The following is a 72,089-nucleotide window of genomic DNA, read 5'->3' as shown; positions in this document are numbered from 1 at the left end:
TACGGTGGCCACCGTAGCTTACGGCGCTGACCTACGTAAATGTGTAACTTCCACCTTTTAATGCGGATTTATGATGCCCTTTCAAGTCCAATCATTCCCATTCGGTTACATACACTTTGGAGACGAATTTTGGGTGTTCTGGAGAGCTTGAAACAATTTCTAAACATCTTGTTAGTGTTTTTAATTCCTATGAACATTGATATGTATGTGATGATGATTGTCCAAGTCATGGATGGCTAAACTCTTTATGGTCATCTTTAGTTGAAGGTTTGTAGAGACAATTGTGCTTGATTTCATATTTCTAGAATGGTAAATTGAATTTATGTTTTATTTATCATGGTGTGTTCTTATTTGCTTGTAAATTGTTAATGCTTATGATTATTCTATTTTGAAACCATACGTTCTTGGTGCCGTTGGCAATCGAGATATCATGGGTAGAACTAGGATCGGGTAAGGGTCAATTGGTCATCGGGTAACAACCTCACGTTCTAGGAATCTGAGTACTTAGTTCCCTTTCATCACAACAAGTAATTGCACATGAACTATGTCTATGTAGTTCTTTCTAGTGAATGATAGCACAAATGTTGAAGCAAACCGGAAACTAAAGATGGTCATTTGTCTCCAAATTGTTTACAAACTCAACTTTCATTTCACAAATTACTTAGTATTTTTAGTTTTAAAAATCAACCAATCAAACCCACTCTTGAATTTATTTTTCTTTCAATTTAGTTACTTTAGTGAAGTTAGACATACATCGAGATAGCACATTTTCCACAAACTCCCTGTGTTCGATACCCACTTGCCACTATCTATTTAGTTGTTATTGGGATTAAATTTGATTGTGACCACGACAGCACGTCAAATTTTGGCGCCGTTGCCGGGGAGTAGTGCGCAACGTGTGTTATCTTGTGTATTAGTTTAAAAAAAAAATAAAAAAAAACCAAAAAGATTTCTTTTTTGTTCATGATTTACACTTGGTAGTTGAGTTGTGTTGTGCAGGATGACAGGGCATTACACAAATTTCAGCTTATTTATGTGTAGATTGTGCGGGGGTCCACGACATCCATGTATTGGTTGCCACGAGGCTCACTACAGGAGGGCACATGGAAAACCGGTGTCTTATGTTTCACAGCTTCCACCTCCATCATACGTTGACGATTATGAATCAGAAATGGAGGATGACTATTATTCATATGGATACGATCGGGACGAGGAAGTTTATTATGAGGCAAGGATGGATAGTCTATGTTTTTGTTGCGGTCGCGATCACACTTATGATTATGATGTGTGCACAGTGTATTCAGAAAACCCAAAGTATTGGAATAAAAAGATGATGGAAGCGCGCATCTATAGACCGTATCAGGGATATCGACAATATCATCCCGAAGAATATTCTGAGCCCAAGGGTGTTTATGATTATGAGACCGAGGAGGAGAAAGAGCTTGCTGTATTGGAAGTAACTTTGTCCAAACTCGAGCAATATTTAGCAACACCCAACCTGTCCGATGAAGACCGAATCAGCTGCTTAGTTTCTAAGTGTAATACTTTAAAATTGAAGATAGAGATAGAAGAACGCCTCTCACCATTACCTGACGATATTAGAGATTATTCTCACATGAAGGAGGAGGTTGTGGAGGATAATACCACACTAATGAGTCCTTTATCTAATGAAGAGTCACTTGTAGATCAGATGATGTGTGCAGATTATGAGGTAGAGCAGGCTGATGAGATGGATATGTGTACCGAAACTCTTCCCATATCAATGATTCAAATTAACAAGTGTGGGGAAGAGGTTTCGAGGAATAAGATGAGAAAGCTGAAACTACCAGACATTAAGGTATATGTCATGAAGTGGACTAGCAAAGCCCGCAGGAGCAGCTTTAACATGCCAAATATACTGACAAATCTATGGAGATGGCATGTAAATTTCCGGGCATTTGTTGGAAATGCTGCGGGTAAGTGTGCATTAAGACCACCATAACGCATATCAGGTATGGTCTGGCTGAAGACCTTTAAACTTAGCGCTCTCGGGAGGCAGCCCGAGGATGTAGAGTATTGTATTTGTGTTTTTTTTGTTTTGTTTTGCTTTGTTTGGTTTTGTTTTGGTGTTGTGTTTGTGTGTTGGCAGGTTATTACGTTTCAACTCTCGCGGATGCAATGATTCAAGTGTGGGGATGTTTGGCAACATCCCTGTTGAGATATCGGCGAATCTAAGAGATGTCTTTGAACCGGTTCGATTACCGCAGCTGCATCACTACCAACACTGCTGATTTACTAATCAGGTCGTGTCTTGTTCTCATCTTGTGCAACTTTGTATATATTCATGTTTAAGTTTATGGTTGGGCGGTTGGGTGGTGTTTTGATGTGTTTGTTTGATGGGTTGTGAAAGTTGGTGGTGTTTTAGTAAGCAAAATATTTATATATATAGAATAAAAAAACAAAAAGAAATTTGGGGTTTGAGAGTATTAGCGAAAGCTAATGTTTTTGGGTAAAAGTGATCTTCCCCTCAAAACCATACATTGGGACAATGTATCCCAAGTGTGGGGATGGGGGAAATTTTTGAGAAATTCAAAAATTTTTGTGAAGCCAAGCGAAAATTGTCAAAATTTGAAAACTTGATGTTGTTCCACTTGACACACCGATACCCATTCCTAGTCTTTTCTTGGTGAGAATTTGAGCCACATATGATTATTATAGATAGTTCCTTGTTTTGAGTGGCGGTGTGTGTATTGTGTTAATAGAACTTGTGTGTGAATACTTGTTAAATCCTAGAGTTAGCATGCTTTTGGAAATGATAGGGGACTTTTAGGAAGCCTCGTCTAGATGTGTGAAGAGTGCAGGATTGGTGGGTTGGACCTCATACTTTATATATATGAGCTTGGTATTGTAAGGGGTGGGGGTTTGGTCTTTAGAAAGCCATGTTTGAGCCTTATACCATTCGGTTGTGACCCAAACCTACTTCCTACAAAACTTTACCTATTGAGACGACCCGGTTTAGGAATTTAGTTTGTGATTGTTGATGTTCTTGTATATATTGTTGAGTTTTATGTGTTATGAAAAAAATGAAAAAAAAGACAGAAAAAAAAAAAGAAAGAGAAAAATATGAGAAAAATACAAAAAAAAAGAAGTATTTAATTGCAATAGTAGTTGAGAATGTTGAGAAGTTGTGTATATAGTTGATGTTTGCTCTGTTTAGTAGTAGAAATAAAAACCGGGTCAAATCAATTAGCTCTTGCATAGATATCCCACCATTTTCCTACCTTTACACATAGCCCCATTATAACCCGTAAGTCTTTTTTGATTCATAAGCATGCTAGGTATTTGATAGGAGGAAACTTGATTTGTATACAAGCTTATTGTCGCACAATCACACACTTGCATTGAGCGTGTTAGCATAATGTTGCTAATATTACTTGTCACCGAGAGTTGTTGTGAGGGGTGTGTCTTGTGGTATGATAAAAAGTTAGTAAAAGGACGGTACATTTTAGCTTGGTTTGCATGTTGATCGCTTGTGGTTTTGAAATGGTTAGTGAATGAGTTGCTTGGGACAAGCAACGGGTAAGTGTGGGGATGTGACGGGTGGTCCGTAGGACAACCCATAAGTGCCTTAAAAAGATTAAAATCCCATGCTTTACACGTTTAATTGTTTGAACTTGGTAACTACTAGTTGTTCGGACGTGCAGGTGCAAATGGAACTTAAAATGGAAGGAACACGGAGAACAAATGAAAAAAATCAATTTTTGGAATTGAAGAATTAAGAGGATAGCATGATAGAGGACGAAATTACGAGAACGTAGGCGAAAATGGTGAAGAAAACGGAGTTGAAACGAAAAAGTTATGCTGAAAACAAGTTTTCAGGCTGAAGCCTGCCGTAAGCTACGGCCATTGGCGTAGCTTACGGCGCTCACTGGCACTTTTTGTCACCGTATGACAGTTTAAAGCCACCGTAAGCCATTCCAAGCCACCGTAAGCTACGGTGGCCACCGTAGCTTACGGCGCTGACCTACGTAAATGTGTAACTTCCACCTTTTAATGCGGATTTATGATGCCCTTTCAAGTCCAATCATTCCCATTCGGTTACATACACTTTGGAGACGAATTTTGGGTGTTCTGGAGAGCTTGAAACAATTTCTAAACATCTTGTTAGTGTTTTTAATTCCTATGAACATTGATATGTATGTGATGATGATTGTCCAAGTCATGGATGGCTAAACTCTTTATGGTCATCTTTAGTTGAAGGTTTGTAGAGACAATTGTGCTTGATTTCATATTTCTAGAATGGTAAATTGAATTTATGTTTTATTTATCATGGTGTGTTCTTATTTGCTTGTAAATTGTTAATGCTTATGATTATTCTATTTTGAAACCATACGTTCTTGGTGCCGTTGGCAATCGAGATATCATGGGTAGAACTAGGATCGGGTAAGGGTCAATTGGTCATCGGGTAACAACCTCACGTTCTAGGAATCTGAGTACTTAGTTCCCTTTCATCACAACAAGTAATTGCACATGAACTATGTCTATGTAGTTCTTTCTAGTGAATGATAGCACAAATGTTGAAGCAAACCGGAAACTAAAGATGGTCATTTGTCTCCAAATTGTTTACAAACTCAACTTTCATTTCACAAATTACTTAGTATTTTTAGTTTTAAAAATCAACCAATCAAACCCACTCTTGAATTTATTTTTCTTTCAATTTAGTTACTTTAGTGAAGTTAGACATACATCGAGATAGCACATTTTCCACAAACTCCCTGTGTTCGATACCCACTTGCCACTATCTATTTAGTTGTTATTGGGATTAAATTTGATTGTGACCACGACATCACATCAACGTGCCTATAACGGAACCATAACGGAATGCAAAAGAAAGGATCGAGAAGAAACAAGAAATTGTGGGGAAAGGGGCAAGCACAGTCATGTCCCCCTTAAGCACGGTCGTGCCTATCTGCTCATATATCAGAACAGTGAATTTTAAGCACTTCAATGCATCGTTTGGGCATGGCATACCTATTCCACCCCTGATGTAAAGCTTCATGAAGATTCTTATGTGTGACAAAAATGAAAGAGACAAAAGGAGACAAGAGTACACACAAGGACCATGCTTTGTCTCCCAAGGACAAGACCTTCTAGAATACCTTGGCCTCTAAACCAAAATTTCACTATAAATAGAGGCATTGGGTTTACCAATTCTCCTCAACCCTTCATTCCCTAGAATCCTAGAATTATTCACCCTAAAGGAGGCTCTCATGCCCCAAACTCACCCCTTGGAGTTTAGGGATCACGCCACAAAATTGTAATAAATAAGTTTGAGAGAGAGAGGGAGAGAGAGGACTTGTAATCAACAACCCTTCTTCAAGTTGTTTAATCCTACCATACTTGACCCATTATGATTTACTCAATAATCATTGTATATGGACAAGCTATGGCCCTTATATGCTAAATCTTGTGTTGCTCGGGTTGTAGATGAAACTCGGTATGAAATAAATGTTTAATCTTTGGCAAAGAGGTGTATTGTGTCTTTAATAATACCTTCTACTCTTCTTCTTTCGTAGTGAGCTTGTGATTGTTTTAGTCTTTGATCTTGTGGGAGTTCTTGATAACAAAGGAGGTGAAGCTTATTAGTACACTCATGGTGTGTGACAACCCATATACTAATAAGGGAAATCCTGTGATACCCTAGGAAACGCACAACACAACTAGTTTCTCCGGTGACTATGTGCTAAATTTCGGGACGAAATTTCTTTCAACTTGGGGATGATGTGACAACCCGTATTCTCGAGGTAAAAACCATTAGTTTCGCTTTTATAAATCAATTTTTTCTTCTATACTTATCTTATTCGACGAATCAAATATCTATAATATACCTAATTAATTTATAGTGTACAAACGTGTAGTCGAAACCAAATCCATATTGTGTTGTACCGAACCGAACCGTTTGAACCGGAGCACATGTCTCACTTGTCAATTCAACCCACTCGCGTAACTCGAAACTTTTGAGGCCCGAACCTTAACGTGAATATTATACATCTATGTTAGTTGGTTAATTATAAATCTTTCTTAGTTATTTAATGTTAAAATAAATTAAAAAAAAATAAATAATAACAACAATTTCAATACCAATACACATCGATGGAAGTCTGCCATTTTTCTTGCAGCCCATAACCTCCACTCCTTTATGTTTGTTTTCTTTGTGTGGTCATCGGCCCAAAACCCAAACAGCCCCCAACATGATTTGATACACTACGTATTGTTATTATAACATACATCATACACATCAAACCCAAACCCTAACTCCCTCCCTCTCATCTCGACGTGCAGCAACAACAGACCCCCAGTCACGATCCACCTAGCTCGAGTTCGATCTCTCTCTCGCATCCCTCTCTCTCTTACGGGTAGTGTTTCGGTTATTTACGATTTTTGTTTATTGCACTACTTGGTTACGTTTCTTTTGATTGTTATGATACTTGCAAGAAGATGATAATGATTGGTTTAATGTTATAGGATATTGTTTGCGGGTCTAGATCGGGATAGTTCTTGATGTTTTCTTTTATGTATTATGATGATGTTCACAGATTGTTTACAAGATAATAAGAGGGGTCGATGAATTGTTTATAGGGTAACTGTTAGCATAATGATCATCATAATAATTGGTTAGGAATTATGTAGATTGCATGATAATAAGATTTTGTGGGGAATAAGATTCACGGGTATGGTGAGATGATATGAATGGAATTGATTTATAATGATAAATTGTTGTTGATGTGCTTCACGATTATGTGCATATGAATAAAAGAATATGTTGGAGATTATGTTGATTATGTTAAGTTGGCTGCATGATAATCTCGGGTCGGTATACCTGATAAGTTTAGCGAGTTATAGTAACAAACTGGACATAAATAATCGGAAACCTGCTGTGATTAATCTCGTAACTGAACGGGTTTGCTGATGGTGTGTTTACGGGTGCCGGGTAACGAAAACGGTAAGTTGTCAAGCGTTTACAGCCAACTTCGGGTGGCTGTAACAGGGTCATATTTTAATGAAATCTGGATTTTCTTGAGTCTATAACGTGTTATTTCGAAATACGCTTCTAATGGCGCTGGAATCATGATTTTTGGACATCGTTTACTATTTTAAACATATTATTTCGTTTCAGCAATTAAAGCTGTGTTTTTCTGCAGAAAACGCAGCTCACGTTTCATATCATAACTTGGTATGTGTTTACTATTTTGACTTGAAATCTTTACTGTAGATGCTCTTAAGTGTCCGAGCAAACCTCCAACTGGAATTTCGTCAATCGGACTTACGATGAATTTTAAATGAATTTTTCCGTGGACTGCAGTCAGAAAGTGACGAATCTGATTGCAGCCCGGTAAATGCATTTTATAAAATAATTGGTGATGAATTGGATCCCGAGGTTTTGACACAATAATATTTGGATCGTTTAACACATTCTTTAATTTTTTGGGAATTTTGTTGTACACGAACTATTCCGGATAGCAATCCGAAAACTGCCGAAAATGCACTGTATTGCTGAATTTTATTGAATTGTATTTTGAACCTTTTGTGACACTTGTATCGTCGCTAAACTATGTTGTGATAATTAGCATTGTATGATTAAATGTGCTACGTGCTAGATACGTGTAGGAACTTTGTGCCCTATTTGAAACCACTAATGGACTAACTGGTAATTGTACTAGGACGTGATTGACCGACCTTGACTGTTAGCTATTTTTAAGAGTCAAACCGAGCAACCAAAGGTGAGTTCATACTCTTTCCAAGGCATGGGATTCCCAAGGGTTGGGAATGGGTAAATGAACTAAACGGTAGTTACGACCATCCTCCGTGGGTAGGACACCAAGAATACACACTGGACCAAACCTCTATCATGAAGTCCCTCATTTATATCGACTTAATCGTCGAGGCCTATGGCGAGCGGGTCATTAGTTAATAGCGCTATTAGGTTTAACAAACCTCACACCGTGTCGTTCGAACGGGCGTGTACTAATGGACTATGGGCAAAGGGTCAATGCTGATAGACATTGACTTAGGGCACCTCTTACATTTTCGTAGCAGTCAATACACACGGTCTGGTAACACATGGGAGGCCCCCACTAATCTTCGCAAACATGTCTGGGAGAGCGCGATACAAACAAATACAATACATAGTTTACAAAACGAACATATGATTTACGAAACGAATACTATAACCAACAACCAACTGTGAACTCGCTCAACTTTGTTGTTGACTCTCTGTTACATGCCTTGCAGGTCGTTAGGTACTCATGGAGCTTGCACAGGGAGGCGCGGTCGTTGTGGGACATGGCAGTGTGTGCCATGCTAAAAACATTACTCTACTTCGTACTTAATACTTACATTGGGTTTTACAATTATGCTTACGCTAAACACTTAACTATGTTTTGATTTGAAACACCTTTCAAATTGTATGGTCGAATTTTACTTATTACTTGTTATGTTCAATATGATTGGTGGCTAGATTCTGGTCAGTCACGCCTCCAAGCGGTGGTACTCCGCGTGCGGATTTTGGGGGTGTGACAAATCCGATCTTGGAGAAGTAGTTGAGCCATGTGACACCTCGAAAATTCACGTCCTATAATGTATAGACACGTGTCAAATGTGTAAACGCGTGGAAGGAATATTATAGAAGGACTAAAGTTGACAAACATGGAAAGTATGAGAATATACGTATTCCAGGTGTCAACTGTGAATAAATGTAATGTACATTAACCCTACACGATGCTCATACCTTCAAACGAATAAATCATGGATCATACGAAGCTAAAAGTGAGGGATTTCAAACTACAGGGGTTAAATGTGTCAACATGTTTAAAGATATACCTCTGAGTGACCTTTTGGCAAGCCCGAAGCTTTGTAAATGCTAATTATGCCCACTAGAATACACGCTTAAAATTTCATAACGTTTCGTTATCGTATGAGAAAGATATGACCTAATTCGTATGCGAAGGGTTAAAGTGTTAATGTTGAAAGTTAAGGCTTTTCGGGTTAATCGGAAGTGTACGAGGACTTGGCAAAGTGGGTATAAGTCCTAAAGCCTATATGGGTATAGTATAAGGGGTCAAAATGCAAGTTAAAAACCTAGTTACCCTTTCAAATTAACCGAAGGTCAGCTGCAAAACAAAAGAAATCGAAATTCAGAATTTAAGCAGCCCAGGCGGCCCGCTTTGTCTTGGGTTAAATCGGACGCGGGCCGCGTCCCAGGCCCAGATACAGAATACGGGGACAGGCCCCTGTATACGCACAGAAACGACCTTTAAACGCATTTGCAACATGCTGGGCGACCCCTAACTGTGCTAGAGCACTAGGGACATGTGTTGAATGGTTGTGGTTGATCATAGAGCTAGATGTCAACATGTTATGGTGAGTTAATTCACTATATAAGGACATGTTATGCAACAATCATTCTCACACCTTCATCTGCATAATTTGATCATTCCTGGAGCTCTCAAACAGGGCCATCTGATCTCATCTCGTGCATAGGACTCTTGTAAGTCTGCTAGTTCTTGTTTAGTTGAGTTTAGCTTGTTTAAATAGCTAAAAGTCAAACCGTCGTAATTACGGTTTGACTTCGAGATTAGTCAATAATGGCTCAGTCTTATCTCGATTTAAAAGCACCATTAGGTAGGTAACCATATGGGTATTAAACCCTTATAGGGGCACTTACTGATTTCAGACATAACTAGGTCAATTGTCGAGTCAAGCGTTGACCGAAAAAGTCAACAGTTATGCAAATTACGATTTTATGCACGATTAGCAATACGTGATGCGTGTAACCTGTTTTTAAACTTAATATAACTTGGTAATAAGTGTACGGACATGTCTAAACTCGTCAGACTCGACAACTCTCAGTTTTAAACCGGTTCGGAACCGAAAGTCACGAAACTATGACTTTTACGTTGACTTCAGTTCTGACCCGAGTTAGATGGAATTAGAAATTCCTTAATGCTTCATTAGGGTTGGGTTACATGATGGTATAAGCCTCTGTACTTGTTTTGTTGATTACCCAATTAATATGCATGTTTCCGTTAATCGCTCATATGTTGACCATTATGCCCTTACCACCTTAAAAACGTGATCTATGAAAATGTAAAAGTGTAGAAACCTTAAATACTGATATATAAACTTGTATGCAAAGTTTGATATCAGTTTGACTTGTAGATTAAGAGTTATGCTCATTATCGCAAAACTAATGCTTTATGTTAATAAAACGGCGTAATTAGCGTATAGCCTAGTTAAGCCTACTTTTTGGTATCAAACTTAATACCCACTGATATAATATTTCAGGTAACAGCCGGGGGCGCTCCGTATACGCTGATCTCAGAGGCACCACCTGCTATGATCCCCGCTGGAGCTCTGCGCCTATCTCGATTTCTGCTAGGGGTGTCTGAGAACTTGGTAAATTTCTCAATGGTAATCGCTGATGGTGAAGAAGGTTATAGGCATGCGAACATGCGCTATAACACAGACCAAGAAACATGGACTATGACAGTAGATCCAAATCCAACAGCTGCTAACAATGTCAGTCCAGTGTTTTACACTAGGTTCCAAATCATGCCTAACTAGGGTGGTTGCCATTGACTTTTATTCATTCAGTAGTGTTTGCATCTTCTAGTGTTTTTTACACTAGACAAAATAACTTTGTTCTTATCGTTTGTGAAAACTTGAAAGTACATGGTTGCTTAATATTCTATGTTTACTGATGAGGGTCTGATATGGCCATTTTATAGTTCATTTGTTGGTATATTTTAGTAGGGGAGGTTTTCGAGAACAAGAGAGATTGGTTCGATAAAGTCGATGGATTTCTTTTGTTAAAAAACAGGTATATGTTTAATGTGTAAAAATTGGGCTCAAAGAAAAGTTGAACCAAAATGACAGTTGCTTTAAAACAGGTTCCTTCAGATATTCTATCTGTAAAAACTATATATATTTGATGATTTACCATCTCAGATATAAAAAATTCTACTAATACTTTGCACCTCCAGAATCAGTTACAAATTACAATACATCTATATAACTATATAAATGAAGGATTTATGACTGAATAAACATAATAGAAACCACATCCAGATATGCCAAGTGAAGAAAACAAACCAAAAGAATGTACTACAGTAAGATCAAACCTTAAGATTTGTGCTAACAGCAAGCAACCATGTGCTTTGAAACAGCCTGTGGCCTGAAAACAGCGTATAAAAATGACCATGTTATATGAGAGAATAAGAAGAAACGGTATGGAATGGAATGGAACGTAATATATTATTTAGCATGAACGTAATGTCAGATTTCAGGGAACATGCTTTTTAGATGCAAAATCATGAAAATGAAAGTCGGTATAAATATGTTCACACAAGCAAGAAGCTAGTTATTTATTTTCACACCGGAGTCTCACAACTAAGTAACTAACCAATAAAAGTGTAGGTAGTTCCTTTAATGTTCAACTTTGCTCACTAAGACACCCACGAATGAAGAGAAATATAACCGCTCTTTTCACCTTTTCTATCCCTAATGTTCATATACGCTGCTTCATCATAGTGGGGTTGTATACACCTCTCTAAAAGGGATCACATTCTGTAATGCACGGAATATGACGGTCAACATAGAAGATCCCAATTCTTACTTGTGAGTTGGGTTTTAAAAAGCGCGCCTAGGCGCAAGCTTTGGCGCCTTAGGTAGCCCGAGGCGCGCTTTTTACAAAAAGCCCCAAAAAGAAGCGCTTTTTTTTTTTGGTATCGTCCTCTTTACCCCCATAAAATAAAAAAGCACACAATATGTATGTATACTTACAAGCGAAGCTGCCGTCCTCCTGCTAATTTACTAGCCTCTGGATCTGCAAGTTCCCAATTTCTTTTAATAATAAGCATTTTTTATTCAATTAAGCCCACGAATATAAGAGATTTGGTTAATATCTGATAAAAATGTTGAGTTACGAAAGCTAACCTGTTTGAAGAGCAGTGTGCACGAACAATGGGCCAAGAAAGCTTCCACCAATAGCAATTACATTTGGTCAATGCTTTCCAAGTACATACAAGAAAATTAAGACCTGAATCAGCTATTATCCTAAACAATTTCAAAAAAACACAAGCCACTCCATGAGTGTTACACCTTAATAAATTAAAAATCATAGCTTTACTTACATGCTCCCCATTTATTACCTGGAGGTTGTGTATTCGCATTCTGACGAAAGAAAGTGTCGAAAAACAGGTGGCGGTGGGTGGAGGATCAGGCCTTCGTGTCCAAAATCATAATACAATTTAATATTAGTTTCATGTTTTACATAACCCGGATCCGGGTCGTTAATCTTATATATGAAATGGTAAATAACATTTTTATGATGTACAGATACTTCAATTAATTTCATATATAACCTTATAAACTTGAAAATTTTCATATATACCTAATAAAAACTAAAAATATCATATCTGCCCTTACAAAACTAAACATATCATATATACCCAATTTATTAAAAACAATCTAATAAACTAGTTTTATACCCGTCCGGTGGACGGGTAGTTTAATGTCATAATGACTAACTACTTTTTTATAGATTAAAAAAACATTAAATGTTTAAAATAAAAAAAAAAAGACAATATGTGTGGAATGTGCATCAGAAGGGTTCATACCCATAAGAGTAGGTTGAAGCTCTTGTCTAAGCCACTTATTGTTCATGCATCTGCACATTTATTGTAGTCTCTCCTTATGTTAGCAACAACGAAACACGGTGTATTTCAAGATGTTTATTCTTGTGACATTGCCCTCCACCTTCCAGGGCCCCGATTCACAGTCAGTCCCAAGAAGAACCTTTGTAGCCTCCACCAAATCAATTTCGACCCGTATAGAACTGCCAACAAAAACTTTTCCATTACAAATGCGTAATACTGCCACATAGCAGGCCTCTCTAAACTTGGACACAGTCACGCATATCAATTGGTCTAGAGAATACTAACGAATTGGTGGCCCGATAGGTTCCAAGAACTGGCCCAAACTATTCTTTTGTGAGTCTCTTGCCTGGTTAAAAGCTGGTAAGTGGTAATCATGTTTGGGGCAAAGGACATGTGCCTTTAACTTAGAGCATTCACAATGGAGTTCTTATATTTATGTGAGTGGGATAATTATATTATAAGGAAAGAAGTTCTTACTGCCATTTTCTAGGTACCTATATAAGTTAATAATAGCAAAGTGTGTAATAACTCGACCCTAAATAAGTAGATAATCGATATCAAGATAATTTCATCCAAACACTATAAAGTGATTATTACAAACTAACAGTCTGTTTAATAACACACATCCAAACACCCCTCCCTAATCATGTGGTCCAAACATGTCTTATAGTAAAGATGCAAATTATCACCATCATGCAAGGACAATAAAAAAAGATAAAAGAAAAAACCTGATCCTTGAATCCTCTTGGAAGAATTTCATCAGCTTCATCCAACACAAACATCTAGATGTAATCAGCACGTAGCGACTGCCTCCTAAGCATGTCAAAAACACGCCCATGTGTACCAACAACAACGTGGACCCCAGTTGAGAGGATGCATTGGTCCTCACGGACACAAGTCCCACCCACACAAGCATGAACCTTCACATCAAGAGGGTCACCAAGAGCCCGCATAACTTTCTCAATTTGTTGTGCAAGCTCACGAGTTGGAGCCAAAACCAAAGCTTAAGATTCGGCTACATTGTAGTCAAGTTGATGAAGAATACCAAAACAAACTTATTATCATTAGAAACCGCATATATTAAAGTGGTCAAATAGTATAAAAATAATGTAGCATTAATGAAAAGTTCCATTAAGAACATACTTGCACCAGAAGACTCACACCTGATAAACTATAAACCTTTTAATTCACATATATGCGCATATAACATATGACACTCGAAAGTGAAAACCGACATGTGCTCCAGTGAGCAGCTCTTAAAAATCTTGAAACTCCGATATATTACAAACTTATCATATTGTTTAAAAAATAATTTAATTATTTTTTATAAAAAGACCGAAAAAATTCATTCATGAAAATACAGTTTTAGACTTAGACCAGTTTTGGCCCATTTGATATAGCTTTAATAATATCCATACTCCAAATCAATGTTCATTAAAAAATTACTGTAAATACAATCCAAATCATCAATATTCATTAACCATAGTCAAATTAGGTTGACCTTGAAGTAATTAGACAAAACAATGAAGCAAGATAAAAAATTATAGATATGCAAACCTGATACTGAAGCTTCTAATTATCAAATCAGCAAGGAAGCACTTTATTGATTTTATCATCTCAAAAGTAGAATACCTTAAACAGAAAGTATTGTATGTATACTTCAATAATTAAGGAAAAATAAAATGAAGAACAAAAAAATCCAAATTTAACCTTTAGGTTAAGTTTCAGTACTTCATCGACCAACCACCTACATCAAAATCAATATTAACATAAAATAACATTTGTTAACTTGAAAGTGATAAGAGAATTCTTCTGATTGCTATCTTCTTTCGATACAATTTCGGAGATTTTGAACGGAGAGGAGGATAGTAATACTTCGTCTCTGGTTCTTGTAGTGTCGATGGTTGCTTCATGTCCTGGTATTTTGGGCATTCCCGATGTTCAACAGTCTCTCCATGGCTTGGTTGAACGGCGGTGCTAACTTCCGTTTTTTCCTCATTCCCGTCGTCAGTATCCCCTTTGAAGCAAAAGCCAATGAAGAACGGCGGCAGAGACCGTACCCTACGGTTACAGTGAGAGTTCAGAGTAATGGGAGGGAAGGATCGGGAAAATGGGTGATGCATCGATTGATCGGGAATTTATAGGGATGATTTTAGGCGCCCTAGGTTAGAGAGCGCTGCGAACTGCCTGTTCAAAATGAAAAACTGTCAAAAGAAACTGCAGTGCCAAAGGTCAAAGAAGAAACCGAAAAATAACCTCTGCTTCTAGAAGGTTTCATCTATTTTAAATGGCTGAGATTTAATCTCAGCCTCATCTAACGGCTGCGATTAATTATAGGAGGGGGTTGACTTTAATGGTGACATTAGAATATATAATAATCTTTTACACTTACTTTTTTAACTTCTATGTTTTCATATATGCTCATCCTTTAACTTCATATTTTTATAAAACACATTTTAAGCTTAATTTTATTTTTACCCTTTTTTGTTTTTATTTTTTTCTCATAAACAATAGTATTCTCCATATACATATATATAGTATTTAAGCTAAATAAATTAAGCTAGAAAAGAATAAATATAATATTTGAAGTTAAAGGTCATATATGAGATTTCAAAGTTATAGAAAAATAAAGGTAAAATTGTCTTTTGTTAAACTGTTTTTAATGAATTGGGTATATATGATATTTCAACTATTTTGTAAGGGTATATATGATATTTACAATTTTATAAGGATATATATATATATATATATATATATATATATATATATATATATATATATATATATATGATATTTTGCAAGTTTGTAAGGATATATAATTTGTTTGATTAAATTAACTGAATCAAAAGTCTCTTGGGACCTTTTACATTTGGTTCAACTTATCCACGAACATTATCGTGTGGATTAAAAAAAAAAGGTGAATGCTTTTGGCATGGTCGGCCCCGGGGGTGGGCGGGGATGACCACCGGCCAGGGCTCGATATCTTGAGAGGCACATTATTTTATGAAAAAAAAAACCTCTGATATGTGTATGTAAAATATTTTTTTAATATGGTATACCCATACAAACACCAACATAGGCCCAGTTACAAAGCTATTCTTATGGTTTAGATTAGTTATTAGCCCATTGACATTTGGTTTAGACCTTTAGTGAGCACAATACCCAATTTCGTTAATGGCCTAAGGACACGTTTTTCGAGCTCGAACAGGGTACACGAATTTTTAGGGCCGGACTTGACTTTTGGGGTCTATAGTGAAATACTGAAATATATACAAGGAAAAGGTGGGAATTGCATTGTTTTAGACAATGGTGTAGGATAATTAAAAGCCTGTGAGCTTCTTTTAAAAAAAACTATTGTGTTGTACGTGTTTTATAGCAACTTCATTCAATTTCGTGGATACTGCGCCACCGCATGAATGCGATGTTATTAGATTAGTTGGTTACCTTGAGTTAAAATAGATATCCATATAATACTATTTAATGAGTTGGGTTGATTTAACAACTACTATTGGGGCAAAATAGGCAAATACTGTAAACATCAAATACATCAAATGTATGATTACATATTTTTAATGAGAAGTTCCTTGACTAAATTTGGAAAACAATAAAGTTTCTAAATTTGTTAAAGACATAATGCGTTAAACTATAAAATCAACTAGTGGCTAACTATTAACTCATAGTCAATTTGTTCCTTAGTTTTCCTTGTATATTGGTAGTTTGGCACTATACGGTTTGTCTTGTGTAATTTGATAATGTTGTTTGTTTATAGACTTCTATTAAAAAAAAAAAAAGATATAAAACCATCAAAATATGTAATTATAACAAATACGAGTCACAAGCTTATTCAAGTCGATTACATCGTCTTCCTCTAGCTTGGATCTGAGATTATGATCTAAGCTCATATCCCTACAAGCTCAACCCGAAGTTAGTAATCTCCCATCTCAACTCTCTTGTTAAACACACTTGATGCATATAAAATAAACTGACCACAACTATCACTACCTATAGTTAACAAGTATTTCAAAAATAGAAGATGGAATATTATACTATACATACATATACCATAGAGGGGAATGGGGAGTAGTGTCAAGCATCTCTCTGTCTGGCACTTCTCTATTGGTCTAGCCAAATTACGATGTTGTCTCATTTAAATTTACACTTTTGTCATTGGTTTTATGTTTTCCCTCCTAGCCAAATTATGATTTTGCCCTCTGTTCAAATTTACAATTTTGCCATCGTTTTTGTTTTCGTTTTTTCCCCTATCAAATTACGATTTTACCCCCATTGTAAAATTACAGTCATGCCATTATTTTAGTTCTTTTTTTTTTCTCACAAAACTATGGTAGTTTTTTTTGTTTTAATTGGTTTACTCGGTATAAGATTATGAACAAACTTAAAGCAGCTCAAAAAAAGACGCAAGAAATGAGAGGCACAGTCTTAGCTAACCAGACACATCATCAAGTTGCCGCTAGATCTTCTTCACACAAGGCAATCTCGATCAGGGCGCCACAGATAGGTTTATTAAGTGGTTGTTTTACGTGCCATGCATTTTAACTTCTTGTCTCTTAAGCAGTTATTTTTAGGTAAAAAAAAACATACGGGATCACTCGGTTTAAGTTATATAGATGTTATAGAAAATTTCTACTGCTCAATTGACCTTGTAGCCTATGTGTTCATTCCGTCGCTGTTACTGTGTGTGATGGTAGGAGGTGCGGTTTATTCTGATTGGGGAAGTAGAGGCGGATTTCGTAAGTGAATTGCTATTTCTTATAAAAAAAAAAGAGTAAATTGCCATTTTGGTCCTTGAGGTTTGGCTAGTTTTGCCACTTTAGTTCAAATTTCAAACATTTTACATCTAGGGCCCTGTGGTTTCGTTTATGTTGTCATTTTGGTCCAAATTTCTAATTTGACCAGATTCCCCAACGTAAACCTTGGTATTTTGTTTTTAACCTCAGGGGTATTTTAGTCATTTTAGATTTATTATAACTCAATTATATATATATATAAAATACCTTAAAACAATTATATATATACACACACATACAGACAACTACCACCACTCTGCTCTCTCTCTCTCTGAACTACCACCACCACACCACCACCACCCCCACCACCGCATCATCCCCACCACCACCATCCCACTGCCGCGAACACCACAGTTTGTGATGCAACTTATATCCTAAGCACTTCGATACATGTACGGGAAGGGACATCTAAAAAATAAAATTATAAATAGCATCACCTTAACTTTCGAACAACTATCCCACATCATCCCCTCACATACATATGCAACCCTTGTTTCCTCCATGGATCTTTAGAATTGCTCTGAAAATTGTCCACAAAATCAGCCCATACATGATTCGTTATGAAGCGTGAACACACACATCTGTAAAAAGGTTAAAAAGCTCACACTTTTTATGCTAACCAATATTGGCTGCATTGCTCATAAGGGTCTCACGGATTTTTTTCGGTAAACATCCCATGTTCATTTACGTTTGTGACTTATTCGGCAGGAAGTTCGTTTATGTCGTTTAAACGAACGAACATGAACACACATTTTGTTCGTTCACTTATGTTCGTTTATTTATGTTTGTTCCAATATAAATATATAAGTAGTTACATTTATATAAATAATTGTTAGCAATGGTTGAGGATTATAAAACAATACAGTGTAACTTTACTTATCATAACTGTAAGTAGCATTTTACAAAAAATATGGTGAAGAGACTAAAGCATATCAAATCTCTTAATTATATAGAACGAAAAGTCAAAGGACAAAGTTTGATTGTTACCAGCAGCGGCGGCATTTCTTGCAGCATTCAAATCTTCTTCAGTGAGGTTAGAGCATGATCCTAGTGATTCATTATAAGTTGTTGTTAGTACGATCAACAGAAAGGAAGATGATGATGCATGCATGCATTTAAGCAAGACATTTTAACAACTAATATGCTAAATTACAGGAGTGTTACTTGATGGAAATGCTGCAAGGAATGGGTATGGATGCGCCAAGGTGTACGTTGCCCTTGATCTAAAGAGAGGATCGCTAGGGTAAACATTTCCGCCTTTCAATTCAGCTTTTCTGCCTATTAATTAATCCAAACATCTTGATCATATACGTGCGTGCGTGTGTGTGTGTCAGATAGCTGTGAGTAGAGTAAGAATCCGTACGGCAAAACATCTCATAAGTGACAGCAAAAGGAGAATCATCATCTTGGTCCAGTCTCCTTGGCGGCAATGGTGGTGGCTTAGGAAGAATATTTCAAATAAGTTTTAACAACCCAAACGAGTGTTAGCAGATGCGGCAGGAGCTGACGACGAATCGGCTTCAGTGTAATTAATTTTTGGATATAGATATGTAGCTTAACTAAAATATGAGGGGTGGTTGTTGTGGCTTTTGACCTAGACTTGGATTTTATGTAAATTTATGCAGGGTTCACTTCACTATACAAAGATACTAATTCAAATAGAGTGGTTCATACAACAACAAGAGAAGTGTTTGGGTGCTAATTGTTAATCAAAATGAGTATTTAGGACAAGGTTTGTTAATCAATCAAAAAATAGCAGCCTAACTGATAAAAGATAGTTCAAATAAACTTCCATAAATGTGTTTTAAGCTAAGAAAGCACAAATACATAATTGGTTGATTAGACATGCTCACAAACATTTGAATAATAATAAAGTAAAGTAAAGTTGTCATGTAGTCGATGAAATTGGTGATTGGGTTTGCTGGTGCTCGAAAGAAGCACACTACTCATCAAATCTGGATTTAGGAAGAATGCCTGTGAGAACTAGGTGACCTCCGACCATGTGATACATGCCATATGGTAAGTCGATCACTTCTTCCTCTTCCTCGTCCACCTCTGGTTCAGGGTCATCGTATGGAAGCTGCTTAAAAGGCACCCATGTCCAGCCTGTTTCCACACTGGGGTTAAAGGGCATCCTCCCTGTTCATTAGTTATAAATAAAGGAATTACTAGTTAGTTAGTTAGTTAGTTGGTATTTATTAACAAAAAATATTATAAGTTTGTTAAACGACTAATGAAATAAACATAGAATATTTATTATTAGTTTGTTAAGCTAATGAGAAAGATACATCATACGAACCTGCTGTTACAGGCTTTGGTGGATCCAAAGAGAGGCGTTTAGCTTTCACTTCAGTTTTGGTACCTAATCATTCATTTAAAAAAAATGTGGAGTTAGTATTAATCAACAATAATAAAAACTATAATAATATCATAGCATTTTGCAAAAGAAAAGGTAAAGATTGCACAATATAATAATAATAATAATAAAAATAACCCAATGGAGTGGTTGTTACCAGAAGCAGAAGCAGAAGCAGTTGCTGCTGCTGCTGCTGCTGCAGAGTTTGGAAGATCCTCCTCGTCGTCGCGAGGGCGCTTGAGAACGGAGCTTCCTTCTTTAACTTGAGCTTTTCTACCTATCAATTAATTTACAAGATAAGATTGCGTGTTTCACCAGTATTATCTTCAAACAAAACCGCTAAAAGAGTCTGCCTGCTGCTGCTGCTGCAGGGTTCACTATAATAAAAATAGATTGGTTCATACAACAACAAGAGAAGTACGTGTTAGGTAGTCTTCTGTTGTGAATCACAACTTAACAAATAATAATAATAATAATACAATAAACGTAGAATTAAGATGGAAATACAATAAGAAATTGCAAGTAACAACAACAACAACAATTGGTAGTACAGAAAGGGGTGGGAATCTTAATTCATCATGCCCTATTCTCTTCCATGCTCTTGCTTCAAAATATAAACACTAAGCCAAAAGTAATTTATCAATTCAAAACGGATTTATTGAACGCATAAAATACAGTCTATACAAATTCAATTGTACTATACACACAGAAAGAAACGGCAACTGAATTCAATTGGCAAGAACCACGTAAAATAAGAAATCGTTGGACATAGTTACGTACCTTCGTCTTCCATCTCTGATGATGAGAGACAAATTTCGATTTTAGGGTTTCGAGATGTTTAGGGATTTTGGGGATAGATGATAATAATTATATAATATTCCCTTTGGCGATCTTTTTACACTTTGCCCCCTCTATCAATTCCGCACTTTTTTCGGTCGAAACAAACAAGCACTTGACGGAGGAGAGGCCTGCCGTTAAGAAACTAAACCCATGTAATTTGAGTTATTTGACATGCTTGCCCTTTCATTTAGTGGCGCCATTTAACGTGGATAACGGATGGGGTTAACTTTTTGGATACTTGCCCTCTCATTTAGTGGCGCCATTTAACGTGGATAACGGATGGGGTTAACTTTTTGGATGAAAATCACAGCTTACTAAAACATTTTCTTTTTTTTTTTAGTAAACTGTCATTTTGGTCCATGAGGTTTGATTACTTTTACCGCTTTAGTCTGCAGCTCCCAGACTCTCTCTTTCTCACTTTTCCTTTCAACCTAAATTCTGACAATACGGTTGTCTTTGCATACCGACGATACATAATCAGTAACCTTTTACAGAACAATGTCGTTTATATAAGGTGGGCGGTGGTGGGTCTTGATTTTGGGGATGCTGGTGGCGGTGGTGGGTTTTGATTAAGTGAAAAAATGGTGGGGGTGAACAACGGTGATACTGGTGGTGAACGGTAGTGATACTGGTGGTGAACAGCAGTGATGGTGGGTTTTGATTAGGTGAACAATGAGGATGGTGGTGGCGTTTGGAAAGAGGGTTTTTGAATTAAAGTGTTTAAGGTGGGGATTTGAATATGGACATGCCAATTGTTAAAGAGGAAGTTATGGTGGCCGGAAAAGGTTGTCGCCGAGTGGCAGTGAACGATGTTGGGTCCAACAAAGGAGACGAGACGATGGCGAAAATGGTGGGGGTGGTGGTTGATGGCGGAGACGAGCTGGGTGGTTGTTGGCGGTGGTGGTTGCCGGAGACCAGCTACAGTGGTGTGTGTATATGTTTGATAATGTTTGAATACGTGATTGTGTATCAGTGTATATTTGCCCCTGAGGAAAAGGACAAAAAACCATGATTTAATTTGAGAAGAGTAAACTCCCATTTTGGTCCCTGAGGTTTGGTCACTTTTGCCACTTTAGTCCAAAACTCAAACCTTTTGCATTTGGGTCCCTGTGGTTTCAGTTTTATTGCCATTTTGGTTCAAAAGTGAAGTCAGGTCATATTTGTGTTATAAAATCATGTTATATTGTCCTTTTCCTTAGAGGCAAAATGATCATTATATAGAAAATTTATATAATATATTTTTCTTTCTCTCCCATCTCAAACTCTGCACTCTTTCTCTAAACACCCATCTGTCTCTCTCTCTCTCTTCTCTCTTTCTATCACAGGGTCAATGGTGGAGACGGTGGTGGATAATGGTAGAGACGATGGCGATGGTGGATGTTAATGGTGGAAATGATGGCGATGATGGATGTTATGTTGGAGACGATGGCGGTGGTGGATGTTAATGACGATTACTTATTTCGATCGATTACTTTCATGAATAATGACTTACATGCGTTAAATCATCATAAACAACATCACCAAATCGGCCGATCTGCCTCACAACAACAACAATCGGTCCGATGTCGGCAGCTAGTCGACCGTTCTTATGAACCATTCTCAAGCTCCGATCTGCTTCACAAGAACAATAAATCCGATTCAGGTTCCGATCTGCTTCACAATCATCAGAATGTTTCATATTTCATCCCCATCCTTCATCTTTTATATCAGGTTCAGTTTTGATGTTTGATAAAGACGCTGGATTTGGGGGTGTTGATGTGGAAGTGTGAAGGTCGTGATGGTGGTTTGGTCATGATGGCAGGGACGTCGGCGGTGGTGGCGGCAGCGTCGGAGCAAGTGCCGGAGTGGAGGTGTGAAGGTGGTGATGGTTGTTTGGTCGTGTAGATCAGAAGGGGAAAGAGAGAAAAAAAGGAAAAATGGGGGGGGGGCAGGTAGGCAAAATGACCATTTTGCCCTTCATTAAACTGAGGAAAAGGACAAAAAAATCAGATTTTTTTTAGAAATCTGAGCTGACTTTGATTTTGGACCAAAATGACAACAAAATTGAAACCACATGGACCCAAATGCAACAGGTTTCAAATTTGGACTAATGTGGCAAAACTTCCAAAATGGCAGTTTACTCATTTGAGAAATATGAGCTGATTTCATTTTTGAACCATAATAGCAAAAAAAAAAAAAACCACAAGGACCAGATGCAAAAGGTTTTAAATTTGGACTAAAATGAAATTGAACAAAAGAAAGAGACGCATGAGTTTTCACCAAGGGTATTCTAGTCCTTCCAACTCAATAATTTTTCTCTCCTCCAATTCACCCTCGTTTTTAAGACATTAATAACTCTTTCGTATGACATTATTTTTTATAAAAATGAGTTTTTTATACTATTGATATACCTTGGAAAATAAATTAGAAACCCAAAAACGTAAAATGCAACTGGCTAAAAACTAGACTTTGACCTGCTTTAAAAACCATTTTAACCCATTCTTTGGCTAATTTTTTAGCTTGTTTGGATAAAGCACAAACTATATTGACCCTTTAACAAGCAAATAGATAGAAATTGCAATTCTAGTTTTGTAAAACACATGTTCGTTCTTCGACTTTGATGAACATACTAAGGTTTCTAGTAAACTATATTTTGATGAACTTTTTTTTATCAAAGCTAAGTTCATTGCATGGTTACAAATCTTATTTAGTAAATCCATGAAAACACAAAAAAAAAATAAGTTTTTTTCTAAAACGCAATGAACCAAGAAACACAAAGAATGTGTTTTTTTTTTTTTTCTAAAACGCAATGAACAAAAAACAAAAAATGTGTTTTTTTTTTCTAAAATGCAATGGACCAAAACACACAAAAACAATGTGTTTTTTACTAAAACGCAATGGACAACAAACAAAATAATGTGTGTTATTTCAAAAACAAAATGGACAAAAGACACAAAAATATGTGTTTTTCCTAAAACGCAATGAAAAAAAAACACAAAAACGTGTTTTTTTTTCTTTCTAAAACGTAATGCACAAAAAACACAAAAAAATGTGTTTTTCCTTGTGTTATAGAACTCAATGAAAGAAAACACAATAAAATGTGTTTTTATCATTGTGTTATATAACATAATTAAAAAACACAACACACTAAAACACAAATAAAACACAATGCGATAAAGATAAATATCCATTTGTCATGTTCAAATACTAACATTTATTAAAATGGAATGAAGCTTGCTGTTAAAAAACAATATTCATTACTGCATGTAAAACGCAATATAATAATTAAAAAAACAATTTTGATAAACGCAATGAAAAGATCAAAGAATGCATACTGAATCTGCTGATTTTATCCAACTACTCATTTTTGTCATCTCTAAAATATATTAAATCAACCTTTTCATTCAAGTAAAAGAAAGCAATGGAACATACCAGGTGAAACATCAATGGCCTCCTTAGCGCGATTCCAACCAATCATCCATGTGACCTGATGAGCTGCATTCGGAGGAGATGAAGGTGTCGTAGAGTCACTTGTAGAGAGGAATGTCGTCGGAGCTGGAGGTGGTGGTTGCTAACTGGATTGTGAGAGTCGGGTTCGGGTAAGAGTGTGGATAAGAGATGTTTGCAAGATCGGTGTTGTTGTTGGTGGTGGTGGTGGTTAAGGCGGCGACAGTTGCCGTGGTGGTTATGGTAGTGGTGGCGGTGAAGCTGGGTGATAGTGTGTGGTGCAGTGGTGGTGATGGTGTAGGGTTAAGTTGAAGAGAAAGGAAATGGATTTTTTTAGATCTGGGTATATTTGATATTGTTTGGACTAAAATGCCCTTCCTTGTATTTTTGTTATTTGTCACATGTCATCCTATTATTGCTCCCTATCCTTCGGCAGAGCCACACTGACAGGCGTCAGACATCAGTCTCACGACCAACAACTTACCCCTTAGCTGGAGAAACTTCTCCTTGAAGAAATCTCAGCCCAAATTCATGCGCTTTTTTGGCTCATTTCTACACACCAAAATCCATGTGCTTCTTTGGCTCATTTCTGTATGTCAAAATCCATGCGTCTTTTTGGCTAATTTCTTACGCCAAAATCCATGCACTTGTTTGGCTCATTTCTTACGTCAAAATCCATGCGCCTTTTTGGCTCATTTCTTACGCCAAAATCCATGCGCTTCTTTGGCTCATTTCTGTACGCCAAAATCCATGCGCTTTTTTGGCTCACTTCTGTACACCAAAATCCATGCGATTTTTTTGTTCCTTGACGTGTGAACTCAACGAGAACGTACCTGTACCACGTTAACTTCAACCAAACAACATTAGTACCGACCAGTATTGGTACTTTCAGAACTATTACTAATATTCGTTTTTATTGTTTCAATCGATGTATAACACGTGTTTATATTATTTTTTGGGCATATCGTGACTATATGTTTTCCATTTTTCATTTTTTATGGTTGTTTATCAATGTAAAACGCATATCGGTACCGAAATTATCTGAACCATTACGGATCTAATTCCGCTGGATTAAAAAATATTGTAATTAAAAACTGCAAGCTTTAAAGTTTAATCCTGGATTCAGCTTTTGATGTTTGAATGAAACTTAGATTTTAAGCTGAATCATTTTTTGCACTTTGCAGCTCAATGTACTAGCTTTTTTGAGTTTGAGATATGCAGATTAAACCAAATTAATGTCTATGAATTTGGACATGGTTAATGTTTTGGTAAAAAATTACCGAAGCAATTTAGTGACCAAATTTAGTTCGTGAGGTAGTGTGCTATGTAGATTTGTAAAAATGTGTTAATTTAACTGATAATAAGAACAGTTTCAGGATATAGTTCCATGATAATGAACTATATCAGTTTATAAAAATAATGTAAGTATAATGAAAATCGACACAGGATGTACGAGGAAAGCACTTGATCTTTTTAGATCGCCAGCACGAAACCTCGGGAGCTGACAATTGTCAGCTGCCTTTGTTCTTCTTATTGATTGAACAGCAGGATACAGCTTCAGGATAATGCTCGGATCAGCTCTAAGTGTTACAATGAATGTGAAATATAAGTGTTGTGACTGAATGTGATCGTAGCTGCAATCTGTAAGTGAAAGTGTGCGGGATTACACGTGTTTACCTACTGATCCGGCACTCCTTTATATAGTTACAAAAAACAACTAACTATCCTATAATTTCGGGATACTGCGAATATTCCCCTATGACCGTTGTAGACTTCTTCTCCAGCTCCCAACGTTCGTCTTCCAAGCATCTTGAGCGAGTCTTCAGGAAGACTAAGTCCATGTATCCGTTGGTCCCTTGCAGCCAAAGAAAATCGTTAGTGGCGAGTAGGATACCCCCGCATGCATGATGTTACAAATATCCTGGTTCAGTATCCTAGTCGCAGTATTAAACATATAATATCAGGATATGTCTTCGGGATATGGGTTCGAAATTCCACCCATAACAGTTAAACAAATTATTTATTTAATTATTTATTAATTATTATTTTTTTGACATACAACCTCCTTGCATACAAATAAAACACTTTAGTATTAGCCTTCATAACGTTAAAAAGTTCATTAATTACCCTCAAAATTTTAAGCAGAGAAAGTTTACGGTTAACCTAGCCGTGAGGCATAGTGTAATTATATATATATATGGAACCCATTAAGTGGAAGTTACCTCTGAAATCATTCTTGGCCGTTAGATCTTGCTGAGATTAAATCCTGTCCGTATAAACTAGCAAAATAACCACTACAAGCGGCGGTTGAGAGGAGTTACGAGAAGTTACTTGCAGTTTATTAAGATGGACCAATAAAAATGCATTATGAGAACGTGGGTCCAACAAAAGTGCAAGTTATAATTTGACGGTTAAAAAAGTCTTCCTTATTTTTAGCAAGTTAGTGGGGTAGTGGACAATGTAACTGTCCAATATGATGGCTATATAGGAAGAATGAGGTACCACAAAAATCTGTCTTCTTTTCACATTTAACCCATTCGAACAACACCACATTTGCAGCCATTGATGACATTGATGCCTTCTACCACCTATCCTAAGCAGCTGATTATGCGAAGGTACCACTAACCCAAAAAATGAATATTGTTATATATGTTAACGCACGTATTTATTGCAGTCAAGTACCAACGCAGCCATACCCAAGAAGGAACAATTCTACAGCCTATTCAAAGATAACAGGAAGGTATTGTTTTTCTTTGACACACACACAGAGGTTAGCAATTTAAACATGGTGTAATCTTTTAATACGTTTTCTAAATTTCTATCAAATTTTTACAGCTGAGTAAGAATGCAATGACAACCAACAAGGAGCAATACCCTAGCCAATTCAAAAATTATCAGAAGGTATTTTTTTTACTTCCACACACAAGTTAGCAGTTTAAACATGGTTTCAGTGTTTAGTCTATTTTTACCTTCACATATAGCTATGGATGACTACTACCTATTCAAAATAGTTAACTATGCAATGAAGGGTACCAACAAAACAACAGGCAAGAAGAAGCAATTTTATGGCTCATTCCATAACACACATATTATCAATTTAAACATGATGTGATTGTTTAATCCGTTTTCTAAATTTCTTAATTACAGTTGGGTTAAAATGCCATGACAACCAACAAAGAGGAATTTCGTAGCCCAATCAAAGATTCCCAGAAGGTATTTTTTTTTTTTACTATCATGGTTTAAGTGTTTAATATGTTTTCTAATTTTCCCTAAATTTTTATTATTTAATCTGACAATGAAAACATGGAGATTATTTCATATGGTCAATTTTTCAGTCCCTGCAAATCTGATATGCACAGGAAGGTAAGAGTTTTATAACAACTGGCAATTGCACAATAATATCATACAGGGGTGTGAATTTTTGACACGACCTGAAAATACGACACGAACCAAATACGAAATTCACGGGTTCGGGGCAGTTTCAGGTTGAGCCCGCTTAGCTAAACGGGTCAGGTTCGGGTCAACCTGGTCGGGTTGACCCGTTTAACCCATTTATATTAAAATTATATTTTTACAATATGTTTTATATCATAAATATAATTAGGTGTGTAACTTTATGTCATAATTATAACTTAAAAAGGGAAATTGACATAAGATTTTATGATTTTAATGTAATCATATTATATAAATTTGTGTGTTTTTTTGTAGTAGATGTTAATTTTAATATATTAATTTGCTGAAAATTTTTTTGGGTTGAATGGGTCGAGTTCGGGTCAGCCTGAGAATATTCAGGCCGGGTTCGGGTTCATATGTATGACACATTTTTTGCCTTCGGGTCGGGTCGTTCAAATTTTTCGGGTTCGGGTCGGGTTGAACCCATCAACCCGCGAACACAACCTGTTTAGCACCCCTAATATCATATGGTCTAATTTTTAAGTCATTGTCACACATATATATATATATATATGTAATTACATTATAAAATGTATTTTTCTATTTTCAGTTGTAGAAGCTTGAAAAGCAATAGATAGAAAACATGTCTTTTAAATTGGAAATAGGATGAAGTCATTGACATATATGCATTTCAACTGTAAATCAACAACAATATGAATCTAATGTATCAAATCTGAGCATAAAACCGAGCATTGAATTCTCTACAGCAATAAATTGTACTTTAGAATCATACTTATGAGAAACCTTCATACCTTTAGAACAGTGTGATTCCTGTGGCGATGACACCACCGTCAGCACATCCAAAAACGCATTCAGTCTAACCACCTCTGAAATCATTCTTGGTCGTTAGATCTTGCTGAGATTAAATCCTGTCCGTATAAACTAGCAAAAATAACCGCTACAAGCGGCGGTTGAGAGGAGTTACGAGAAGTTACTGGTAGTTTCCTGCAGTTTATTAAGATGGACCAATAAAAATGCATTATGAGAACGTGGGTCCAACAAAAGTGCAAGTTATAATTTGACGGTTAATGTTTAGATTGGTAAGAATGTAGAATAGTATTGAGGGTGGCATTTATTTTTGTTAAAAAATAAATTAATACTTGTATTTATGTACATAATAAGGTTCCATTATCTTACTTGTATTTATGTACATAATAAGGTTCCATTATCTTGACAAATATTTTTAAAAAATAATTTATTATGGTGTTTTAAGATTATTCTTTTTAGTTTTTATATTATTATCATAAAACAGTAACTATCATATTATTATTATTATTATTATTATTATTATTATTATTATTATTATTATTATTATTATTTTATTGTTATTTTTATTAGTATTATTATTATTATACTATTATTACTATTACAATTATTACTGTTATTACTATTATTATTATTTTTATTATTATTTTATTGTTATTTTTATTAGTATTATTATTATTATTACTATTATTATTATTATTATTATTACTATTACTATTACTATTACTATTAGTACTATTATTACTATTATTATTATTACTATTATTATTATTATTTTATTGTTATTTTTATTAGTATTATTAATACTATTATTACTATTACTATTATTACCGTTATTATTATTATTATTATTATTATTATTATTATTATTATTTTATTGTTATTTTTAATAGTATTATTATTATTATTATTATTATAATTACTATAACTATTATTACTGTTATTACTATTATTATTATTATGATTACTATTAGTACTATTATTACTATTATTATTATTATTATTATTATTATTATTATTATTATTATTATTATTATGCCACCACTGATTAAATCCAATAGATTTGGAATTTTGAAGTGAAAATACATAATTGGAGATTGTAACACATCACTAATTTATTCACTATCATCTGACCTTTACTACAGAGGGTTTAAATTGACCAACGGCTTTTGCAGCGCCTAACACCGTTGCGGAACAACCCATGTCAAACTTCGTCAGCCCTATAGAACAACCGGGGCCCATCTTAATGTTGTAGCCACCACTGCAAACATAGTGAGATTCAAATGGCATATGTTATACCAAAAAAAAACATAATAACTGAGATATGTGATAAATATGTTCTACCTGCGACAAGACCTCATCAACAAGATAATTGTAAATGATTCTAAAAACTCCACCGGTAACTCCAAGTAATACAATGGCAAGGAGATCAATGGTGTTGTAAGAAGGTACTGAATTATTGATATCGCGCATGATCAGACCATCTTCCCCAATCAATCGACACTGTCCAGTTTTACAATATTCAATCAGGCCCTTCAAAACCACAGCTACTACAACAGTTGTGAAAAACGCTTTCCAAAGAAGAGCGCTCCGCCACCTGTTAAGTATTAACATCATGGGAATAAGGTTAGGATAACGCAGAAACAAAAAGAAAAAAAAAGAACCGTTTTATTTTTCATTTTAATTAATAGTATCCATGTCAGGGTAATATTAAATTGACAAATTGCATAAAAAGCTAACCAACATTTCACATATAGGTATCAACCTTTTATAGGTACCGAAAAATCAAACGTGGTCAAATACACTATTAACTTGCATAAAAATTTTGAAACTTTGAGCGATTTTTTCGAATTTTTGTAAGAAATCCATTATTTTTTTTCTGGTCTAAAAAAGTTGCTTACCTTTTTATGCACTTAACCCTATTAAAAGTGCAACTAGAAGGTGATTAAGACTGTGGGGTATGGGCCTTGGGTTGGCTAAAAACGCCCAAGTCACCACCCCGGGTGGGCTTGGGTTGGGGCGTTGCCCAAGGAGCGGGAGTTTGAAGCCGGGCGTGGGGCGGGCTAGCGATCCTATGTGGCGGGCACCTATTCGCTTGGTGGCCATGTCATAGCGGGGGTTTTAAATTTTAATAAACTGCCAAGCCAAGCCACGCCCCAACCCAAGCCCCTCCATACCCAACGGACACGTCACTCACCGATGGAGGGCTCGAACTCCACGTGTCAACTCATGCCCCCAACCCAAGCCCCACCATACCCCACGGTCTAATGGTCATATGTGTTTCACTAAAAGATAATTCCACTTGATTCTTTTACTTAAAAAATGCAATTGTTTGTACTCTCATTTGTTTTAAATTGTTATTCATCTTATTATATTAACTCTACAACTAAAATGAATATTCATCTTGTCATCGAATTCATTGATCAAACGTGAGTGTGAGAGAGAGTGAGAGGGACCATGAGGCTGCTTCTTCAAGTGCAAAGAGAGCCCCGCCAACAGGGGAACGAAAAGCAGCAGCAACACCAGCAGCTGCACCACATGTGATCAAGTCCCTCCTGTCCCTATCATTTTTGAAATATCTAAGCCATGTCCATGTCAATACTTTGTAGATGCTCCTTGACCAAGTAAGTTAGCTATGCAAGCCCCCATGTGAACCATTGGGCCTTCCTTTCCCACAACAAATCCAACAGCCACTCCAAATATCGATCCAAAAATCTGTTCAAATAACATCATTATCCAACAATCCAGGACAGAGAGAGAGAGGGAGATAATGCATATGGTACACACCTTTACAAAGAGGGTGCTTGGAGCCAGAATAGAATGCGCATCTACACCATTAAGATAAGCTTTAACCTCAGGTATACCGGAACCAGCTGCGGGGCAATATACGCACAAAGAACTCCAGCACATGTTGCCAGATCCATATTGCAACCCACAAACACAGCAAATGCCAGATAATAACTGCATTTTCACAAACAATGAACTTTTAGTCACTTGATAGATCTAAAAAACCTTCGCAAAAATCATAATTTTCCATTAACAAAAGGCATATGCAATCAAATATAAAAACAAAAAGGTGGAAATTTTTAGGCTTACTTTTGCTTAAGCATAAGATTGCCAGTGAGAAGAAACTTAAAACCAACAATGTTTTTCACTGCAATGTTATTGAAAAACCCCCCAAGCCCATATATAAGATATAAACCCATATATTATCTACGTAATATGATATTCTCCATATCTGCACAATTCGATTATCAATTCATGATCATCAGTTGATATGTAATTAATATTATATGATACAATATGGTTACATATATATTCTCTATATTCAAAATGTTATATACATATTATATATACCCATATATAAGATATACACCCATATATTATCTATGTAATATGATATGTTCAGATTACAAATTAAATACATTCATTTATAGCATCCACAATAATAAAGTGGAAGGCATATGCAATTTTCTGTCCAGTTTTACAAATATAACTACTAGGTAACAGCCCCAAAAACACAAATAAGTTGCCTTAAAATAAATTAATTGTAACCATAGGAAAACCTGTAACGTATTTAGTCCTAAACTTTAGAAAGTGAGTGAGTGGGATTATAACTACAAATATAACTACTAATTAGGACATGGTGATAGTGGGTAGACTTAACCGCTCTTGTAAGTAAAAATAACCGCTATGATTGAAGACTTTAAATATAGCTTCTATGTCATATTTCACTTTTACATTCATGCACTTCTAAAATCATTAATCAACGGTTAGTAAAGCTTCTCATTTTTATTGTTTATGTGTTTTAGATACATTGATATTTCTAATGCTTACTTTAATTCAGGATTACACGTATATAAAGATTCCTACATTCTTCCTACGTTCTCTTTAAAAACAGGTAAAGCTTCTCTTTTTTAATGTTTATTTATGTAGGGATTGTGTAGATAAAGTTTCTTCAAACTTTCAACATCTTCACTGCAAAGGTTACATGACCAGTAAATGTGCCCTAGGATAAAAAAACGACTGAACTTACAAATCATTTAGGTAAATGTGCCCTAGGATATGAACAGCATACCGCCACTCGTCATGAAACGTAACACCTTGCGAAGCAATCTACATAACAAAATCAGTAAAATAAGATTGAAATCAAGCCGGCGGTGACAAAATCAGGGTTCCGAATCTGAAAAAAAAACACAAATCAGTTGACGATCGAAACTATATCGAATCTAGGTTACCTGAATGAATCAAGCTGAAAATAAAACAAAATCAGTAAAATAAGATTGAAATCAAGCTGCTGCCGCATCTCCCACAACCGCCACTGCCTCCACACCTCCCGTCACTGACCCCGGACCTCCACATAAACCTGATGGGCCACCTGCCACCATACCCCTCCATCGTAGAGATGTTCGGCATGGAGGGTGAAACCAGGGAGAGTTTAGCTTAGGGTTTAAATATGGAGATACATAGAGATTAAATGATTGCAGGTTAAAGTATAATGGAGCGGCAGATTAGAACGGGGGAGGACAGAGATTGGATGTGTGTATAGACAGCTAGGGTTTTCAGGGTTTTCAGACATATTCCTTCAAAACCTTAATAGTCATACAAAGGTGTTCAGCCCATAAGACCTACTTTTGTGAAAGCCCATTAGCTTATACCAATCCATTACTAATTATATAATTTTATTTCTTAAAATGACCTGTATTAGCAATACTTATACTTTATATTCACATTCCCTAACATCTTACTGGTCCATTACTAATATATAATTTTATTTCTTAAAACGACCTGTGTTAGCAATCTTTATACTTTATACTCACATTCCCTAACATCTCGTGTTAGCTATACTTATATTTTATACCCATGAACTTAAATGCATTACATCAAACGTATAACGTAAAATACTATGTGTTCCTTCGAATGTCATTAATGGTTATTTATTGTGGCTACTCATTCATAAATGTACATATTGTAGACAACAAGTGACTATGGCGGATCTTCCGGATCTTCCGTTTTTGGTAGTACTGTACGTGATACTCCCAAGGCTTCCACCAAAGGTTGTTACCCAGTGCAAGGTTGTATGTAAACAGTGGTTATCCTTTTTGTCATCGCCAGAGTTTCTAAGGCTTCACTGTTATTTCATGCGCACATCCGTTGACCAAAAAATCATCACGGCTGGTCCACGATCGTGTATTGTTCGTTCCTTGGATCGTGAATCTCCTAATTTTAACTTACCCACCAATGTTCACATCCCCTTCAATTGTCAGTCGTATAATTTGTTGTTTATATCAAGTTTGGACGGAATGTTATGTGTTTGTCTAAAGAAGACATGTGAATTAGCTGTTTGGAATCCCTTAACCCGTGTGTATAGGAAGTTGTCAAACTCCAATGGTCAAGGTTTCTACGATTTGGAATATGATAGTCTCGGGATCTGTATAGACTCTTCGTATGATTACATTATTGTTCACATAAAACGGATACAATCTATACTGACCATTTGGATTTATTCGATGAGACAAAATTCATGGTCAACCATACGTTGTCTAGAAGACACAGTCTACCTTGGACATACCTCTACATGGTCCCCAGGGACTTTATGTGGAAATAGTTTGTATTTCACAGTGTGCCAAGGGTGTCGTTCGGGTAATGAAACGCTACTTCGTTTTGATGTGGATTCAAGGATGTTTTCTGTCATAGGTTTCCCAAATGTGTGCGGACAACGAGTTCTTGGTAATTTGGTGAATATACGAGATGAACTTCATCTAATACTTCATAGCGGATTCTATAACCTACATGTCGAATTGTGGAAGTTGCAAACTGAAACTTGGATGAAGGTGTTTGTTTATCCGCATGCCGTTCATAAACCAGTATCGCTTGTGTCCAGCATCAAATATGTGAATGCAACTGGCAACTGCATTGAGGTCGACCTTATGTCGGGAGCAGTTGGACAAATAGATCTAAGTATGAATGAAATTACCGGTTTCTCTAATCTACCCTTGTATGAAAGCTTGAGTACTGTAATTTATCACGAGACTATAGTGTCTCCTGATCTTTAGTTATGAGAATTAATTTGTATGGTGAGGAGTTTTTAAGTGTCTATTGTCTTTTTACAATTCATATGTACCTCCTAAATTCCTTAGCGTAAGCCGTCCAACGGACGGGTATTAAACTAGTTAGTTTAATAAACAAGTCATGTTTTGAGTTGAGATATTTAACTAATCTAATAAAATCATGGTGTCTGGGTTATGGTAAATATAAATGGGATTAAAATTAGAATTATAAGAATTCAAGTTGTGACATGCCAAACAAATATCGACACGTGTTTTAAATCGATTAAAAACCATAAAAGTGAATACCGTACAAGTACATTGTTATTCGGTGGGTATTAGTTCATTATAGTATCAGTATCGTATGGTACTTGGTATACTTTATGATACCATAAATACTTTATTTTCTATGCAACTACGTTTTCAATAAGAGTTTATAATGAACGTTAAAAAAAATTAAATATAACTGCGTATTTAGATTTTTCCCAAAAATTCATGAATGCAAATTATTAGAAAAAATCAAAATAAATGTTATATGAAAAACTATTATAAGAACTACTATTGAATTATGAAAAAAAAAAAGATTACTGTTTATTGCGGTTGCCTTTACATATAACTAGGTTTTTCTCCCAGCACGTTACGCTAGGGATTCTGCTACGCTTCTAAATATAAAAACTAATCATGCTACAAATCGTACTAAAAAGAAAATTAATGTTTATTGCGGTTGCTTTTCATATAACTAGGTTTTTACACCACCGCAACTCACTCTCCCTCACCGAATTCCCCAACGCCATATCCTTTCTCGACGAAAACCCTAACGTCGCTATCATCCTCTCTTATCTGGAACCAGCAACCACTTTTGCTCTGGCATCGACCTCACCTCCCTACCCTCCCTCACCGACGACGCCCAATCCTCGTCCAACTGCGGGCATTCCGGTTTTGGTACCTAATCATTCATTTAAAAAAATGTGGAGTTAGTATTAATAAAAACTATAATATCATAGCATTTTGCAAAATAAAAGGTAAAGATTGCACAATATAATAATAATAATAATAATAATAATAATAATAATAATAATAATAATAATAATAATAATAATAACCCAATGGAGTGGTTGTTACCAGAAGCAGAAGCAGTTGCTGATGAAGCTGCTGCTGCAGAGTTTGGAAGATCCTCCTCCTCCTCGTCACGAGGGCTCTTGAGAACGGAGCTTCCTTCTTTAACTTGAGCTTTTCTACCTATCAATTAATTCACAAGATAAGATTGCGTTTCACCGAGTATGATAGAGTCTGCTGTACAAGCCAAATAACAGATACTAATTCAAATAGGTTTTTGGAGTCAACAAGAAAGTCTTAGGGTGGTAGTTCATAACCAAAGCTGAGTAGATAAGAGTAGTTATGTTTTGGTATTATTTCTGTTGTGTTATTTTAGCAAACAATTATTCATCAATAAGCCAAAAGTAATTTATCAACTCGAAATCGGATTTATTAAATGACAAAGAAGCTTAAACATAATTCAATTGCATACACACAGAAACGGCAACTGAATTCAATTGGCAAGAACCAAAAACAACACGTAAAATAAGAAATCCTTGGACATAGTTACGTACCTTCGTCTTCCATCTCTAAGAGAAAAATTCCGATTCGTATTTTAGGGTTTTGAGTTTTTTTTGGGATTGGGGATAAATGATGATAATTAATATATCCCTTTGCCGATCTTTTTCATCTTACACTTTGCCCCTCTATCAAGTCCGCGCTTTTCGGTAAGCAGTTGAGGGGTGCCAAATTTAAAACCATGTAATTTTACATGATTGCCCTTTCATTTTATGCCTATTCAACGTTGGTTGGTTATCTCGACTTATTTCAAGTTTTGCGTAAATTTCAAATTGACCACATAATTACCCTTTTTCTTTTTTTATAAAAACTAAGGGTCTGTTTGGTATGAGGTAATGGAATAGATGAGAGAATGGAATGGATGAGGTAATGGAATGGACAACGGAATGAAATGGATCATTCCATTCCATTGTGATGTTTGGTTACTCATATATGAATAGAGTGAATCATTACTTTGTACAATTTGATAAACAAAAAAAAAAAGATGAAGTAAACACAATTGTATTAAAGCGACAAAAATATAATTGACTCAATAATAATAATAATAATAATAATAATAATAATAATAATAATAATAATAATAATATATTAATGATAAAAAATTAATAATAGATTTTTCATATATATTAATATTAGTATGAATATTAATAAATATAAATATAAATACAAATAAAAGTATAATAATAATAATAATAATAATAATAATAATGATAATAATAATAATAATAACAACATATTTGTTTCTATTCCTTGAAGGAATGGAAAAAAAACACCTACATACTAAGGAATGAAAATTGTTATATTTGGAAGGAGTTACATTCCCTTGGAATGCTCCATTCCATTACCAATGATAACCAAACATGTTTATTTTCATTCCATCAGAATGATGCATTCCATTCCACCTTTCATTACTTCATACCAAACGCTACCTAAACACCTGATTGCCAATTATATACTTAAAACTAAAGTAAATGAATAGACGAAAACTGAACTAATAAAACCAATTAACTGTAGCTGAGAAAAATATTATGTGTAGTGTAATACTTTAAATGTACGACTGAACCAACGAAACATATTTATTAGTGAAAAAATAAAAATAAAGAGATGAGACACTATACGACAACTATATAAATCAAAATCTAAAAAAAGTATGACATCCAGAAAGTACCTTTCACAGACCGTTACATCTTAGTTACAGCTTTGTGGTACATGTTTATAGTTAGTATATAATTACATTAAAGAAGTTAGGAAAAAAAAATATGTATGTTAATAGTTACACTGTAAGATACTTTGGTTTAAAATACATATATCTCAATTATTTAAAATAATTCATAATTTTTCTCATTTGAATAAAGGGGAATAAATTATCACTTATTTGACATGGTATATTTGCCTAAAAAACATGACGTTTTCTATGTGATATGTATAGATAATATGCATAGTATATGAAGAGCAAAATATCATACCTGGTATGTAAAATGAAGTCGAGTTGAATTAAAAATCATTAGATTTAGAGTTAATAGCCAAAATGGTCCCTGAAGTTTGCTCACTTTTGCCACTTTAGTCCAAAATCTAAAATTTTTACATCTGGGTCCCTGTGGTTTGCATTTTGTTGCCATTTTAGTCCAAATCTCAAATCAGGTCAGATTTAAAAAAAAACTGGTTTTTATCCTTTACCTCAGGGGCATTTTGGTCATTTAATACTTAAAACAATTATATAATATATATATATATATATACACCCACACAGATACACAGACATATCTCTCTCTCTCAACATGTCATTGCTCTCTCTCTCTCTCTCTCTAAACTACCACCACCGCCACCGTCGCCGCCACCGTCAAGACCATCATCATCATCAACATCGCCAACACCACCGTCTCTCTCTTATCTCAATCTCACCACCGTCAAGATCATCATCATCATCAACATCGCCGCCGTCGGCACCACCGTCAAGATCATCATCATCATCAACACCACCGTCTCTCTCTCTTCTCTCAATCTCACCACCGCCACATGTCTCTCTCTCTTCTCTCTCTTGAAATCCGACTTTAAATCAGCATCAAAATTTGAAATCGATGAATTGTGGTTTGTTATCTTGACAATCTCAATTGGGTTTGATTCAGATCCACCACTCCCATCGTCTCCACCAGTTGTCGCTGTCGGCACCATCGTCAAGACATCAGGTTTTGTGTTTGTATAGGGTTTTGTGGCAAGGCTGAATTGCAGATATAATTGTTAGGGTTTTGTGTTTGTATAGGCTTAATTGTGGCTTGATTGTTGTTAATTTTGATGGTTCAGTTCTGAAATCTGGGTGAAGGGGAGTTTCGGGGGTGGAGATAGATGGTGGAGGTGGAGATAGATGGTGGCGGTGGTGGAGATTGATGGTGGTGGAGGTGGAGATGGCGGTGGTGGAGATTGATGGACTTGATGGTGGTGGAGGTGGAGATGGCGTTGCCTGTTTTGTCGATGAGGATGTTTGTGGACTTGATATTGCCATGAGTGACTTTAGGTGACCTGCTAGAGTGGTGGTGGATAAAGAATAGGCCTCTGGCTGCAAGAGTGGTGGTGGAGATTGATGGTGGTGTGGAGATGGCGGTGGTGGAGATTGATGGTGGTGGAGGTGGACTTTTGCCCGTGGTGGTGAGACATTGATGTGCGTGAAGTGTGTTATATTTTTTATGTATATTAAAGCCCTTTTTACACTTTTAGCCAAGTTTTAAATTTATAAAACACGACATTTACTAACACTAAACACACATATGGGCAAGTGCACCTATCGTGGACGTGGTATAGTGTTGGTAAGATACCGAGGTCGTCCAAGGACACAAGAGCTTTTAATACCGGTTTATCCTCAACGTCTAACCAAATCAAAAAGAGAGAAAAATGTTTTTAAACTAAGAAAATAAAAACTAACTAAATGCTGAAAAATAAAAATAAAATAAAAACAGATAGACAAGATGAATCACTTGGATCCGACACGTGTATTAGTATAACCTTTGATTATTTTCGCACTTTTGCACTTGTTTAAGAGATTATCTTAGTTATTGTAGTAGGCCCCTCTTTTGAAGGCGACGTTACCCTCAACCCAGTAGTTTGAGTCAGCAAGGATACAATCCTAAAGGGTCGGATTATTGAAAGATAATGAATTAAGTTATTAATGCAAATTGTGGTAGGCCCCGCTTTCGGCGGTGACGTTACCCTCGGCTAAGTAGTCTGAGTCAGCAGGGATACAGTCCTAAATAGCCGGGTTATAGTATTAATAGTAGTTAACTTATGAGGGGGTCAAAGAGTTTGGATCCTCGCCATCCAATACCTATGGGTATTGAAGGAGATCCTACTAAATTTGACCTAGGTCCCAAGCAGGACCTCTAAACGCTGAACAAGGGCAAGACCCTTACCAAACCGTTCCCTTAACCCCCGACCAGGTAGCCAACATACCTCCATATAGACCGTGGAGATATGAATGGTGAAAATCTTTTATTTTATATAGACAGTAAAATAATGCCAAGACACCACGGACAAACGATAAGGAAAGATCACTTTCAACATAAGCAACTAGTTATTAAAATCATTAATACAAAACCAAATAAAAAGTGCAAAAGATTAAAAATAAAAAGTATTATACTAAACACTTGTCTTCACCAAGTGATGTAAGAGACTTAGGCAAACATGGCCTTGATTGTCAAGAACTCTTACGATCAATCTTGGATCCCGAGACGACTCACACACTCTACGATGGACAATGGATGATGGTGGTGGATGATGGTGTTATGGTGGTGGTGGGTGGTGGATGAAGTGTGAGAGAGGTGGTGTGCCAAGGGATGAGATGGAATGAAACCAAGCACTCCTATTTATAGGCTGAACAGAAGGCTGGGCACGGCCCCGTGTCCGCTGGACACGGCCCCGTGCCCGTCTGACACTCTCTCTCCTCATTAATTGTAATTCGCAATTACAATTAATGCGCCTGCTGTACTTTCACCACGCCCCCGTGCCCGCTGGACACGGCCCCGTGGTGGGCAATGGAAGCTTCTATAAGTTTGTCTTTTATGCTGCTTCTTGGGCACGGCCCCGTGCTGGCTGAGCACGGGGCGTGTTCAAACCTCTGCTTTCTCTTCTTTGCCTTGGAGGATGCCGTTGAGGGTCCGGGCAGTCTACTTTTATTCCTTTTTTTGTATTTATGCTAGAATTAGTTGTCTTTTTGCTTCTTTTGTGAATTTGAGCTCATTTCATCCTGAAAATACAAAAGAAAGACAAAAACACTCTTTTTCCAACATTAGTATTTAAAAAGGGTTAGTTTTATACCTTAATTGATGTGATTTATATGTTGTATTTTACACACATCAAATACCCCCACACTTGAACTTTTGCTTGTCCTCAAGCAAAACTCTTTAAATGTGGCTTACACTCCCAAATGGAATAGGTAGAAGAGAAAGTTTTTGGCTTGTCATAGAGTGTCGGGAATCCAAGATCTTTGTAAGTTTTATTTTTATTTATTTACAATCCTATTCGTTATGATTTATTTAGAATGTTTCACAAGATAAATTACTTATTTGGGCATAGCATGCCTTATTAAAATCTCATTTATATACAAGTTCACATACCTCACGGGAGATCACTCAACACTCGGCCGAAGGTGTAATTTTTTTAGTGAATCACTCGAGAGCGGCATGGAACTTACGCCTTCCATAGGCTTGCCAAGCAATCAATCCTCCTCCTTTTTAACTTTTTACCTTTGTAAATATCAGGAGGACTTTTTGGGTGAAGGGTTAGGCTTGGGTTAAAGGTGGGTGGTTGGGTTAGTGGTTAGTAAAAGGGCGAAAATCGTAAAAAGCGTCGGTTTTCGTGACACACCTTGTTTTTAGTGACTTTTTATTTTGAAGTATTTCTCCAAACAAGCTTTCATATAGCTTTTGTTTGTTTTTGAATTCATCATATTTTTTTTTTTGATAAGTCACATAAAATAGCGAGCTTACGAAAAACCGAGCTTGTTACTAAAATAAAGGGTGAAAAATAAAAAAAAGGGTTTTTGGTGGGTAAAAAGGGTTTTAGGGTAATGAAATGAAAGGTTTAGGCTCAAAGGGGCTAACTAGGGGGGTTTTGGGTAGGTGGTAAAAAAAAATGAAAAATAATGGTGTAGAAAGAAAATATGGTTAGTCCTAATGCCTCCATCACTTACTTACTTGGGTTTAAGTTGGTAAGGACCGGGAATGTATCGTCGTGGCAAGTTCTAGAGTTGTAAGAACCAAGCGGCTATTCACACAAGAAACGAAAAATGAGCATTTAGTCTAAAGATGTATATTTGTATGCTCAATAAAGGCTCAAAACTCACTTTTGTGGGAATGGGTTTTTTAATGCGATCAAGTATATATTATCGAATTTTTAACTAGACTTGTTATGCCGTTTCGTAATTTTCTTATGTTGGTTCTTTGTTATCACGACGCTATCGGTTGTAAATTTGTAAAAATATAACCTTTTTAGAACTTGTTATTCCCGAACCAAGACAAGTAAAAAAAACGAAAAGTTTTTGAAAAAATTTAGGGTGTTTAGCGGTTCCAATAGAGTTTTGTGTAAGGCTTGTATTTAGGATTTGCAAACTTCAAGGTTTTAGCATCCCCCCCACACTTAAATTACACATTGTCCTCAATGTGTCCCAAAAATAAGGTTTTCGGTTGATTAGAATGTGTAAAAGTGGGTTAAAAAGCAAAGATTTATGTTACTGGCATCCTGGACACGGCCCCGTGTCCACTGGACACGGCCCTATGGCGAACTGCCAGTAATGAAAACTTACAGAAGATGAACACGGGGGCGTGTCCAATGGACACGGCCTCGTGTCTGGTGAATAATTGCAGGTCAGTAACCAAACAGCAGGTCTGGGAGATGAACACGGGGGCGTGTCGGCTGGACACGTCCCCGTGTGGACAGTCTGTGAGCCTGAAAAACAGGTTTTGTCTCCCGGTTTCTCCATTTCGGGGCTGCAAGTGCTAAGGTTTAGCACTCTAACCCTTGCATTGTACCTGTTTAATCACTCAATATCACACCAAGCAAACATAAACCATCCTAATTTACCAACGTTAATTGTCTCCAAGCATAAAGTGAAAATAAAACAAAAATAAAAGAGAAAGTAAATTGTTCAACAAGCGGCACGCAGGCCGTAAATTGTTCGATAGAGAAGGGTACTTAAACATGTGGGCTCATCACCAACCTGCCCCTTGTTCCTTCAAACGTCCATGTCTTCACCGCTATCATCACCTCCATCCCTATGCCCCGCCATGTACTCCCGGATGCTACCGATATCATCTTGTATATCGTTGATGTTGCGCTCAATAGCTCCAACCCGGTGGTATGTGTTGTTGGCGAGGTTGTAGGTGTTCCTGGTACACATGAGGTTTTCCTGCAAAAGGTCATGTAAACTTTGAAAGTTAGGAAAACCGCCTCCTTGTGAGGAGGATTGACCCGGATCGCCATGGGGTTGGTACTGGTATTGGGGAGGTGGTGCGTGGAGAACTAGGGCCTCTTGTGGGTTCCATGCATAGCCTTGTGTCCTTTGGAAGCTCACCGTCCCGTCTTCCGCCTCATAAAGTAAGTTCATGGCTCGACAAATGTGGTAGTCAACTCGTCCCGACCATGGACTCCTTTCAAAGGACCTTGGGATACTCGTGAAATGCTTGAAAAGACGGTACACCCATCCCCCGAAGAAGGTAGGCGTAGGAGCGTGAGCAAGGCGATTTAGGTGCATGTTTCGTAACAAGAGATATGGAACATCGAGAGGCTTCTGGTTGTGGATGCAGTGAAGGACAACCAAATCTTTCAACCCTACAACGCCACTACTGTCGTGACGCTGGTTCAGCGAGTAGGTGAGGAGCCTGTGAATGTAGCGGTAAAGCGGGTCCCTCAGTTTGGTACTTTTGGTGCTGCTAGGGTTGTAGATTCCTTCACCGATCTGAGCCCATGCGGCTTGACGTTCAGTTGCATCCAAGTCTCGTAATCCCCCGGTATTCTCCTCATTCCCCGATTCTTCTTCACCATATAGCCCTATGATAGATCCAAACTGTGCCATGGAGATTGAGTACATTGTCCCTCCACATCGAAACGTGACTCCCTCATTGTCAAACGGGTCACACCTTGAGTTGAAAACGAAAGTACTGTAAAACTCCATTGTGCATTGATGCACCGACCGAAGCCGGGTGTTCAATGCAACTGCAAGTGGCCCTCTCACGATGTTGTTGAATCGGTCAAGTTGATTCACCATGGTTAACAAGTCGGTACATGCCCGCCTAGGGTACTCCTCCGGTCTTGTTTGGAGTGTCTCATATCGTGCCCTAGCATCGAGTTCGCTTGCATTGAACCTTGTGAACTTTGACATCTGAAAGAGTACACCAAAAGTTAGTACGAAACAAAGATAATAGGGGTGAAACTGCAAACAGTGGGCTGGACACGGCCCCGTGTTCAGCGGACACGGCCCCGTGTCCAGGTGTCTGTAACCCAAAAACTTCATTTTTCGTCCCGGTTCCGAAAACCTGAAAATTTTTAGCCCAATAGTAGCGTTTTCCCCCGAAAATGAAACCCTAAGTGTCGTTTTTCCCAAAACAAACCATTTACCCTTCCAATTTTGTCTTTTTTCGGTTCAAAAACAAGGGTTTGGGGTTTTAGTGAGAAATCGAACGAATCTATCAACAATACATGTTTATTTACTTTCTACTACACTAATCTAAACTACTACTAACAGATTGCATCAAAAAAAATTGAAGTTCGATCCGGATGAACATGAAGAACCCTAGATTTTTCCCCAATTTTTGATGTTTTAACTGCAAGTAACTAATCTAACTACTAAAGATGATAGAATCATACCTTGATGTTGTTAAACGTGGTAGTGACGTCGGAAATCTGCGGAAAATCGCCTGGAACCAGAGCGTTTTCGGCGAAACGGGGCGTGTGGAATGAGGTAACTGTTGTGAAAAGAGGGTTTTATCCCGACAGTTGCCTCGACACGGCCCCGTGTCCAGCGGACACGGCCTCGTGCCGAGCAAGGTTTTTTTTTTTTTGGTGTGCTCGTGTGCATACCCCTTTTTCCGAAAATGGTTAGAAGACTTACCGATTTTAAACGTACACTTACCTGTTCGTAACATGTCGGGTATGAGTTTATTCGTTAACCGTTTGAAGTGAGATCTCCTCTTCCTCATCCTCAATGGATCCTCGGTAGAGTTTTAGCCGTTGGCCATTGACTTTAAATGGTATCCCATTTCGAGTTTTAATTTCTACTGCACCGTGCGGAAAAACATGGGTGACGGAAAAAGGTCCTGACCACCTAGATTTTAGCTTGCCAGGAAATAATCGAAGTCGTGAATTAAACAATAGAACCTGATCTCCTACCCGAAATTCATTAGACTTAATATATTTATCATGTAAATTTTTCATTCTTTCCTTATAAATTTCGGAGTTAGAATATGCATAATTCCTTAGCTCGTCTAATTCATTTATTTGACAAAATCGATTTTTACCGGCAGTTTCTAAATCTAAGTTCACAGTTTTTATTCCCCAGTAGGCTTTGTGAGCTATTTCTACTGGCAAGTGACAACTTTTTCCATAGACAAGCTTATATGGGGTTGTGCCTATAGTGGTTTTATAAGCAGTTTGAAAAGCCCATAAAGCATCGTCTAATTTGTCGGCCCATTCTTTTTTATTTATTCCTACGGTTTTTTCAAGTATTTGTTTTAAACCTCGATTAGTCACTTCGGCTTGCCCATTTGTTGAGGGTGATATGCTGTTGAGACCCGATGATAGACCCCATACCTTGTTAATATTTTTTCGAGTTGATGATTGCAAAAATGGGTACCTCTATCACTTATTAAAGCCTTTGGTGTCCCGAAGCGAGAAAATAGTTTTTTCAGAAATTTTACCACTACTCTTCCATCATTTGTTGGAAGAGCCTCGGCCTCCGCCCATTTAGACAAGTAATCGACTGCCACAAGTATATATTTGTTTCCCTTTGAAGGCGGGAAGGGTCCCATGAAATCGAGCCCCCACACATCAAAGATTTCACAAACGAGAATGCCATTTTGAGGCATTTCGTGTTTGGAAGAAATATTACCTGATCTCTGGCAGGCATCACATGTCTTTACAAGGTTTTGTGCATCCTTGTAAATGGTTGGCCAGTAAAATCCTGAATCAAATACCTTTCGTGCGGTACTTGCGGCACCATGATGTCCTCCGTACGGACCTTCATGACAATGACGGAGAATTCTTCGTGCTTCATTACCATGGACACACCTTCGGATGAGTTGGTCGGCACACATTTTGAAAAGATAGGGGTCTTCCCAAAAGTAATGCTTTACATCAGCAAAGAATTTCTTTCTTTGATGATGTGGCCATCCCTTGGTGACTATACCGCTAGCTAGGAAATTAGCGTAGTCGGCATACCATGGTTCTTGTCTACTCTCCATCATTTCCAAGGATTCTGTGGGAAATTTCTCGTTGATTTGCTCGTCTCTGGTCGTTTCCAAAGTTGGGTCTTCTAAGCGTGAGAGATGATCTGCAGCAGTGTTTTCTGCTCCTCTTTTGTCCTTGATTTCGATGTCGAATTCTTGGAGGAGTAGAATCCATCTGATCAAACGGGGTTTTGCGTCTTGTCTCTTAAAGAGGTACCTGATGGCTGCATGGTCTGTATAGACTACAGTTTTAGAAAGAACAAGATAAGAACGAAATTTATCAAAAGCAAACACCACTGCTAGTAATTCTTTTTCTGTAGTTGTATAATTTTCTTGTGCATCATTAAGGGTCTGTTTGGTATGGGGTAATGGAATGGATAGGGGAATGGAATGGACGAGGTAATGGAATGAATGAGGTAATGGAATTGATCATTACCATTCCATGGCTTGTTTGGTTACCATGTGTGAATGGAATGAACAATTACTTTTTGTTGTTTGGTATGCGAAAAAAGACAAAGGAATAAAATCAGATGGTGGTGGTCAGTTATGGGCGATGATGGTGCGTGGTGCTAGGTGTCAGTTGTAACGACGACGGTGGTTGGCGGCGGTGGTGGTGGGTGGAGACGACGGCGGATGGTGACAACGGTAGTGGTGGTGGTGGATGACGGTGGAGGTAGGTGGCGGCGGTGAATGACAGTGGAGGTTGGTGGCGATGGTGGTGTCGGGGGTGGTAGCAGCCGCAACGGTGGTCGGAGGTGGTAGCGGTGGGTGGCGGCGGTTATCGGAGGTGGCAGTGGCAATGGTGGCGGCGATAGTCGAAGGTGGGTGGTGGCGATGATCAGAGGTGGCAGTAGCGACAGTGGGTGGCGGCGACGGCGATGGCGGGGACGGAGGTGGGTGGCGGCGGAGGTGGGTGACGGTGGCGGTGGCGGATGACAATGGTGGTGGTGGTGGTGGGTGGGTGGGTGGTGGTAACAACGATGGTGGGTTGTGGTGTTGTTAATGAAGGATGAAGAGGGAATGGAATGGAAAAAAAACAGGGGGGACGGATGGAATGATTTTGAGGGAATGGAATTCATTTTGGAATGGACGATTCCATTCCATCGACCAACCAAACACTCTTTTCTCCATTCCCTCACAATGGTCCATTCCATTCCACCTCTCATTCCTGCATACCAAACGCTACCTAAGAGTTTTACTAGCATAATAGATTGGGTGGAAATGCTTTTCTTTTCTTTGTCCCAAGACTGCTCCAACAGCAAAGTCACTTGCATCACACCTGATTTCGAAAGGAAATTTCCAATCTGGTGCTATCATGATAGGTGCATTGACTAGCATTTCCTTGAGGGTTAGAAATGCTTGATTGCATTCCTTGTCAAAGATGAAGGGTGCATCTTTTTCAAGTAATTTTGTTAGAGGCCTTGAAATTTTTGAAAAGTCCTTGATAAACCTTCTATAAAATCCGGCATGCCCTAGGAAACTTCTGATTGCTCTTACGGAGGATGGAGGAGGTAATCGAGAAATAGTTTCTATTTTTGCTCGATCAACTTCCATTCCTTCGCTTGAGATTTTGTGACCGAGTACTATTCCCTCTGTTACCATGAAATGGCATTTTTCACAGTTAAGGGCGAGGTTAGTTTCCTCACATCGGGATAGCATTCGTCCAAGATTATCGAGGCATTGGTCATATGAGTCTCCAAAGATGGAAAAGTCGTCCATGAAGACTTCCATTGTCTTTTCTATCATATCATGGAAAATGGCCACCATACAACGTTGGAATGTTGCAGGCGCATTACATAGACCGAATGGCATGCGTCGATATGCGAAAGTTCCGTAGGGACATGTGAAAGTTGTTTTCTCTTGGTCTTCTGGTGCTATTGGTATTTGAAAGTAACCTGAAAAACCATTTAAGAAACAATAAAATTTATGACCGGATAGTCGTTCTAACATTTGATCAATGAAGGGTAAAGGAAAGTGGTCTTTCCTTGTTGCTTCATTTAATCGCCTATAATCTATACAAACTCTCCATCCTGTGACGGTTCTCGTTGGTATTAATTCATTTTTCTCATTAGTTATTACCGTCATACCTCCTTTCTTCGGGATTAATTGAACGGGACTTACCCACGGACTATCGGAGATAGGGTAGATTAGTCCGGCGTCAAGCAGCTTGATGACTTCATTTTTAACCACTTCTTGAACATTGGGGTTCACTCTTCGTTGTGGTTGAATTACTGTTTTGTAGTCATCATTCATTAAAATTTTGTGCGTGCACATGGAAGGGCTTATTCCTTTAATATCTACAAGCTTCCAAGCGATCGCGTTTTTGTGTTTTTTAAGTAGGTTAATTAATTTCTATTTTTCTACGTTACTTAATTTAGATGAAATAATTACAGGTAAATCACCATCTTTGCCTAGAAAAGCATATTCCAAACCTTTAGGAAGTTCTTTGAGCTCAATGGGTGGGTCTTTAGAAGACACCTTATTTTGTGGCTCGTCTAGATTGAGAACCTTAAAGGTTTGTTCTATGGCTACCTCTTCCTCGACAAAGTGGTCTTCTTCGTTAGTTGTATCGGGTGGTTCAGCTTCATCTTCAATTAGGGGGTCATTATTGCCAAAAGGATATTTCATTGAACGCTCAAGATCTATGCTCCTTTTGAATGCCCCTAACTGAAGAAGTAGATTGTTGAATTTCCAGTTTTTCAATGCTTTATGAGTTTGTACAAAAGGTTTTCCCAAGACTAGGGGGCGTCATCAAGGATGACGAAGTCGGTTGGGATTACCAATTGATTTGTGCGAACCAAAACATCTTCAACTACACCGATTGATTTTATCACTTTTCGATCGGATAGAAAAATGGGAATTTGAAGTGGAGTAAAATCACTAATACTTAATTTTTCAAAAATGTAGTTAGGCATTATGTTAACACAAAGATCTTTATCAATAGTGATATTACTAATAAATGAATTTTGAAAGAAACATGGAACCGGTGTATTGTTAATTTCAAAAGGGTCTTCTTTTATTAGCGAAGTTTGATCATTAGTTAACTTAACACTTACTAGTTCTTTGATTTTAGCACTAGTGTTTAACTCTTTTAAAAACTTGGCATGAGGGGTTATCAAACAATGATTTTCGAAAGTAGGTGACAAGAGATTAATTTCTTCAAAATTAGACTCTTCATGAATTTTAACATTATCGGACTCACCTTTTTCATTGTTTAACTCATGTGTCGGTTTTTCACTTTCTTGTTCTTCCATTTTTACATTTTCAACTATCTCTACGTTATTATTACTGTTTAATTCTTCTCTTGCGCGGGATTCCTCTTCCCTTGCGCGAGATTCTTTCATGTAACTTTCGATAGTTTTAATGTGTTCTAATATCCTATTGGTCACTTCGGTGAGAGAAAAAGAATTTGGATCCTCAAAGCTTGAATCCGGTTGTTCGATCCTTGGCTCCTCATAATACTCATATGAAGTAGATGGCTCACACCATTGTTCTTCATTGTAAGTATATGATGGATAAGGGTCGAAACTTTGTTCTTCATAGTACTCATATGAGGTGGGTTGTTCACGCCATGGTTCCTCATAATAAGAGTATGAAGGTGGTGGCTCATATCTTGAGTCATCAAAGTATGAGTATGAAGGCTCATACCTTGGTTCATCAAAATATGAGTATGAGGGAGGAGGTTCATACCTTTGGTCTTCATAGGATGTATATGAAGTTGATGGCTCGTACCTGGGCTCCTCATAATAGTTGTATGAATTGGATGGTTGATATGAAGTATTATACTGAACCGAGCGTGTGTTACGACAATTAGTGCAATAATTACCCCTATAATCATCCTCATCATAGGTGTAGTTGTATCCTCCTGAGTATTGATCCATAAGAATCACTCAACAGATTACAACTGAGTCTCGGGACCAGAAAACAAAAATAAAGACGGAAACAGAAGCTGGACACGGCCCCGTGTTCAGTGGACACGGCCCCGTGTTCAGGGTCTGTATCTGGGCGTTTTAATTAAAGTTACTGGTCACGTTGGACACGGGGGCGTGTTCAGTGAGCACGGCCCCGTGTTCAGACTCTGTATCTGGGTATCTAACTAAAAATATGCAGCACGGGGGCGTATTCAGCGAGCACGGCCCCGTGTTCAGGCTACTGTAAATGCAAACTAAACTAAAATGCAAAAAAATTTGCGCGTGTTTTAAAAAGGTTTTGAAAAACTGATTAGGCCGTCGATTTTAAGCTTTCTTAAAATCCTTGTGTCCCCGGCAACGGCGCCAAAAACTTGATGTGCGTGAAGTGTGTTATATTTTTGATGTATATTTAAGCCCTTTTTACACTTTTAGCCAAGTTTTAAATTTATAAAACACGATATTTACTAACACTAAACACACATATGGGCAAGTGCACCCATCGTGGACGTAGCATAGTGTTGGTAAGATACCGAGGTCGTCCAAGGACACAAGAGCTTTTAATACCGGTTTATCCTCAACGTCTAACCAAATCAAAAAGAGAGAAAAATGTTTTTAAACTAAGAAAATAAAAACTAACTAAATGCTGAAAAATAAAAATAAAATAAAAACAGATAGACAAGATGAATCACTTGGATCCGACACGTGTATTAGTATAACCTTTGATTATTTTCGCACTTTTGCACTTGTTTAAGAGATTATCTTAGTTATTGTAGTAGGCCCCTCTTTTGAAGGCGACGTTACCCTCAACCCAGTAGTGTGAGTCAGCAAGGATACAATCCTAAAGGGTCGGATTATTGAAAGATAATGAATTAAGTTATTAATGCAAATTGTGGTAGGCCCCGCTTTCGGCGGTGACGTTACCCTCGGCTAAGTAGTCTGAGTCAGCAGGGATACAGTCCTAAATAGCCGGGTTATAGTATTAATAGTAGTTAACTTATGAGGGGGTCAAAGAGTTTGGATCCCCGCCATCCAATACCTATGGGTATTGAAGGAGATCCTACTAAATTTGACCCAGGTCCCAAGCAGGACCTCTAAACGCTGAACAAGGGCAAGACCCTTACCAAACCGTTCCCTTAACCCCCGACCAGGTAGCCAACATACCTCCATATAGACCGTGGAGATATGAATGGTGAAAATCTTTTATTTTATATAGACAGTAAAATAATGCCAAGACACCACGGACAAACGATAAGGAAAGATCACCTTCAACATAAGCAACTAGTTATTAAAGTCATTAATACAAAACCAAATAAAAAGTGCAAAAGATTAAAAATAAAAAGTATTATACTAAACACTTGTCTTCACCAAGTGATGTAAGAGACTTAGGCAAACATGGCCTTGATTGTCAAGAACTCTTACGATCAATCTTGGATCCCGAGACGACTCACACACTCTACGATGGACAATGGATGATGGTGGTGGATGATGGTGGGTGGTGGATGAAGTGTGAGAGAGGTGGTGTGCCAAGGGATGAGATGGAATGAAACCAAGCACTCCTATTTATAGGCTGAACAGAAGGCTGGGCACGGCCCCGTGTCCGCTGGACACGCCCCCGTGCCCGTCTGACATTCTCTCTCCTCATTAATTGTAATTCGCAATTACAATTAATGCGCCTGCTGTACTTTCACCACGCCCCCGTGCCCGCTGGACACGGCCCCGTGGTGGGCAATGGAAGCTTCTATAAGTTTGTCTTTTATGCTGCTTCTTGGGCACGGCCCCGTGCTAGCTGAGCACGGGGCGTGTTCAGACCTCTGCTTTCTCTTCTTTGCCTTGGAGGATGCCGTTGAGGGTCCGGACAGTCTACTTTTATTCCTTTTTTTTGTATTTATGCTAGAATTAGTTGTCTTTTTGCTTCTTTTGTGAATTTGAGCTCATTTCATCCTGAAAATACAAAAGAAAGACAAAAACACTCTTTTTCCAACATTAGTACTTAAAAAGGGTTAGTTTTATGCCTTAATTGATGTGATTTATATGTTGTATTTTACACACATCAGACATAGTTATTTATATGTCTTTTTCCTTTTTTTGATTTTTTTAATATAAATTACTTTATAATAATCCAAAATGACAATTTTTCCCTTAGGAGAAATGAGGAAAAGGACAAAAATCAGTAAGAAATTCTGACAAAATTAGACTTTTTAGAAATTTGGACTAAAATGGCAATAGAATGCAAGCCACAAGGACCCAGATGTAAAAATTTTGGATTTTGGACTAAAGTGGCAAAATGAGCAAACCACAGGGACCATTTTGGCTATTAACTCTTAGGTTTATTATATATTTTTGACAAAACTTTAATGATCACAAAAATCTAATTTGATATCAAAATGAAAAGTCAAACTTACAAAATTTAAAATAGCATTAAAATAAAATGTAAATGGGATTCTTCTTGTAACACCCTGTTTTATATATATATATATATATATATATATATATATATATATATATATATATATATATATATATATATATATATATATAATTTAGATTTCATATATTATGATGGTCATTTGAAATATGAGATGTCTAGGCGAATGTTTAGGGTTACAAGAGACCGTATAATAAAAATAAAATATGTTATATTTGACCCTGCTCCGTTTTTAATTAAACTTATGTTAAAACATAGATAAAAATATGCTCATTCTAATGACATATTCGTCGTTTTATAAAATCTTATATTTTAAAAGTTATATGAGAAAAACGAGTGAAACAACTAAATTAATTATAATATATAAAATATAATAAATATAACAATACGTGAAACAAGCGAGCAAGCACACAGGACATTCTTGTCCCTCATCGACGCATAGAAACTTTAAGGTGCTTGCTCTCTTTTTATAAATAGAATCATATGTTAAGAATCTAGAGTATATGTTTCTTTTTGGGAACACTCTAGTATAAGAGAATTCCAAGCATACGATACCCTGTTGGGTGTTGTTATTAGTCGTTTTTGGAGCACAAGTAGGAGCTCGAGTAGGGAGACTCTACATCAAATTGCCGTAGATAGTTTTAAGGTATGCTCTCGTTTAAGTTTAAGTTATATATTTTTAGTAGTAGTAGTTGTTATTATTATTATTATTATTATTATTATTATTATTATTATTATTATTATTATTATTATCAGTAATACTAGTATTATTATTTTTAGGTATTAGGGTTATTGTTAGGGGTGGATATTGGGTAGCATAGCCTTAGTTAGGCATGGACTGATCGCCCATGCTTAAGAAAGGCAACGTGAGCCAATATTGTCTCTGATTTGGAGAATTTTGTCTGTCGTTTCCTGTATCAACCCCGGACCGGTGACCTAAACGTCTCCGATCTCGTGCCATACAAGAGGTGATCGGCATTTTCTCCCCTATAATGCCTCAAATGGTGCCATGTCGATACTAGCGTGATAACTGTTATTGTACGAGAATTCTATTAAAGGTAAGTGTGAGTCCCAATTACCACTGAAATCTATAACGCACGAGCGAAGCATGTCTTCCATGGTGCGTATCGTGCGCTCAGTCTGACCGTCGGTCTGTGGATGGAATGCGGTACTGAGATTAAGGGTAGTACCAAGAGCGGATTGAAACGTTTCCCAGAAGCGCGAGGTAAATCGACCATCGCGGTCAGAGATGATGTCAAGAGGCGTCCCATGGCGACAAATAACTTCGTCGGTATAGATTCGTGCTAATCGTTCTACCTTAAAGTCTTCTCGTATCGGTATAAAATGGGCAGATTTCCTAAGACGATCAACGATAACCCAAATGCTATCATGACCATATGGTGTTCGAGGTAGTTTCGTAACAAAATCCATCGCTATACCCTCCCATTTCCACATCGGGATTTCGGGTTGTTCGAGTAAGCCAGAGGGCCGTTGGTTTTCGGCCTTAACCTTCAAGCAAGTTAGGCACTTTGAAACGTATAGAGCGATATCCTTCTTCATGCCCGGCCACCAGTACCTGGAACGAAGATCCTTGTACATTTAGTCGGCACTCGGTGAATGGAATATCGGGACTTGTGAGCTTCGGTCATAATTAACTCGCGGAGATTATTGCGGGTTGGGATCCAAATACGGTCGAGATAATAGTAAATACCATTGATTTACTGTCTAAACGGGTTTCAGCGCCACACTTCATTTTCTCTTTCAAGGTGTCCTCAATGAAGCATGCATGCTGAGCGTCGCAAATGAGAGCTTCGAGGTCGATCTGGGCTTGAGCATCGTGAATGCTATACACATAACTTAGTCGGCTGAGAGCATCGGCTACAACGTTTGCTTTGCTGGGATGGTAGCGTATCTCACAATCGTAATAGTTGAGAAGTTCAACCCATCTTCGTTGGCATATGTTCAGTTCTTTTTGGTTCAAGATATGTTGTAGGCTCTTATGGTCGGTAAAGACCGTACACTTTGTACTATAAAGATAGTGTCGCCAAATCTTTAATGCAAAAATCATTGACCGAGCTCGAGATCATGGGTCGTATAGTTCTTCTCGTGGCTCTTGAGTTGTCGAGATGCATACGCGATAACCTTGTCTCGATGCATGAGAACACAACCGAGACCTAGGTTAGAGGCATCACAATAAACAACGAAATCGTCGTTTCCGTCAGGAAGAGCGAGTACGGGAGCGTTACAAAGCAAATACTTTAGAGTTTGGAAGGCTTCCTCTTGTTCGGTTTCCCAGACAAAAGGTTGATCCTTGTGAGTTAAAGTGGTAAGCGGTACAGCGATTTTAGAGAAATCGGCGATGAATCGACGGTAATAGCCCGCCAATCTGAGAAAAGAACGAATTTCGGATGGTGTTTTCGGTGTAATCCAACTCTTTACTGCTTCAAGATGACCGAGGAATTGAACCTCCTCGAGCCAAAAGTCACACTTGGAGAACTTGGCGTAGAGGCGATTCCCTTGGAGAAGTTCGAGAACTAAACAGAGATGTCGCGCGTGTTCGGCTCTCGATTTCGAGTAGATAAGAATATCGTCAATGAAAACAATAACGAAACGATCGAGGAAAGCTTTGCACACACGATTCATCAAATCCATGAAGACCGTGTGCGTTCATAAGACCAAAAGGCATGACCACTAATTCATAATGGCCATAGCGGGTACGGAAAGCGGTTTTAGGAATGTCTTCGTCGTGAATGCGCAACTGATGGTAACCGGAACGTAGATCGATCTTGGAGAAACAGGTAGCACCTTGGAGTTGATCAAACAAATCATCGATTCGAGGTAAAGGATAGCGGTTCCTGATCGTAAGCTTGTTAAGTTCCCTATAATCGATGTACATTCGGAACGATCCATCCTTCTTTTTAACAAAAAGAACGGGTGCGCCCCACGGTGAAGTGCTTGGGCGCATAAAGCCTTTATCAAGTAATTCTTGAAGTTGGCTAGATAGCTCGCGCATTTCGGATGGTGCAAGACGATAAGGAGCTTTAGCGATTGGGGTAGCGCCTGGAACTAGATCAATACGGAAATCGATATCACGAGTAGGGGGTAAACCAGGTAAATCGTCAGGAAAAACTTTAGGAAAATCACAAACAACAGGTACGTCTTTCACAGTTTTCTTCTCGTTTGCTGGTACTACGACATGGGCTAGGAAAGCAAATTACTGCTTACGCATGTACTTGTTCGCTTGGATACACGACACGAGTTTCAAACCTTTCGAGAGTACTTCGCCATATACATGAAGCTGATCACCGTTTTGGAGAGGGAAGCGAATCATTTTATCAAAACAAACAACTTCAGCATGATTCTCCCGAAGGAAATCCATGCCTACTATGATATCGAAACTTCCTAGCTGCATCGGTATGAGGTCAATCGGAAAGACGTGATTGTTGAGTTCAAGAGTACAATCACGGAGAACGGAACTAACCGTAACGGTTCTTCCGGTGGCGATTTCTAAGTCGAACGTCGTCAGTAGTTTAGCGCGTTTACACTTTAGGAGTCGTTCGAATTCAAGCGATACAAAACAGTTATTGGCTCCAGTATCAAATAAGCAAGAAACATAAATGCCATTAACGAGGAACATACCATTAACCACGTTGTTGTCGTTCTGAGCCTGATGAAGGTTGATGTTGAATGCTCTTCCACGCACAGCCTGTGGTTGTTGCTGCTGCGGCGGCTGTGGGGGTTGCTGTTGAGGCTGATGCGGTTGTTGTGGTTGTTGTTCTTGCTTGACGATCCGGTTTGGACAGACATTAGCAAAGTGATTGGGGTCACCACACGCGTAGCAAGCACGCGCGTGACCCACTGGCGCTGGAAGTGCTGGTTGAATTTGAGGAGCACGGGGTTGAGCTGGCACTGCAGCGAGAGCTTGAGGAGCCTGATGACGCTGACTTGAGTGGCAAGTGGCCATGAAATGCCCATAGATATTGTAGTTTGCACCGAAACGGCAATTCACCTCCACTGGGTGATGGTAAGTACAGGTAGGGCACTGAGGATGAGGGCCAGTGTATGCACGTTTTGTAGGAGGTGCATTAGGAGTAGCAACTTGTCGGTTCTGGCTGTTGGGCGGTGTGACTACCGCGCAGTTCTTGCTGTTCTTGCGCTTGCGGGTCTGACGGTTGGACTTGGAGGCTTGAGATGGAGCTGATTCAGAGCTTGGCTCAGTTGTAGCTTGACTGAGGTACTTGGCTGGTGTCTTGAAAGTTCCAGCCAAGACTCGCTTATCATTGATCTCAGCCGCGAGTTGATAAGCTTCTTCGATGGTAGCGGGTTTCGATGCGTGAACAAAGTCGGCAACACAATCGGGTAAAGCGCGTAAGTACTTCTTGATAGCCTTGTCTGGTGTGTCCACTTGATTGGGACAGATGATACTGAGCTGTTTGAAACGAACGGTGAGACCAGCGTTGTCACCACCAACCTGCTTGATAGTCCATAACTCATTCTCCAGCTTCTGAACTTCATGAGGAGGACATAACTCTTTGATCATGAGTTCCTTCAGTTCCTCCCAGGAGAGTCCGTAGGCTGCATCATTACCCTGCCTGTTACGTTTTGCGGTCCACCAATCAAGTGCCCTTGACCGGAATACGCCTGTTGCGTTAATGGTGCGTAGGTTCTCTGGACATCTGCTCGGGCGGAAAGTGACCTCGATAGCGTCAAACCACTAGAACATCTTACTCGGTCCATCTTCACCCGAGAAGGTCATAGGACCACACGCGTTAAACTGCTTGAAACTGAAAGGAGCTTTCAGAGTGTCGTTCTTGGAATCGACGGAGGAGTTGCTGCTAACTGTGACAACTCGAACTTTAGGCTTGCTTGATGTAACGTTACGTGTTTATGTGACACTTTGAGCTAATGAATATTACGTGATTTATGAGATGTTGTTATGTGTATTGTGTAATATACGTTGTATGTTAATTGAACCGAACCCAAACTGCACACGATAACCGGTCACACAAGCCTTTGGGCTTTACACCTTACATTCGGTCCATTAGGTAACCGAGTGGGCTCGGCCCACTCCCCACTCGCAACCACTATACCAAAACTAAGGGTCTTGTTTTCCTTTCATTTGTTACAACACAAGAAAACACACACATAACCCTAGCTCCTCTATCTCGTCTCTCTCTCTCGGCTTGTTTAGGAACCGACGGCACAAGGCCACCCGATCACCCTCTTGTTCGGATCACATCTCGTTACTTGTAACCGGTTAGTGTGTTTGTTTGAATTCATGTTAGATTATATGTGATGCCATGATTGCTATCATTCGGTTATGCGATGTAACTAGGGTGTATGTTAGTAAAATTGATTGGTTGTTGATGTTGGATGCGAGTACTTATAATAGTGATGTTTGTTAATCTGATTTATTGTTGATGATGTTAATGATAATGTCTTGTTGATTGGCTATGCAATTCGAGTTAACGTTCATGAAATCGGATCATAATGTGATTGAGTGTTATGAATATTGTTATTGTTCATAAGTGGGATTATTAGGGTTCATAAGAATTGATGATTTATTCCCCTGTTTGATCGATGAATTCTTGAATAGCAAACTGTTAGTTGATAATTGATTTTTGGAAACTGTCAACGATGATTGAATTGCCTAAATGAATTGCATGAAATCAGGAAAGTCGTTACACACACGGTTGCGACTCGGCATCGCTTGTTGCGAGTCGGAACCCCACTCGAGACCAAACCGCACGAACCGCAACCACAGTTGCGAGTCAGATTACGACTCGTAACCAGACCATGATGAACCGAGACTGCCCATTGCGACTCGTAACCAGTCATTGCGACTCGTATCCAGCCGTTACGACTCGAGATCCTCGTTGCGACTCGAAACCCCGTTGCGAGTCGAGACTACCGTTGCACATTCACTGTCTTGGGCTTTCACTGTCGCGGGTCCAATCAATTGGGCCCAACGATTTGAATTGTGGACTGTTTGTTATTGGACCAGCATACGTTTACTAATTGGGCCGATTGAGAATCTGAACTGTTTTGTTATTGGGCTGCTTATGTCATTGGGCCGGGTATGATTGGACTTAGAACAATTGGATCCTCACATGCTATGTCTTATCTGCTTACGTGCGTACATGTTTGCCATGACTATACGTGATTACTATATACGTGCTATATACGAACCTGACTCGTATAATAACCATGATAGGACGTGGTTGACCATTTACTTGCTACTTGTACTTTCTGTGTATCTGCCGAGCAAACCAAGGTGAGTTCACACAGCCAAGGCATGGGATTCCCGGGTTGGGAATTGGGTTGGATATGTTGGATATGGAATGATTACTCGTACTTACGCATATACCAGACTATAGACCATCGTCCTCAGGTTAGTCAGGACACGTTACGTAAAGCCTACGTAACCCAGTATATTCGCCATATGTCTCCCGGGTCGGGAGGACACGTTACGTAAAGCCTACGTAACCCAATACCATTCACTGGCTTCCAGGTCGGAAGGCCACGCTGCGTAAAGCCTACGTAGCCCCCACGCGTACCACTGTTCTCGGGGAAGGGCACGTCACGTAAAGCCTACGTGACCCTGTACGTTTTCCTGTTCTCGGTAAAGAAGAACACATGGTCGGAAGTTAGTCTAGTAAGTACCGTTAATGAGAAGCCCTTATTAACCAGGATGAACATGGGAAGCCCCCACCTTTATTACACACTAGTATGGGAAGCCCCCACTAGCTATACTTATGCATTGCACTATGAACTTACTTTCTGTGAACTCACTCAACTAGTTTGTTGATTATTTGCTGCATGCCTTGCAGGACCTTAGGTATACTTGGAGCTTGCACAGGGAAGAGCAGGTCGTTGTGGGCAGATGGATCGTTAATGATGTTGAACTCATAACTCGTATAACTATTTGGATTTACTTTACTATGCTTCCGCTACTTAAAACAGTGTTTGGTTTTTGAAACATCAATCATGTCATGGTGACTTATATTAACTACTTCTATTATTAATTGCTATGGTTTGATATGATTGATGGCTTGATCCTGGTCAGTCACGCTCCCAAGCGGTGGTATTCCGCGGGTGGATTTTGGGGGTGTGACAGATTGGTATCAGAGCCATTGGTTATAGAGAACTTGGTTTTAATATGGGAAAACGTTTTTATTAAAACCGGACTATAACCAGAACAGTGCTCTCAACGATCCACAACGACGCTTCGCTCCACGTGCAAGACTCGACATCTTAGGTAATAAGGTTCATGTTTATTGCCTGTTTGCTAGAACTACTTAGAACTTTGCTCGCATTACGCTTAGATACACATACTTTGATTACATGAGAACACCTATATGCCTACGCTTTTCTGTCATCGCCCTACTCGCGAACCATTCTTACGTATGTTACTTGTTACTATGAAGATCATGTCTGGACGAATCAACATGACACAAGCCCAGCTAGAGGCTCTCGTTCAAGCTCAAGTTGCTGCGGCAGTTGCAGCAGCTCAAGCAGGTAGTATATCCTGCAGTATAGGCACACACTAGGATCTTTAGATCCTACATTAACTCTCGTATTTAACTTCGTCCTATTCGTACACAATAGGTCAACACGCGCAGCAGCCTGTCTGCACTTTCAAGAACTTCATGGACTGTCGTCCGAATTCCTTCAGCGGCACAGAGGGGGCAGCGGGACTCCTCCATTGGTTTGAAAAGTTAGAATCAGTATTCGAAATGTGCGAGTGCCCTGAAGCTCGCAAGGTCAAGTTTGCCACCGGCACTTTAGAAGGAATAGCACTAACTTGGTGGAACGCCCAAGTTCAGATCTTAGGGTTGGCAGCTGCTAACGCCACCCCATGGAACGATTTTAAGGAACTCATCAAGCGTGAGTATTGCACGCGTGAAGACATACACAAGCTGGAAGACGAGCTGTATAATCTGAAAATGGTTGGATCAGAGATCGAAGCGTATACTAAACGGTCGAATGAGCTGGCCGTTCTGTGTCCTACTATGGTGGACCCTCCATACAAGCGCATTGAGTTATATCTCAAGGGATTGGCGCCAGAAATTCAGAGCCACGTGACGTCGGCTAACCTCGAAAACATCCAGGAAATCCAGCGCCTTGCTCACCGTATCACCGATCAGGCAGTTGATCAGAATAAACTGCCCAAGCGTGTTAACGCTACTGCTAATGTCACCACCTCAGTTACTCCTGCTACATCTGGTGACAGTAAAAGAAAATGGGATGGAGATTCTAGTAAAGGTTCAGCATCTGTTCAGCCACAATCTCAGCAGCAGAAGATTGATCACTATCAGAGTCCCAGTCAGCAATCTTCTAGTGGTCACAGACATAGGAGATATCAGGGTAGTCAACCCAGGTGCCACAACTGCAACAGGCATCACCATGGCCCGTGTAACAAGGGTCGTTGTCAAAGGTGTCTAAAGATGGGTCACGAGGCCAAAGACTGTAGGAGTCCACGGCCTGCGAATCAGAATCAGCAGCCTTAGCAACCAGCTCCACAGAACCAGCAGCAGCAGCAGCCACAGCGTGGAAACCGGGGGTGTTTCCAGTGTGGGGCTGAAGGTCACTTCAAACGCGATTGCCCTCAATTGAACCAGAACCGCAACAACAATAATAACCAGGGCAACGGGAACAACAACGGTGGAAACAACAACAACAACGGCAATGAAGCTCGTGGTCGCGCTTTTGTGCTAGGTCGAGGCGATGCAGTGAACGATCCCAACGTTGTCATGGGTAAGTTTCTCCTCGACAATATTTACGTTACTGTTTTGTTTGATTCGGGTGCGGATACAAGCTATATGTCTGTGAAAATGTGTCAACTGCTAAAACGTGCACCAACACTTTTACCCACCAAACATGTAGTAGAGTTAGCTAACGGTAAAAGTCTAGAAGCCACGCACGTAGTTCAGGGTTGTAATCTTATCCTAGCTGGTCAAGCCTTCTCCATTGACCTCATTCCCATAGTTTTGGGTAGCTTCGACGTCGTGATTGGGATGGATTGGCTTTCCCAACACCAGGCAGAAATCTTATGCAGCGAAAAGGTTATTCGCATTCCTCGTCCGGGTCAGGAACCTCTAGAAGTTCAAGGTGACAAGAGTGGTGCTGTGGTTGGCATCATCTCTTTCTTGAAGGCTCAGAAGTGCTTACGTAAAGGTCACGCAGCCATTCTGGCTCTCGTTACAGACGCATCAGCAAAGGAAAAGAAATTGGAGGATATTCCAATTGTACGTGATTACCCTCAGGTGTTTCCTGAAGACTTACCTGGTTTACCGCCTCATCGTCAGGTCGAATTTCAGATCGAGCTCGCTCCAGGAGCAGCACCCATAGCTCGCGCACCATATCGTCTAGCTCCATCAGAATTGGAGGAACTGTCAAAGCAACTACAAGAACTCTTGGAAAAGGGTTTCATACGACCAAGCTCTTCGCCTTGGGGAGCTCCAGTACTTTTCGTGAAAAAGAAGGATGGTACGTTCAGGATGTGTATAGACTACAGGGAACTGAACAAGGTGACGGTGAAGAACCGTTATCCTCTTCCACGCATAGACGACTTATTCGACCAGTTGCAAGGGTCGTGCTACTATTCGAAGATAGACTTAAGGTCAGGGTATCATCAGCTGAGAGTCCGGGATGAGGACGTCTCCAAGACAGCCTTCAGAACTCGTTACGGACACTACGAGTTTCTCGTCATGCCGTTTGGGTTAACGAACGCGCCTGCTGTATTTATGGATCTTATGAACAGGGTGTGCAAACCCTATCTCGACAAGTTCGTCATAGTTTTCATCGACGACATCCTGATTTACTCCAAGAGTCAGGAGGAACACGAGCAACATCTTCGCCTTATTTTGGGACTCCTTCGGAAGGAACAGCTGTACGCCAAGCTTTCTAAATGCGACTTCTGGCTTCGTGAAGTCCACTTCTTAGGCCATGTGGTGAACAAGGATGGGATCCATGTCGATCCATCCAAGGTAGATTCGATCAGGAACTGGCCTGCACCGCGTACACCGACAGAGATACGCCAATTCTTGGGTCTGGCAGGTTACTACAGACGGTTTATTAGAGACTTTTCGAAGATTGCTCAGCCGCTTACGTTACTGACACAGAAGGGTGTTACCTATCGCTGGGGAGAGCCCCAGGAGACTGCTTTTCAGCACTTAAAGGATAGACTTTGCAGTGCACCTATCCTCTCATTGCCAGAGGGCACAGATGACTTCGTGGTTTATTGTGATGCATCCATTCGGGGATTGGGATGTGTGTTAATGCAGCGCGACAAGGTTATTGCTTACGCCTCTCGTCAACTCAAGGTTCATGAACGGAACTACACGACGCACGATTTAGAGCTGGGAGCTGTTGTTTTCGCGCTTAAGATATGGCGACACTACCTGTACGGTACCAGGTGCACGATTTACACCGATCACAGGAGTCTCGAGCATATCCTTAAGCAGAAGGATTTGAATATGCGTCAACGACGATGGGTCGAGTTACTTAATGACTACGAGTGCGCTATCAAGTACCATCCAGGCAAAGCCAATGTTGTGGCTGACGCCCTCAGTCGGAAGGACACTCTACCACGGCGCGTGCGAGCGCTACAGCTTACGATTCAGTCTAACCTTCCAGCACAGATACGAAATGCTCAGGTAGAAGCATTGAAGCCCGAAAACGTCAAGGCTGAAGCCTTACGCGGCTCACGACAACAGATGGAACAGAAGGCAGACGGCGCCTATTATGTAACGGGCCGGATTTGGGTCCCTCTTTATGGCGGTTTACGCGAACTTGTAATGGACGAAGCTCACAAGTCTCGCTACTCGGTACATCCAGGGTCGGATAAAATGTACCACGATATCAGCACTACTTATTGGTGGCCTAGTATGAAGGCCCACATTGCTACGTACGTTGGAAAATGCTTGACCTGTGCAAGAGTCAAGGTCGAATATCAGAAACCAGCTGGCCTACTTCAGCAGCCTAAGATACCACAGTGGAAATGGGAAGAAATTTCCATGGATTTCGTTACAGGCCTACCTAGATCTCAGCGTGGGAACGATACAATATGGGTCATAGTTGATCGACTCACTAAGTCTGCACACTTCCTACCTATAAAGGAAACGGACAAGTTCTCCACTCTTGCAGACGTATACCTTAAAGAAGTCGTCTCGAGGCACGGGGTGCCCACGTCCATCATTTCGGATCGCGATGCACGATTCACGTCAGAACTTTGGCAAGCAATGCATAAATCCTTTGGCTCACGATTAGACATGAGCACAGCATATCATCCTCAGACGGATGGGCAGTCTGAGCGTACGATCCAAACACTTGAAGACATGCTTCGGGCATGCGTCATCGATTTCGGCAACGGCTGGGAAAAGCATCTCCCTTTGGTGGAGTTCTCGTATAATAACAGTTACCATACCAGCATACAAGCCGCTCCGTTCGAGGCATTGTACGGGCGTAAATGCCGGTCACCTCTCTGTTGGGCAGAGGTGGGAGATAGTCAGATCACGGGTCCAGAGATTGTAGTGGACGCCACAGAAAAGATTGCACAAATACGACAACGCATGGCGGCAGCACGCGACCGTCAGAAAGCCTACGCGGATAAGCGTAGAAAGCCATTGGAATTTGAGGTCGGGGACCGGGTTTTATTGAAAGTCTCACCCTGGAAGGGTGTGGTACGTTTTGGCAAACGGGGCAAACTAAATCCGCGGTACGTCGGACCATTCGAAATTATAGAAAAGATTGGCAAGGTAGCCTACAAGTTGAATTTACCAGCTGAACTCGGGGCAGTTCACAATGTCTTTCACGTATCGAACTTAAAGAAGTGCCTATCAGATGAAAACCTCATCATTCCTTTTAAGGAACTTACTATCGACGAGCGGTTGCAGTTCGTCGAGGAACCTGTTGAAATCACGGACCGGGATGTGAAGGTCCTCAAACACAAGAGAATCCCTCTTGTTCGAGTTCGTTGGAACTCCAAACGTGGCCCAGAGTACACCTGGGAACGCGAAGACAGGATGACAGAAAAGTACCCCCAGTTATTCGGGAACAAGGCAACCACTACTGAGGCTGAAGCTACTACTTCGGAATTTCGGGACGAAATTCCAGATCAACGGGGGGAGGATGTGACACCCCAGGAAAATCAGTGAACAGTACAGTTTACCTAGCTTCCTCAGTGAGTGCATACCAAATTTCGGGACGAAATTTCCAATTAGTTGGGGATAATGTGACAACTCGAACTTTAGGCTTGCTTGATGTAACGTTACGTGTTTATGTGACACTTTGAGCTAATGAATATTACGTGATTTATGAGATGTTGTTATGTGTATTGTGTAATATACGTTGTATGTTAATTGAACCGAACCCAAACTGCACACGATAACCGGTCACACAAGCCTTTGGGCTTTACACCTTACATTCGGTCCATTAGGTAACCGAGTGGGCTCGGCCCACTCCCCACTCGCAACCACTATACCAAAACTAAGGGTCTTGTTTTCCTTTCATTTGTTACAACACAAGAAAACACACACATAACCCTAGCTCCTCTATCTCGTCTCTCTCTCTCGGCTTGTTTAGGAACCGACGGCACAAGGCCACCCGATCACCCTCTTGTTCGGATCACATCTCGTTACTTGTAACCGGTTAGTGTGTTTGTTTGAATTCATGTTAGATTATATGTGATGCCATGATTGCTATCATTCGGTTATGCGATGTAACTAGGGTGTATGTTAGTAAAATTGATTGGTTGTTGATGTTGGATGCGAGTACTTATAATAGTGATGTTTGTTAATCTGATTTATTGTTGATGATGTTAATGATAATGTCTTGTTGATTGGCTATGCAATTCGAGTTAACGTTCATGAAATCGGATCATAATGTGATTGAGTGTTATGAATATTGTTATTGTTCATAAGTGGGATTATTAGGGTTCATAAGAATTGATGATTTATTCCCCTGTTTGATCGATGAATTCTTGAATAGCAAACTGTTAGTTGATAATTGATTTTTGGAAACTGTCAACGATGATTGAATTGCCTAAATGAATTGCATGAAATCAGGAAAGTCGTTACACACACGGTTGCGACTCGGCATCGCTTGTTGCGAGTCGGAACCCCACTCGAGACCAAACCGCACGAACCGCAACCACGGTTGCGAGTCAGATTACGACTCGTAACCAGACCATGATGAACCGAGACTGCCCATTGCGACTCGTAACCAGTCATTGCGACTCGTATCCAGCCGTTACGACTCGAGATCCTCGTTGCGACTCGAAACCCCGTTGCGAGTCGAGACTACCGTTGCACATTCACTGTCTTGGGCTTTCACTGTCGCGGGTCCAATCAATTGGGCCCAACGATTTGAATTGTGGACTGTTTGTTATTGGACCAGCATACGTTTACTAATTGGGCCGATTGAGAATCTGAACTGTTTTGTTATTGGGCTGCTTATGTCATTGGGCCGGGTATGATTGGACTTAGAACAATTGGATCCTCACATGCTATGTCTTATCTGCTTACGTGCGTACATGTTTGCCATGACTATACGTGATTACTATATACGTGCTATATACGAACCTGACTCGTATAATAACCATGATAGGACGTGGTTGACCATTTACTTGCTACTTGTACTTTCTGTGTATCTGCCGAGCAAACCAAGGTGAGTTCACACAGCCAAGGCATGGGATTCCCGGGTTGGGAATTGGGTTGGATATGTTGGATATGGAATGATTACTCGTACTTACGCATATACCAGACTATAGACCATCGTCCTCAGGTTAGTCAGGACACGTTACGTAAAGCCTACGTAACCCAGTATATTCGCCATATGTCTCCCGGGTCGGGAGGACACGTTACGTAAAGCCTACGTAACCCAATACCATTCACTGGCTTCCAGGTCGGAAGGCCACGCTGCGTAAAGCCTACGTAGCCCCCACGCGTACCACTGTTCTCGGGGAAGGGCACGTCACGTAAAGCCTACGTGACCCTGTACGTTTTCCTGTTCTCGGTAAAGAAGAACACATGGTCGGAAGTTAGTCTAGTAAGTACCGTTAATGAGAAGCCCTTATTAACCAGGATGAACATGGGAAGCCCCCACCTTTATTACACACTAGTATGGGAAGCCCCCACTAGCTATACTTATGCATTGCACTATGAACTTACTTTCTGTGAACTCGCTCAACTAGTTTGTTGATTATTTGCTGCATGCCTTGCAGGACCTTAGGTATACTTGGAGCTTGCACAGGGAAGAGCAGGTCGTTGTGGGCAGATGGATCGTTAATGATGTTGAACTCATAACTCGTATAACTATTTGGATTTACTTTACTATGCTTCCGCTACTTAAAACAGTGTTTGGTTTTTGAAACATCAATCATGTCATGGTGACTTATATTAACTACTTCTATTATTAATTGCTATGGTTTGATATGATTGATGGCTTGATCCTGGTCAGTCACGCTCCCAAGCGGTGGTATTCCGCGGGTGGATTTTGGGGGTGTGACACTAACCGCCTGAATTTCGTTGACGATCTGAGGAATCACCTTGGCCATTTCCTTGGCCACAAGTGAGGCGATGCATTTGTCAGCTCTGTTGCGCTGGGCGGTGCGGAGAGTGTGAGATCCCATCGACGACATCTGTAGATATGGATGAGATTTGATTATAACGGGTTTTGATTGAAAAGTTTTAGTGTTTTATATCATATATAATATTTATTATTATTATTCACATAAGGCACAGAATCACGTAATCACATAAGCACATAGGCACGTAGGCGCATAATTGCACGTATACACATTGTTCACATAAGCACGTATGAGCACATAATTCACGTAGGTATATATTTTGCACGTATTCATCAACTGCGTATAGCGCGAGCGATATATGCTAGAAAGCGTAGCGTAAATGCGATTAGTATAGCACGATAATAGCTTGCAATAGCGAGTAAATACCACGTGTGAGGACACACGCGAGAGAGAGTTGTGCTTTTTAGTTTGCGATTTATTAGCGTTTTAGATTGCGAGAGATGTGCGAGTTGTGCGTGCTTTTGCGAAGCGGGAAGCGATAAATCGAAACCATAAAACATAAAGATCAAATTTCACAAATTTAACACATTAAAACAAATAAATCACGTAAAACTCGACGATGCATAAAATCGACGATTGCAGGCTTAAAACATTTAGAGCGTCCTGGGTTTTGAGACATCGACTACCCAAAGTGATTCGACCATTTTCTCCGAGTTCGACACGCGCTTTGGCCTAATAGGAATCACCCTACTGGTTACTACGCGTTCCGAATCATCGAAATGATTGAGGCTTTGGTGAGATCTTTTCGAAAACATTTTAGAAAGTGGAACAAGTTATTAAGATACGGGTTTCACCCCTAACTTAACAACTTCGTTCCTAGTTGTGGTAAGAAACCACAAGATAAAGATGGAGATTTCCGTCAAGGTATGGACTTCAATCCTGACTCAATGAAAGAATCTCGTGCTAGATGTAATACGCAGAGTGAGCGATACTGTCGAGAGTTCCTGGTTTTCACGCTTAATCTCGATAAACCACTCAATTGTGCTACGCGAGTGTTTCCAATCGTGTACATTGTGTTAGCCTTAGGAAAGGCTCGTAAATATTTGCAATGTGTAGGCATACTTCGTACGAAGTGCACAACTCGGGCATGGTGACCTACTTCATAAGAGGTGTTTCACTCGAGCGAAGTAACTCACTACGTGCGGGTTGCTCCAATCCGTACGGGTATTCCTTAGTTTGTATAGAGAGATTTGATTCGCATAGAAGGTTCCGATTGGGTTCCTAACTATAGACTATGTCAAGCATGGCAATACTACATAATTCCCTATAGTTATGGCTCTGATACCAACCTGTCACACCCCGACTGATGGCGGAATCATCGGGACGTGGCACTGGCGAAACAGATTGCTCAAGAGAATCCATAACAACTATTAATGACAATATTTAAGCGTCAATATCCCATACTATTAACATATATAATCAAAACAGTTATTACAGATATCAATCTCTCAAACAAAATTTGTTCCGACAACTAGATTTATTTAATGTGTATCTAAGACATCCTACTCGTTTCTCTACTATAATCATCACCCTGTCACATACGTTAAAATAAACGTCAATACAATAATGTAAAGGTGAGCATACAAGTTTGCGTAATAATAGTAGAAAAAGCGATTTACGAATAACTAGCATGCAACACGTAGAGATGAGAATCAAGTAAGCTATCTACAATAGTACACGCTAACTATGTGACTGCGAGTTAGAGTATGCGCGATACGCATTCACCACCGTGAACACGCACGTAAGAGTTAGTAACGGGATCCCTAGCAACCCCTGCCTAAACAGGTGCTGAGTCCAAACTACAGTACTATCGTTGCTAGAGGCGGTAGGTCATGTAACACTGTGTAAGCATAGCAAACAAGCATTCAGCGATTCACGTATAGATGCGAGGGCGGTTATCGTTCAAATAGTTTGTTTTACGTTGTGTGGTGTGTTTTGATATTTCGAACGTATGAAACACCCAAAAGTGCGTTAAAGCGAAAAAAAGGGTTCGAGTATACTCACAGTGAGTGCGTAAGTAGTAAGGGTTATCGAACGGGAGTGCGGATAGAGTGTCGAGTCAGCCTGCGAGTTGAATAGAAGCGCATCAGTCTTCCAAGTGTTGATCAGTAGTTCAGTGATTCGTGCGGGACCAACATCCGGACTGAACCAAGTGTGGTTTGTGCGAGTGAGCCTCCATTCGTACGGGTCATCACTCGTACGAGTGAGTGAACCGTGCGGGTGACCATCCGTACGAGCGATCCTTCGTACGGTTGAGTCTGTCGAACAGGACCACCCCCTCGTACGAGCAATTGCTCGTGCGAGTCAGATGTTCTACATCTGGAGTCCAAAATCGAGTGTTTTCGCATCGTATCTTCGAGAAATCGAGTGTTCATCCCTCCAGCCTTAAGCCCACTGGTTGAACCTAAGCCGGAGAGGTCTTTTGAGCTAGTCTTCGTGCAACCGGACCTGGTTTCTCCTCTGAATCGGATGTAAAGCCGAATCCTTTTCAAGACGGTTCTAACACAGCTTCGTTCCACTATCAGTGACCGAACCTTATGTTGTTTTTGTCCTTTTTAGTGTATAAATCGAGTTTCTAAAACAGATTTTGCAGGATTAACACTTGGTGAGTTGAAATAATCACATTTCAAGCTTGAGAAGCCAAGGCTAACTCAAACATACTCTTCTAAGTGAAATTCCTAAGTAAAATCAGAAGTTTTGAGAAAAAGATGAAGGTTTTCGAAACAAAATGTTTTGAGATGAAATCGGAGTCAAACTCGTGTAAAATCGTTGTGTTTGCGTGAAAACGTAGTTGAAATTACTTGAAACCGGAGAGAATTCGAGTTTGGTAGCTTTCGTGCGGTTGACAGCAAGTTGAGCACGAATGACAAGTGAGGTATTTATAGGCGAGGTGAGAAGGGAGGCTTGCGCAGGTGAGAAATATTACGAGTGAGAGTTGGTGCGATTGGCCACTCGTGCGAATGATCATTCGTGCGGATGGCCATTCGTGCGGCTGGGCTGGTTGTTGCAAGTCTAGCCTTGGTGCGAGCCAGTGCTCACTCGTGCGAGTGGGTCACTCGTATGAGCGAGTCTGGTTCGTGTCCGGGCCGTCCTCGTTTGATGATTTCGTTCGCGTAATTAGTTTTGTTTTGTTAAGCGTTACGTGATGTGATAAATGCGATAGGGTAAGCGAGTTAGCGACTGTTTGAGCGAGTATCAACCATACATAACAAACAACACATAAAGCACATAATCAAATAAACACATAATACCATAAAGTAAATCCGCGATTGAGATTGCGATTGAGTTAGCATTGCGATTAGCGTGCGAGTTAGTATAGCGTTTGAATGCGATAATATTCGAGATAATCATGCGATAAGTGGTTAAAATGCGTTTCAAAAATAGTTTAAAATATTCACCGTTAATCAATCTCGGAGTACAAAGTCAGTTACATCAAAAGAATCGTTAATTGGATAACAACCGAATTACGGGTTGTTTACATTTATTGTTTTCGCAAGATGTAAAAAACGTGAGGATATCATTTTGGTCATATCATGATTTTTTTTCGTTTTATCTTTTGGTTACCAAATGCCGATACCAAATAGATAACGTAATAAATCGAATCGATTCCAACCAAATACCCGTCGCAGCATTCGGGGCATTTGACTAGTATATATATTATAATAAAAGCTAATGAATAGTAATTTAATATTATAATATATATATATTTGTATATATATATATATATATTTCTTTTTACACTTTTATTATTTTAATATTATAATAATTATTATTTTCTTTACTTTATAAGTTATTTTTACATTTTTCTTAACTCTTAATGATTTTTTTTATCACGGGTTGGGATAGGTTCGTGTTAATCGATATCGAATGGGCACGATCTGTTCAGTATCGGTACATGAAGGTAAAAACAAGCACCAACGTGGTACAGAAAACGCCAAAAGTAGGTACTGAATTGATATTGAAAATATTTTAGTTCGGAAAAATTCGGTACTGCTACCCGGTACCATTTGTTCATCCCTGATCACGGATACTGAACGATACAACGGTATCGTAACAACTTTTTCGTTGTTTTCTTCAACTTTTAATGATTTCCTTTTTTGTAGTTTTAAGGGTAGGGATGAACTCGGTGCAAACGATACCGAATCGGTACTGGGTACCGAATAGGGCAGGTTACGTACCGACATTGAAGGTAAAAACGGCAGCGAACGGTACCAAGGACGTCAAAAGTCGGCACTGAATTGATACTTAAGATCTTTCGATTCAGGAAATTTGGTACCGGACCCAGTACCATTTGCTCTACCTCTGACCACGGGTTTCATCGAACAACCATCATTACCATACAACTTTTTGGTTGATTTTTCTTTCGGGTATCTTTTAGTTGTTTTTATACATTTTCTTTTTATCTTGCAGCGTTCCGTGCGCAACGCACTAGTAATGATTTCAAAACACATGTAAACATAGACTAATAGCAAAGAAGTTTGCCGCAATGCGACGGGTGATAAACCTAGTTTTATTTTATATTTAACAATATGTAACTTAAAAAAAAATTGTTTATGTTAATTTTAAATTTACCAATTACCATGTATATAGCTTAATTTTCTTCTTGCAATAAACTTAACTAGTTGAATACACCGCGCGCGTTGCGGTGCGATTAGACCAAATCATTCTTGGTGTGATATCGAGTCATTACTGTGATAACATGTATGTTTTACATCACGATATCGCGCTAAACTGAATTCATTACGTTACAACTCGTCTAATCGATTATGGTTCAATACCAAAGGACCATCATCAAAACAATCAAGAAGATCACTTCACACATCCAAAAAACAGCACCTCCAATTCCCTTACCATTTTTCTCGTAAATCCTAATCGTCACGGTTTCAACACAGTATGTCCAAATCCACAAAGGCACCCGCTCAATCAATCTATTTTCTCCTTCTCCTCCTCGACCACCATCGGCCCGCCACTGCCACCTTCTCGGAAACCGCTATTAAACTCTCTTTTTGTTCATACAAATACTCTAGATTTTGTCATTTTCTAAAAGCCCTTTATTTGCAGGGAGAAATTGGTTGGATAATGGATTTTTTTCGTGCATAATCGTTGCTCGTACACTGCACATCCACGGCTCACCTTAATTGTCTTAGGATTCCCTTGTTGTCCTATGTGATGACGATGGTGTGTCGTGAAGGTCTGCAGGGTAAATGTCACGGCCCCCGACCCGGTTTGACCCGTTTCAGGAGCCGCGGGACAGAAATCCCGTGATATTTATTTATGTGATTTTAGCAGCGGAATTTAACATGAGGATCGTTGTAAAGCTAAAAACTTTTCCCGATTATTTTATTTCACAATTCGGGATAAAACCCCGATAATTTACAATACATAAGATTTTACTGATGAATCTTTAGTTTAAAACATATTTCTTTATTTTATACTGAGCCAATCTTAAGCTTGTAATGCTCCGGCACTTTTCCTGAATTACAGTAGATCACCTGAAACATGTTTGAAAAAGATTTGTCAGCGGGGAAATACTGAGTGAATCATTCGGTTTACTGAAAACGACACTTTTGTTATAATTCACAGTATTAAGAGTTTTTACATATGTTTATTATCAACCAACTACCCACGTATTTGTCACTCGACCAGCTCTGTGACTGTGGGTCATATCACCATTGCTGTCCCAATGAATGACGTGTATCACTAAATTTTAGGTTCGCCCACCTAACGTGATTAA

General features: G+C 39.0%; 1 protein-coding gene and 2 long non-coding RNA genes across 11 annotated transcripts; all 3 read right to left on the bottom strand.

The window, feature by feature from the left end:
- Nucleotides 1-10,989: 10,989 nt before the first annotated feature.
- LOC110879448 lies at nucleotides 10,990-14,910 on the bottom strand. Of its 2 annotated transcripts, XR_002558671.2 has the most exons (8): nucleotides 14,406-14,910; nucleotides 14,253-14,327; nucleotides 13,424-13,710; nucleotides 12,657-12,874; nucleotides 11,974-12,261; nucleotides 11,821-11,863; nucleotides 11,441-11,604; nucleotides 11,028-11,212 (listed from the first exon to the last, which is right to left on the bottom strand). It is a non-coding gene; the product is annotated as an uncharacterized LOC110879448 (long non-coding RNA). The 2 variants fall into 2 exon arrangements; XR_002558672.2 differs by lacking the exon at nucleotides 11,441-11,604 and having other exon boundaries at nucleotides 10,990-11,212.
- Nucleotides 14,911-19,261: 4,351 nt separating this feature from the next.
- LOC110879446 lies at nucleotides 19,262-36,042 on the bottom strand. Of its 3 annotated transcripts, none has more exons than XR_002558666.2 (4): nucleotides 20,637-20,749; nucleotides 20,014-20,233; nucleotides 19,800-19,862; nucleotides 19,262-19,639 (listed from the first exon to the last, which is right to left on the bottom strand). XR_002558666.2 is itself a non-coding variant. In XM_022127905.2 (4 exons), the coding sequence occupies exons 1-4, from the start codon at nucleotides 36,008-36,010 to the stop codon at nucleotides 19,443-19,445; spliced, it is 390 nt and encodes a 129-aa protein (XP_021983597.1). In that variant the 5' UTR covers nucleotides 36,011-36,042; the 3' UTR covers nucleotides 19,262-19,442. The 3 variants fall into 3 exon arrangements, 2 of the variants coding, with proteins under 2 accessions (XP_021983597.1, XP_021983596.1); XM_022127905.2 differs by lacking the exons at nucleotides 20,014-20,233; nucleotides 20,637-20,749 and adding exons at nucleotides 35,510-35,626; nucleotides 35,998-36,042; XM_022127904.2 differs by having other exon boundaries at nucleotides 20,014-20,133; nucleotides 20,637-20,850.
- LOC110879447 lies at nucleotides 25,560-32,936 on the bottom strand. Of its 6 annotated transcripts, XR_002558668.2 has the most exons (9): nucleotides 32,579-32,931; nucleotides 32,377-32,456; nucleotides 31,128-31,301; nucleotides 30,797-31,055; nucleotides 29,685-29,937; nucleotides 29,475-29,601; nucleotides 28,328-28,520; nucleotides 26,345-26,416; nucleotides 25,573-25,977 (listed from the first exon to the last, which is right to left on the bottom strand). It is a non-coding gene; the product is annotated as an uncharacterized LOC110879447 (long non-coding RNA). The 6 variants fall into 6 exon arrangements; XR_002558667.2 differs by having other exon boundaries at nucleotides 26,345-28,520; nucleotides 32,579-32,936; XR_004867757.1 differs by having other exon boundaries at nucleotides 25,573-26,743; nucleotides 32,579-32,930.
- Nucleotides 36,043-72,089: the final 36,047 nt, after the last annotated feature.

Source organism: Helianthus annuus, chromosome 9 (genome assembly GCF_002127325.2).
Source record: "Helianthus annuus cultivar XRQ/B chromosome 9, HanXRQr2.0-SUNRISE, whole genome shotgun sequence".
In the NCBI taxonomy this organism is placed as follows: Eukaryota; Viridiplantae; Streptophyta; class Magnoliopsida; order Asterales; family Asteraceae; genus Helianthus; species Helianthus annuus.
Note: the sequence above shows the minus strand (reverse complement) of the source record. Positions and strands in the feature narration are given on the sequence as shown.

What these genes read in the sequence shown, in the direction of transcription:
- LOC110879446 (XM_022127904.2), bottom strand. An exon ending in TGCTTCTGCTTCTGCTTCTG is followed by an intron (nt 19,863 to 20,013) that starts GTAACAACCACT and finishes ATGAATGATTAG; the next exon opens with GTACCAAAACTGAAGTGAAA. An exon ending in ACCAAAGCCTGTAACAGCAG is followed by an intron (nt 19,640 to 19,799) that starts GTTCGTATGATG and finishes ACTAATGAACAG; the next exon opens with GGAGGATGCCCTTTAACCCC.